General features: G+C 42.6%; 1 protein-coding gene across 1 annotated transcript; it reads left to right on the forward strand.

Moving 5' to 3' along the window:
* Positions 1-324: 324 nt before the first annotated feature.
* On the forward strand, positions 325-48,771 carry NFKBIE (NFKB inhibitor epsilon; the record flags this gene model as incomplete). The annotated part of the gene is made up of 5 exons (XM_053712746.1): positions 325-546; positions 1,325-1,526; positions 4,147-4,235; positions 5,321-5,569; positions 47,210-48,771. Coding segments are annotated over 5 exons (828 nt in total), but the record flags the coding sequence as incomplete, so codon positions are not given.
* Between the last annotated feature and the right edge of the window lie 23,318 nt (positions 48,772-72,089).

Raw genomic sequence — 72,089 nt, forward strand, 5'->3', positions numbered from 1 at the left:
CACGCTCAGTGCCTGCCTGTGGGGGGGGGGCGCACGCTCAGTGCCTGCCTGTGAGGGGGGGGGGAGCCCGCTCAGTGCCTGCCTGTGGAGGGGGGGGGGCGCACGCTCAGTGCCTGCCTGTGGGGGGGGGGCGCACGCTCAGTGCCTGCCTGTGAGGGGGGGGCGCACGCTCAGTGCCTGTCTGTGGTGCATACTATACAGTGTTCTCAACAGAAAATGTTGCTAACAGAGTGGCATTATGAAGTAGCCGCAAGGGAGCAGTGTAATATTTTGTAATATTATATAATGTTATACTATCCAAAGCACAAATTAATTGCATAACATTTTAGCCGGGTGGTGCACCTGCTAAATAGGTCCTGGGGGAAAAACACTACTACTGTATGTGTCTGCTTTTATGCACAATGTGTCCCCTTGTTAATTACAGTTTTCTGTGTTTCCTGTAGGTTTCTGCACCTGGCTGTCATTCACTGTATGCCGCATATTGCACTTTATTTCACTTCTCTGCTTCCTAAAGAAATCCTGGATATTCAGAATGATCTATACCAGGTATTTGTGCATAACTTGCCTTATACATTAAATATCATCTGGGGGGGCAGGCTCTGTATTCCATAGCCCCTCCCTCTGTCACTTTGGGGGCGGGGTTAGTATGTATTCCATAGCCCCTCCCTCTCTGTCACCTTGGGGGTGGGGTTACCATCTGTATTCCATAGCCTCTCCCTCTGTCACCTGGGGGTGGGGTTAGGGTCTGTATCATAGCCCCCTCCTCTGTCACCTAGGGGTGGGGTTAGGGTCTGTATCCCATAGCCCCTCCTTCTGTCACCTAGGGGTGGGGTTAGGGTCTGTATCCCATAGCCCCTCCTCCTGTCACCTAGGGGTGGGGTTAGGGTCTGTATCAAAGCCCCTCCTTCTGCCCCCTAGGGGTGGGGCTAGGGTCTGTATCCCATAGCCCCTCCTTCTGTCACCTAGGGGTGGGGTTAGGGTCTGTATCCCATAGCCCCTCCTTCTGTCACCTAGGGGTGGGGTTAGGGTCTGTATCCCATAGCCCCTCCTCCTGTCACCTAGGGGTGGGGTTAGGGTCTGTATCAAAGCCCCTCCTTCTGCCCCCTAGGGGTGGGACTAGGTTCTGTATCCCATAGCCCCTCCTTCTGTCACCTGGTGGGTGGGGTGAGAGTCTGTATCCCATAGCCCCTTCCTGTTTGTCCCCGGCCAGCAGTGAGATGCAGAAGCACAGACTCTGACTTATAGCGGTCTCAAGTTACTTTTCATAAGGGGCAAGGTCATAGCCTTTCTCTGTGTTATTCTGACATCCCATGTGCCCCGGCAGACAGCCCTACATCTGGCAGTGTATCTGAACCAGGTGAAGGTGGTTCAGGCACTGGTTTGGAAAGGAGCCAACCTAGAGTTGCAGGACAGGAGGGGAGACACCGCTCTTCATGTGGCCTGCGAGAACCAATATTTAGACTGTGCCAGGAGCCTCCTGCAAGGGCCCAACGGTCCCCAGAACTTGCAGCTCCAGAACTGGAAAGGTGATGATGACCCGTTCACATTCTAAACCTATTCTACTCCAAATCAGACCTCCCTCTGCTGCTCTGTCTCTCCCTGTGTCTTTCTTATTGTTTTCTATTTCTCTTTTTGCCTTTGCTGATCTGTACAATTTATTCAGTTTTTCTATCTTTCTTTTAGTGTTTCCCTCTTCTTCTTTCTCTTGATCTCGTGGTGACTCTGTATAGCGCACATTCTCTCGTGGTGACTCTGTATAGCACACATTCTCTCGTGGTGACTCTGTATAGCGCACATTCTCTCGTGGTGACTCTGTATAGCGCACATTCTCTCGTGGTGACTCTGTATAGCGCACATCCTCTCGTGGTGACTCTGTATAGCGCACATCCTCTCGTGGTGACTCTGTATAGCGCACATCCTCTCGTGGTGACTCTGTATAGCGCACATTCTCTCGTGGTGACTCTGTATAGCGCACATTCTCTCGTGGTGACTCTGTATAGCGCACATTCTCTCGTGGTGACTCTGTATAGCGCACATTCTCTCGTGGTGACTCTGTATAGCGCACATTCTCTCGTGGTGACTCTGTATAGCGCACATTCTCTCGTGGTGACTCTGTATAGCGCACATTCTCTCGTGGTGACTCTGTATAGCGCACATGCTCTCGTGGTGACTCTGTATAGCTCTCGTGGTGACTCTGTATAGCTCTCGTGGTGACTCTGTATAGCTCTCGTGGTGACTGTATAGCTCTCGTGGTGACTCTGTATAGCTCTCGTGGTGACTCTGTATAGCTCTCGTGGTGACTCTGTATAGCTCTCGTGGTGACTCTGTATAGCTCTCGTGGTGACTCTGTATAGCTCTCGTGGTGACTCTGTATAGCTCTCGTGGTGACTCTGTATAGCTCTCGTGGTGACTCTGTATAGCTCTCGTGGTGACTCTGTATAGCTCTCGTGGTGACTCTGTATAGCTCTCGTGGTGACTCTGTATAGCTCGCTTTCTCTCGTGGTGACTCTGTATAGCTCTCGTGGTGACTCTGTATAGCGCACATGCTCTTGTGGTGACTCTGTATAGCGCACATGCTCTTGTGGTGACTCTGTATAGCGCACATGCTCTTGTGGTGACTCTGTATAGCGCACATGCTCTTGTGGTGACTCTGTATAGCGCACATGCTCTCGTGGTGACTCTGTATAGCTCTTGTGGTGACTCTGTATAGCTCTTGTGGTGACTCTGTATAGCACTCGTGGTGACTCTGTATAGCACTCGTGGTGACTCTGTATAGCTCTCGTGGTGACTCTGTATAGCTCTCGTGGTGACTCTGTATAGCTCTCGTGGTGACTCTGTATAGCTCTCGTGGTGACTCTGTATAGCTCTCGTGGTGACTCTGTATAGCTCTCGTGGTGACTCTGTATAGCTCTCGTGGTGACTCTGTATAGCTCTCGTGGTGACTCTGTATAGCTCTCGTGGTGACTCTGTATAGCTCTCGTGGTGACTCTGTATAGCTCTCGTGGTGACTCTGTATAGCTCTCGTGGTGACTCTGTATAGCTCTCGTGGTGACTCTGTATAGCTCTCGTGGTGACTCTGTATAGCTCTCGTGGTGACTCTGTATAGCTCTCGTGGTGACTCTGTATAGCTCTCGTGGTGACTCTGTATAGCACTCGTGGTGACTCTGTATAGCTCTCGTGGTGACTCTGTATAGCTCTCGTGGTGACTCTGTATAGCTCTCGTGGTGACTCTGTATAGCTCTCGTGGTGACTCTGTATAGCTCTCGTGGTGACTCTGTATAGCTCTTGTGGTGACTCTGTATAGCTCTTGTGGTGACTCTGTATAGCTCTTGTGGTGACTCTGTATAGCTCTTGTGGTGACTCTGTATAGCTCTTGTGGTGACTCTGTATAGCTCTCGTGGTGACTCTGTATAGCTCTCGTGGTGACTCTGTATAGCTCTCGTGGTGACTCTGTATAGCTTGCATGCTCTTGTGGTGACTCTGTATAGCTTGCATGCTCTCGTGGTGACTCTGTATAGCTCTTGTGGTGACTCTGTATAGCTCTTGTGGTGACTCTGTATAGCTCTTGTGGTGACTGTATAGCTCTTGTGGTGACTCTGTATAGCTCGCATGCTCTTGTGGTGACTCTGTATAGCGCGCATGCTCTTGTGGTGACTCTGTATAGCGCGCATGCTCTTGTGGTGACTCTGTATAGCGCGCATGCTCTTGTGGTGACTCTGTATAGCGCGCATGCTCTTGTGGTGACTCTGTATAGCGCGCATGCTCTTGTGGTGACTCTGTATAGCGCGCATGCTCTTGTGGTGACTCTGTATAGCGCGCATGCTCTTGTGGTGACTCTGTATAGCGCGCATGCTCTTGTGGTGACTCTGTATAGCTCTCATGGTGACTCTGTATAGCTCGCATGCTCTTGTGGTGACTCTGTATAGCTCGCATGCTCTTGTGGTGACTCTGTATAGCTCGCATGCTCTCGTGGTGTGACTATTTTACGTTCTGTCGTTCTTGTGGTGACTTTGTATATCTCACACTTATATATATATATTTTTTTTCTCGTCGTGACTGTATATCTCTCGCACTCTTTCTCTCGCTCTCGTGGTGACTTTGTATATATATCATGTTCTCTTTCCTTCACACTCGCTGTGACGTTAGGTCGGACCTGTCTGCACATTGCCACCCTGGCGAGAGACAAGTCTCTGATATCGCTGCTTCTGCAGAGTGGAGCAGAAATAAATGTCCAGGTATGAGGCTTAAATTCCCTGCTGCAGCTTTTTGTGCCACTCCTGTTCCTGCTCGCGACCCTTACCCTGTTTGCATCTGCTGGTTTCTGCCCCTCTCTGCCTTCTCTTATGTGTCTCTCCATTTCCATCCATACTATGCTCTGCCTGCCTTGTGGTAGCCCCCCCCCCTCCTAGTGCTGTCTGCCTTGTGGTAGCCCCCCCCTAGTGCTGTCTGCCTTGTGGTAGCCCCCCCCTAGTGCTGTCTACCTTGTGTCTCCCTGCCACCCCCCCTAGTGCTGTCTGCCTTGTGGTAGTCTTCGTTCCCCCCCCCCCCTAGTGCTGTCTGCCTTGTCTCCCTGCCCACCCTAGTGCTGTCTGCCTTGTGTCTCCCTGCCCCCCCCCTTCAGTGCTGTCTGCCTTGTGTCTCCCTGCCCCCCCCCCCCCTTCAGTGCTGTCTGCCTTGTGTCTCCCTGCCCCCCCCCTTCAGTGCTGTCTGCCTTGTGTCTCCCTGCCCCCCCCCCCTTCAGTGCTGTCTGCCTTGTGTCTCCCTGCCCCCCCCCCCTTCAGTGCTGTCTGCCTTGTGTCTCCCTGCCCCCCCCCTTCAGTGCTGTCTGCCTTGTGTCTCCCTGCCCCCCCCCTTCAGTGCTGTCTGCCTTGTGTCTCCCTGCCCCCCCCCCTTCAGTGCTGTCTGCCTTGTGTCTCCCTGCCCCCCCCCCTTCAGTGCTGTCTGCCTTGTGTCTCCCTGCCCCCCCCCCTTCAGTGCTGTCTGCGTTGTGTCTCCCTGCCCCCCCCCCTTCAGTGCTGTCTGCCTTGTGTGTGCCTGCCCCCCCCCCCCTTCAGTGCTGTCTGCCTTGTGTCTCCCTGCCCCCCCCCCTTCAGTGCTGTCTGCCTTGTGTCTCCCTGCCCCCCCCCCCCTTCCGTGCTGTCTGCCTTGTGTCTCCCTGCCCCCCCCCCCCTTCAGTGCTGTCTGCCTTGTGTCTCCCTGCCCCCCCCCCTTCAGTGCTGTCTGTCAGGTGTTTTGCTACTATATGCTTGTGTCCTTTTGCAATGCTTTTAGCTTTTATGTAGGATCTCTTCATTCTCACTTTTTTTAAAAAAAATTCTAGGAGGGCACCAGTGGCAAAACATCCCTGCACATGGCTGTAGAAATGCTGGACCCCAATGTGCTCGTACACCTGCTGCAGTATCGCCCTCAAGTGGATGCTGTCATGTTTAATGGTTGTACCCCACTCCACCTGGCTGTGGGCAGAAAAGATGCTGGTCTTGCTCGGATTCTGTGCCAGGCTGGGGCTGACACACTGCAGAGAAACAGAGAGGGGGACACCCCCCAGGATCTGGCTGAGGGGAATAACCAGGTGAGTGAGGTTCCCCATATTGACCCCTTATGAAAATGACGTATTCCTGTACAGAAGAGCAGTCTTATGTCAGTCTGAGCTTATTATTTCTTCTATAAGGTACGAAGAGTCCACGGATTCATCCTTGTGGGATATTATCCTCCTGCTAACAGGAAGTGGCAAAGAGAACCACAGCAGAGCTGTCTATATAGCTCCTCCCTTAGCTCCACCCACCAGTCATTCTCTTTGCCTACTCTAAGTACTAGGAAGGGTAAAGTGAAAGAGGTGATAAAATGTTAGTTTTTATTTTCTTCAAGCAAGAGTTTTTTATTTTTTTTATTTTAAATGGTACCGGTGTGTACTATTTACTCTCAGGCAGCAGATGGATGAAGACTTCTGCCTGGAGGCTGATGATCTTAGCATTTGTCACTAAGATCCAGAGCACTTCCCACAGAGGCTGAGGGGTACAAGAAACTTCAGTGTGAGGAACGTTTTCATGCTATATAGCAGTGAGGCATGTTCAGACATTTTTTCTGGAGAGACTGGTATTTCAGAAAGGCTGACAGTATCCCCATGAGGGTAAGGGTAAGCAGTAATCCTAAGAGTTATAGAAGGGTATTACTAAGCTTGCATAAGGGGCTAATTAAAAAATGGTTGACACTGAGTTTTGAATGTTTGTGGGCAAACATTTTGTCAACTGGCAGTGCTGTTAACGTTTCTCCAACATTGGTGTGTCCGGTCCACGGCGTCATCCTTACTTGTGGGAATATCTCTTCCCCAACAGGAAATGGCAAAGAGTCCCAGCAAAGCTGGCCATATAGTCCCTCCTAGGCTCCGCCCCCCCAGTCATTCTCTTTGCCGCTCTGAACAAGTAGCATCCCCACGGAGATGGTGAAGAGTATGTGGTGTTTAGTTGTAGTTTTTTATTCTACTATCAAGAGTTTGTTATTTTAAAATAGTGCTGGTATGTACTATTTACTCTGAAACAGAAAAAGATGAAGAATTCTGTTTGTGAGAGGAAGATGATTTTAGCAGCAGTAACTCGGTTGCTGTTTCCACATAGGACTGTTGAGATGAAGTAACTTCAGTTGGGGGAAACAGCAGACTTTTCTGCTTAAGGTATGACTAGCCATATTTCTAACAAGACTGTGTAATGCTGGAAGGCTGTCATTTCCCCTCATGGGGACCGGTAAGCCTTTTTCTTAGTCTCAAACAGAATAAAGGGCTTAATATGGGCTATAAAACTGGTAGACACTTTTATGGGCAAAATCGATTGCTTTATTTGGGCATTTTATGCATCTTTATGTTTGAAATTCACACTTACAAACTTGGGGAACGTTTTTTAACGTCAGGCACTGAGTTAGACACCTTTCCAGTCAGGAAGGGCCTTCCCAGTTGTAGGCTGAGCCTCATTTTCGCGCCATTACTGCGCAGTTACTTTTGAGAGCAAGACATGCAGATACATGTGTGTGGATCTGAAAGTGGTTGGAAAAGCTCCTAGAAGGCTTCATTTGGTATCGTATTCCCCCCTGGGTTTGGTAAAGTCGCAGCAAAGGCTGTAGCTGGGACTGTAGAGGGGTTAAAACTGTAACTGGCTCCGGTTTCTTTATTTTAAGGGTTAATGCTCTGAAATTTGGTGTGCAATACTTTTAATGCTTTAAGACACTGTGGTGAAAATTTGGTAAATTTTGAACAATTCCTTCATACTTTTTCACATATTCAGTAATAAAGTGTGCCCTGTTTAAAATTTAAAGAGACAGTAACGGTTTTGTTTAAAAACGGTTTTTGTACTTTATTGACAAGTTTAAGCCTGTTTAACATGTCTGCACCTTCAGATAAGCTATGTTCTATATGTATGAAGATAAATGTGTCTCCCCCTTCAAAATTGTGTGATAATTGTGCCATAGCGTCCAAACAAAGTAAGGACAGTACTGCCACAGATAGTAAAGTTGCCCAAGATGATTCATCAGATGAAGGGAGTAGACATAGTTCTACATCATCTCCTTCTGTGTCTACACCAATTTTGCCCACGCAGGAGGCCCCAGTACTTCTAGCGCGCCAATGCTTATTACTATGCAACAATTAACGACAGTAATGGATAACTCCATAGCAAATATTTTATCCAAAATGCCTGCATATCAGAGAAAGCGTGATTGCTCTGTTTTAAACACTGTAGAGCAGGAGGGCGCTGATGATAATTGCTCTGTCATACCCTCACACCAATCTGAAGGGGTCATGAGGGAGGTTTTGTCGGATGGGGAAATTTCAGATTCAGGTAAAATTTCTCAACAGGCAGAACCTGATGTTGTGACATTTAAATTAGAGCATCTCCGTGCACTGCTTAAGGAGGTGTTATCTACTCTGGATGATTGTGACAACTTGGTCATACCAGAAAAATTATGCAAGATGGACAAGTTCCTAGAGGTTCCGGTGCACCCTGACGCTTTTCCTATACCCAAGCGGGTGGCGGATATAGTGAATAAGGAGTGGGAGAAACCTGACATACCTTTTGTCCCCCCTCCTATATTTAAAAAATTATTTCCTATGGTCGACCCCAGAAAGGACTTATGGCAGACAGTCCCTAAGGTCGAGGGGGCAGTTTCTACTCTAAACAAGCGCACTACTATTCCTATTGAGGATAATTGTGCTTTCAAAGATCCTGTGGATAAAAAATTGGAGGGTTTGCTTAAAAAGATTTTTGTAAGCTTTGCTGAAATGGTCACACTATATCTCTTTCCACATACATGGATATCCAATAGTTCAGAAATTTAATATCAATTTTGGTCAAGATATAGGGGGCGGAGTGAGAGGATTCCCTTTTCCATTCCCTTTTTTTTCTAAATTTTTTTTTTTTTTTTTTTTTTTTTTTCTTCTCTCGTCTTTTGTTCTTGTTTTGAGTTTTTGTTTTTGTTGTTTCTTGTTTTTTGATGTAATGAAAACAGAAAAAACCCAGCTCAGTGTACAAATATTGCCCTCATTGAGATGATTAATCAATTGTGAGAAAGTGTATATGTCTTGTATTCTGTTATGTTTTTGCTTTATAATATGCTTTACCTTGCCCTGTGAGGCATAAAAGGTTTGATTTATTTGTTTGTACACTGTACTAGATTCAAAATAAATATATAAAAAAAAAAAAAAAAAAAAAGATTTTTGTACATCAAGGTTACCTCCTGCAACCCATTTCGTGCATTGTTCCTGTCACTACAGCAGCGTGGTTCTGGTTCGACGAACTAGAAAAGTCGCTCGGTAGACTCCGTATGAGGTGGTTATGGACAGAGTTCACGCACTCAAGTTGGCTAATTCTTTTATTTTAGATGCCGCTTTGCAAATAGCTAGATTAGCGGCGAAAAATTCAGGGTTTGCAATTGTGGCGCGCAGAGCGCTTTGGCTAAAGTCTTGGTCAGCGGATGTATCTTCCAAGACAAAATTGCTCAATATCCCCTTCAAGGGTAAAACTCTCTTTGGGCCAGAATTGAAAGAGATTATCTCAGACATCACTGGGGGAAAGGGTCACGCCCTTCCACAAGATAGGCCTTTCAAAGCCAAGAATAAGTCTAATTTCCGTTCCTTTCGCAATTTCAGGAACGGACTGGCTTCCAACTCCGCATCCTCTAAACAAGAGGGTAATGCTTCACAAACCAAACCAGCCTGGAAACCGATGCAAGGCTGGAACAAGGGTAAGCAGGCCAAGAAGCCTGCTGCTAACAAGACAGCATGAAGGAGTAGCCCCCGATCCGGGACCGTATCTAGTAGGGGGCAGACTCTCTCTCTTTGCTCAGGCTTGGGCAAGAGATGTTCAGGACCCCTGGGCACTAGAAATAGTTTCTCAGGGTTATCTTCTGGAATTCAAGGAACTAACCCCAAGGGGAAGGTTCCACATGTCTCACTTATCCTCAAACCAAATAAAGAGACAGGCATTCTTACATTGTGTAGAAGACCTGTTAAAGATGGGAGTGATACACCCAGTTCCAACGGCGGAACAAGGAATGGGATTTTACTCAAATCTGTTTGTAGTTCCCAAAAAAGAGGGAACTTTCAGACCAATTCTGGATTTAAAGATCCTAAACAAATTTCTCAGAGTACCATCGTTCAAAATGGAAACCATTCGAACGATTCTACCTACAATCCAGGAGGGTCAATTTATGACTACCGTGGATCTAAAGGATGCGTATCTACATATTCCTATCCACAAAGATCATCATCAGTTCCTAAGGTTCGCCTTTCTGGACAAACATTACCAGTTTGTGGCCCTCCCATTCGGGTTAGCCACTGCTCCAAGGATTTTCACAAAAGTACTCGGGTCCCTTCTAGCGGTTCTAAGACCAAGGGGCATTGCAGTAGTACCTTACTTGGACGACATTCTGATACAAGCGTCGTCCCTTTCAAAGGCAAAGACTCACACAGACATTGTCCTGGCCTTTCTCAGATCTCACGGTTGGAAGGTGAACATAGAAAAAAGTTCCCTGTCTCAGTCGACAAGAGTTCCTTTCTTGGGAACAATAATAGATTCTTTAGAAATGAGGATTTTCCTGACAGACGTCAGAAAGTCAAAACTTCTAAACACTTGTCAAGTTCTTCATTCTATTCCACGTCCTTCCGTAGCTCAGTGCATGGAAGTGGTAGGATTGATGGTTGCAGCAATGGACATAGTTCCTTTTGCACGAATTCATCTAAGACCATTACAACTGTGCATGCTCAAACAGTGGAATGGGGACTATACAGACTTGTCTCCAGTGATTCAAGTAGATCAGAAGACCAGAGACTCACTCCGTTGGTGGCTAACCCAGGATCACCTGTCCCAGGGAATGAGCTTCCACAGACCAGAGTGGGTCATTGTCACGACCGACGCCAGTCTAGTGGGCTGGGGCGCGGTCTGGGACTCCCTGAAGGCTCAGGGGCTATGGTCTCGGGAAGAGTCTCTTCTCCCGATAAACATTCTGGAACTGAGAGCGATATTCAATACTCTTAGGGCTTGGCCTCAACTAGCAAAGGCCAGATTCATAAGATTCCAATCAGACAACATGACGACTGTTGCTTACATCAACCATCAGGGGGGAACAAGGAGTTCCCTGGCGATGAGAGAAGTGACCAAAATCATAAAATGGGCGGAGGATCACTCCTGCCACCTATCTGCGATCCACATCCCAGGAGTGGAAAACTGGGAGGCGGATTATCTGAGTCGTCAGATATTCCATCCGGGGGAGTGGGAACTCCACCCGGAGATATTTGCCCAGTTGACTCAATTATGGGGCATTCCAGACATGGATCTGATGGCGTCTCGTCAGAACTTCAAGGTTCCTTGCTACGGGTCCAGATCCAGGGATCCCAAGGCGACTCTAGTGGATGCATTAGTAGCGCCTTGGACCTTCAACCTAGCTTATGTGTTTCCACCGTTTCCTCTCATTCCCAGGCTGGTAGCCAGGATCAAGCAGGAGAGGGCCTCGGTGATCTTGATAGCTCCTGCGTGGCCACGCAGGACTTGGTATGCAGACCTGGTGAATATGTCATCGGCTCCACCATGGAAGCTACCTTTGAGACAGGATCTTCTAGTACAAGGTCCATTCGAACATCCAAATCTAGTCTCCCTCCAGCTGACGGCTTGGAAATTGAACGCTTGATTCTATCTAAGCGTGGGTTTTCGGATTCTGTAATAGATACTCTGGTACAAGCCAGAAAACCTGTAACTAGAAAAATTTACCATAAGATATGGAAAAGATATATCTGTTGGTGTGAATCCAAGGGATTCTCATGGAGTAAGATCAAAATTCCTAGGATCCTTTCTTTTCTCCAAGAAGGTTTGGATAAAGGATTATCAGCGAGTTCTCTAAAGGGACAGATTTCTGCTTTATCTGTCTTGTTACACAAACGACTGCCAGCTGTGCCAGATGTTCAAGCATTTGTTCAGGCTCTGGTTAGGATCAAGCCTGTTTACAGACCTTTGACTCCTCCCTGGAGTCTAAATCTAGTTCTTTCAGTTCTCCAAGGGGTTCCGTTTGAACCTTTACATTCCATAGATATTAAGTTGTTATCTTGGAAAGTTTTGTTTTTGGTTGCTATTTCTTCTGCTAGAAGAGTTTCTGAGTTATCTGCTCTGCAGTGTACTCCGCCCTATCTGGTGTTCCATTCAGATAAGGTTGTTTTGCGTACTAAGCCTGGTTTTCTTCCAAAGGTTGTTTCCAACAAAAATATTAACCAGGAGATAGTTGTACCTTCTTTGTGTCCGAATCCAGTTTCAAAGAAGGAACGTTTGTTACACAATTTAGATGTAGTCCGTGCTCTAAAATTCTATTTAGAAGCTACAAAAGAGTTCAGACAAACATCTTCTCTGTTTGTTGTCTATTCTGGTAAAAGGAGAGGTCAAAAAAGCGACTTCTACCTCTTTCCTTTTGGCTTAAAAGCATCATCCGATCGGCTTACGAGACTGCCGGACGGCAGCCTCCTGAGAGAACAGCTCACTCTACTAGAGCTGTGGCTTCCACATGGGCCTTCAAGAATGAGGCTTCTGTTGATCAGATATGTAAGGCAGCGACTTGGTCTTCCCTGCACACTTTTGCCAAATTTTACAAATTTGATACTTTTGCTTCTTCTGAGGCTATTTTTGTGAGAGAGGTTTTGCAAGCCGTGGTGCCTTCTGTTTAGGTAACCTGATTTGCTCCCTTCATCCGTGTCCTAAAGCTTTGGTATTGGTTCCCACAAGTAAGGATGACACCGTGGACCGGACACACCAATGTTGGAGAAAACAGAATTTATGCTTACCTGATAAATTACTTTCTCCAACGGTGTGTCCGGTCCACGGCCCGCCCTGGTTTTTTTTAATCAGGTTTGATGAATTATTTTCTCTAACTACAGTCACCACGGCACCCTATAGTTTCTCCTGTTTTTTTCCTCCTGTCCGTCGGTCGAATTACTGGGGTGGGCGGAGCCTAAGAGGGACTATATGGACAGCTTTTGCTGGGCTCTTTGCCATTTCCTGTTGGGGAAGAGATATTCCCACAAGTAAGGATGACGCCGTGGACCGGACACACCGTTGGAGAAAGTAATTTATCAGGTAAGCATAAATTCAGTTTTTTTGGCAACTTTATTGAGGGTACACTTGGCTTATTTTTTGGGTCTCAGAACCCACATGGCTAGTTTGGAACCGCTCTGGTGCGGTTTATTTAGGCTGACAAAACTTTGAGTGAGATGGGCGGGGCCTATATTCGCGCCTCAGATGCGCAGTTGTATTTACTCAGCAAGCTTCAACTCCGGAGGGCCCTTGTGGAAGTATTGGGCCAAATCGAAGCTTTAACCCCATTTTTCAAGGGCTGTGGCGAGGTGCTGGGGGTGTGTGTTCCGGATTTAGGCCTTATCGATCCGGTTTTCACAATAAAGGGTTAAACGTTTGTTTTTCTTTTTGGGCAAACTTAACTACACAAATTGAGTCTTATATCAAAAATTTGAAAAGATTGGTGTATTTTAAAGCAGTTTTGCTTTTTTTTCTCTTAAAGGCTCAGTACCGTTTTTTAAGAGAGTTATTTTTTTTTCACGAAATAAAGTGTTTTCAAGCTTGTTTGTGGTCATTACTAGCCTGTTCAACATGTCTGACATTGAGGAAAGTCAATGTTCAATGTGTTTAGAAGCCATTGTGGAACCCCCACTTAGAATGTGTCGCTCATGCACTGAAAGGTCAATAAATTGCAAAGAACATATTTTAGCTACTAAAAGTATGTCGCAGGATGATTCTCAGTCAGAAGGGAATCAGGTTATGCCATCTAATTCTCCCCAAGTGTCACAACCACTAACGCCCGCACAAGCGACGCCAAGTACTTCTAGTGCGTCTAATTCTTTCACCCTGCAAGATATGGCCGCAGTTATGAATACTACCCTCACAGAGGTTTTATCTAAGCTGCCTGGGTTGCAGGGGAAGCACAGTAGGTCTGGTGTGAGAACAAATGCTGAGCCCTCTGACGCTTTATTAGCCATATCCGATGTACCCTCACAATGTTCTGAGTTGGGGGTGAAGGATTTGCTGTCTGAGGGAGAGATTTCTGATTCAGGAAAGATGTTCCCTCAGACAGACTCAGATATGACGGCTTTTAAATTTAAACTAGAACACCTCCGCTTGTTGCTCAGGGAGGTTTTAGCGACTCTGGATGATTGTGACCCTATTGTAGTTCCAGAGAAATTGTGTAAAAGGGACAGATATCTAGAGGTTCCTGCCTACACTGATGTTGTTCCGGTCCCTAAGAGGATTTCGGACATTGTTACTAAGGAGTGGGATAGACCAGGTATTCCGTTCGCTCCCCCTCCTACTTTTAAGAAAATGTTTCCCATATCAGACACCATGCGGGATTCATGGCAGACGGTCCCTAAAGTGGAGGGAGCTATTTCTACCCTGGCTAAGCGTACAACTATACCTATTGAGGACAGTTGTGCTTTCAAAGATCCTATGGATAAAAAATTAGAGGGTCTCCTAAAGAAAATATTCGTTCATCAGGGTTTTCTTCTCCAACCTATAGCGTGCATTTTTCCTGTAACTACTGCAGCTGCTTTTTGGTTTAAGGCTCTTCAGGTTGAGACCCCATTAGATGATATTCTGGATAGAATTAGGGCTCTCAAGCTGGCTAATTCTTTCATTACTGATGCCGCTTTTCAACTGGCTAAATTAGCGGCAAAGAATTCAGGTTTTGCCATTTTAGCACGTAGAGCCGTTATGGCTTAAGTCCTGGTCTGCTTATGTGTCATCAAAATCTAAGCTTTTAGCCATCCCTTTCAAAGGTAAGACCCTATTCGGGCCTGAACTGAAAGAGATCATTTCAGACATCACTGGAGGAAAAGGCCATGCCCTTCCTCAGGATAAGACAAATAAGATGAGAACCAAACAAAATAATTTTGCTCAATCCAAGTCAGTCTGGAGACCTAACCAGACTTGGAACAAAGGTAAACAGGCCAAGAAGCCTGCTGCTGCCACCAAGACAGCATGAAGGGGTAGCCCCTGATCCGGGACCGGATCTAGTAGGGGGCAGACTTTCTCTTTTTGCTCAGGCTTGGGCAAGAGATGTTCAGGACTCCTGGGCTTTAGAAATCGTAACCCAGGGGTATCTTCTAGATTTCAAAGATTCTCCTCCAAGGGGGAGATTCCATCTTTCTCAATTGTCTGTAAACCAGACAAAAAGAGAGGCGTTCTTACGCTGTGTAGAAGTCCTATATACCATGGGAGCGATCCGCCCAGTTCCGAAAACAGAACAGGGGCAGGGGTTTTACTCCAATCTGTTTGTGGTTCCCAAAAAGGAGGGAACCTTCAGACCAATTTTAGATCTCAAGATCCTAAACAAATTCCTCAGAGTCCCATCCTTCAAGATGGAGACCATTCGGACTATTTTACCTATGATCCAGGAGGGTCAATATATGACCACCGTGGATTTGAAGGATGCATATCTACACATCCCTATCCACAAAGATCATCACCAGTTCCTCAGGTTCGCCTTTCTGGACAAGCATTACCAGTTTGTGGCTCTTCCCTTCGGTTGGCCACAGCTCCCCGAATTTTCACAAAAGGTGCTAGGGTCCCTTCTGGCGGTTCTAAGGCCGCGGGGCATAGCAGTGGCGCCTTATCTGGACAATATCTTAATTCAGGCGTCAACTTTCCAACTAGCCAAGTCTCACACGGACATCGTGTTGGCTTTTCTAAGATCTCACGGGTGGAAGGTGAACGTAAAAAAGAGTTCACTTATCCCTCTCACAAGAGTTCCATTCCTGGGAACTCTGATAGATTCGGTGGACATCAAAATTTTTCTGACGGAGGTCAGGAAATCAAAGATTTTAACCACCTGCCAAGCTCTTCATTCCATTCCTCTGCCATCACTGGATCAGTGTATGGAGGTAATCGGACTAATGGTAGCGGCAATGGACATAGTTCCGTTTGCTCACCTACACCTCAGACCACTGCAACTATGCATGCTCAAACAGTGGAATGGAGATTATGCAGATTTATCTCCTCAACTGCATCTAGACCAGGAGACCAGAGACTCACTTCTCTGTTGGTTTTCTCAGGACCACCTGTCTCAGGGAATGTGTTTCCGCAGGCCAGAGTGGCTCATTGTAACGACAGATGCCAGTCTGCTAGGCTGGGGTGCTGTCTGGAACTCCCTGAAAGCACAGGGCTTATGGTCTCGGGAAGAAACTCTCCTCCCGATAAACATACTAGAACTGAGAGCGATATTCAATGTGCTTCAGGCGTGGCCTCAGCTAGCTGCGGCCAAATTCATCAGATTTCAGTCGGACAACATCACGACTGTAGCTTATATCAATCATCAAGGAGGAACACGGAGTTCTCTAGCGATGATGGAGGTAACCAAAATAATCCGATGGGCGGAAGATCACTCTTGCCATCTCTCAGCAATCCATATCCCAGGGGTAGAGAACTGGGAGGCGGATTTCCTAAGTCGCCAGACTTTTCATCCGGGGGAGTGGGAAACTCCATCCGGAAGAATTTGCCCAGCTATGGGGCACACCAGAATTGGATCTGATGGCGTCCCTTCAGAATGCCAAACTTCCTCGTTACGGGTCCAAGTCCCGGGATCCCCAGGCGGTACCGATAGATGCTCTAGCAGTACCCTGGTCCTTCAATCTGGCTTATGTATTTCCACTGTTTCCTCTCCTCCCTCGTCTGGTTGCCAGAATCAAACAGGAGAGAGCTTCGGTACTTCTGATAGCACCTGCGTGGCCACGCAGGACTTGGTATGCAGACCTAGTGGACATATCATCTGTTCCACCGTGGACTCTGCCAATGAGGCAGGACCTTCTAATCCAAGGTCCATTCACGCATCCGAATCTTAATTTCTCTGCGTCTGACTGCTTGGAGATTGAACGCTTGATTCTATCAAAGCGTGGTTTCTCTGAGTCGGTCATTGATACCCTGATTCAAGCTAGAAAGCTTGTCACCAAGAAGATCTATCATAAGATTTGGCGCAAATATTTTTATTGGTGTGAATCCAAGGGTTACTCATGGAGTAAGATTAGGATTCCTAGAATATTGTCCTTTCTCCAAGAAGGTTTGGAGAAGGGATTATCAGATAGTTCCTTAAAAGGACAGATTTCTGCGTTGTCCTTTTACACAAGCGTCTGGCAGCTGTTCCAGACGTTCAAGCGTTTAGTCAGGCTTTAGTCAGAATCAAGCCTGTATTCAAACCTGTTGCTCCACCATGGAGCTTAAACTTAGTTCTTAAAGTTCTTCAAGGGAATCCGTTTGAGGTACTCAGGGAGAAGGCTGAGGTACTAAACCAGTTTTTTTCTTCAGTATACACAAGAGAGGAACCATTGAATGATACTTTGGAACAGAATAGAACATGCCAGTCCATACCACTAACTGGGTTTTGTTTAGAGGATATCAGGAAAAAACTAAAAAATATTAAGGTAAATAAAACTCCAGGCCCAGATGGAATACACCCAAGGGTGTTAAGGGAACTTAGCACTGTTATAGACAAACCTTTACTCTTAATTTTTCAAGACTCATTATCCTCGGGCATGGTACCCCAGGATTGGCGTAAAGCTGATGTGGTGCCACTCTTCAAAAAGGGAAGCAGGGATGATCCAGGAAGCTATAGACCAGTTAGTCTGACATCAATAGTGGGGAAGATATTTGAAGGGATTATAAGGGATTATATTGATGAGCATATTCGTGTAAACAAGATTATGAGTTCTAATCAGCATGGCTTTAGGAGAAATAGATCATGTCAAACTAATCTAATTAGATTCTACGAGGAAGTAAGTAAAAATATAGATAAAGGGGAATCAGTTGATGTGATATACTTAGATTTTGCAAAGGCATTTGATACAGTGCCACATGAGAGATTAATGCACAAAATTAAGGGACTGGGAATAGCTGAAAATGTTAGCTCATGGATAAATAACTGGATAAAAGATAGGGAGCAACGAGTAGCAGTAAATGGATCATGCTCAGATTGGACAAAGGTAATCAGTGGCGTCCCCCAGGGATCAGTACTGGGCCCTGTTCTTTTTAATATTTTTATAAATGACTTGGAGCAAGGATTAAATAGCGACATCTCTATTTTTGCAGATGATACTAAGTAAGGTCATTAGGTCAGAGCAGGATGAACTCTCTTTGCAAAGGGATTTGCTAAAATTAGAACTATGGGCAAGTGAATGGAAAATGAGATTTAATACGGAAAAATGTAAGGTTCTACATTTTGGAAGTAAAAATAAGCAGGCTATGTATTTTTTAAATGGGACAAGACTTAGCCAAACACAGGAGGAAAGGGATTTGGGAGTAGTAATAGATAACAAGCTAAAGATGAGTGCACAATGCAGGGCAGCGGCTTCAAAGGCTAATAAGATACTAGCATGTATTAAAAGAGGCATTGATTCAAGGGAGGAAAGCATAATTCTGTCATTATATAAAGCCCTGGTAAGACCTCACCTTGAGTTTGGAGTGCAGTTCTGGGGACCGATTGCTAAAAAAGATATTGCAGAACTAGAAAAAGTTCAGAGAAGGGCCACAAAGCTAATAAGGGGATTGGAGAAATTAACCTATGAGGAGAGGCTAGCCAAACTGGGTCTGTTCTCTTTAGAAAAAAGGCGCTTGAGAGGTGACATGATTACTTTATATAAATATATTCAAGGCCCATATACAGAGATGGCAGAAGCTCTTTTTATTCCAAGAAAATTGGTTCTGACAAGAGGTCATAATTTAAGGTTGGAGGAAAGGAGATTTAATCTCCTGCAACGGAAACGTTTTTTCACTGTAAGAGCAATAAAATTGTGGAACTCATTACCAAAGGAGGTAGTGAATGCCAATACCATAGATACATTTAAAAATAGTCTGGATAAATTTCTGTATATAAACAAAATTCATGGATATGATTGCTAGTATTAAATGGGTCACATTTTAATGGGGTTATTTAAGCTTAACTGGAGCTTTTTGTAAGTATTTTAGATTTGTATAGGTTGAACTCGATGGACTTCAGTCTTTTTTCAACCTTATCTACTATGTTACTATGTTACTATGTAACCTATGCATTCCATAGATATTAAGCTTCTATCTTGGAAGGTTTTGTTTTTAGTAGCTATCTCTTCGGCTCGAAGAGTTTGAGTTATCTGCTTTACAGTGTGACTCACCTTATCTTGTTTTCCATGCAGATAAGGTGGTTTTGCGTACCAAACCTGGATTCCTTCCTAAGGTTGTTTCTAATAGGAATATCAATTAGGAGATTGTTGTTCCTTCACTGTGTCCTAATCCTTCATCAAAGAAGGAACGTCTGTTGAACAATTGTTTGGCTTATGAGACTGCTGGCCAGCAGCTTCTTGAAAGAATTACTGCTTATTCTACTAGAGCAGTGGCTTCCACATGGGCTTTTAAAAAATGTGTAAGGTGGCGACTTAGTCTTCGCTTCATACTTTTTCCAAATTTTACAAATTCGATACTTTCTCCAACATAGGTGTGTCCGGTCCACGGCGTCATCCTTACTTGTGGGATATTCTCTTCCCCAACAGGAAATGGCAAAGAGCCCAGCAAAGCTGGTCACATGATCCCTCCTAGGCTCCGCCTACCCCAGTCATTCTCTTTGCCGTTGTACAGGCAACATCTCCACGGAGATGGCTTAGAGTTTTTTAGTGTTTAACTGTAGTTTTTATTATTCAATCAAGAGTTTGTTATTTTAAAATAGTGCTGGTATGTACTATTTACTCAGAAACAGAAAAGAGATGAAGATTTCTGTTTGTATGAGGAAAATGATTTTAGCAACCGTTACTAAAATCCATGGCTGTTCCACACAGGACTGTTGAGAGGAATTAACTTCAGTTGGGGGAACAGTGAGCAGTCTCTTGCTGCTTGAGGTATGACACATTCTAACAAGACGATGTAATGCTGGAAGCTGTCATTTTCCCTATGGGATCCGGTAAGCCATGTTTATTAAGATTGTAAATAAGGGCTTCACAAGGGCTTATTAAGACTGTAGACTTTTTCTGGGCTAAATCGTTTCATTATTAACACATATTTAGTCTTGAGGAATCATTTAATCTGGGTATTTTGATAAGATTATATCGGCAGGCACTTTTTTAGACACCTTTCTCTTTAGGGGCTTTCCCAAATCATAGGCAGAGCCTCATTTTCGCGCCGGTGTTGCGCACTTGTTTTTGAGAGGCATGACATGCAGTCGCATGTGTGAGGAGCTCTGATACATAGAAAAGACTTTCTGAAGGCGTCATTTGGTATCGTATTCCCCTTTGGGCTTGGTTGGGTCTCAGCAAAGCAGATACCAGGGACTGTAAAGGGGTTAAAGTTAAAGACGGCTCCGGTTCCGTTATTTTAAGGGTTAAAGCTTCCAAATTTGGTGTGCAATACTTTTAAGGCTTTAAGACACTGTGGTGAAATTTTGGTGAATTTTGAACAATTCCTTCATATTTTTTCGCAATTGCAGTAATAAAGTGTGTTCAGTTTAAAATTTAAAGTGACAGTAACGGTTTTATTTTAAAACGTTTTTTGTACTTTGTTATCAAGTTTATGCCTGTTTAACATGTCTGAACTACCAGATAGACTGTGTTCTGAATGTGGGGAAGCCAGAGTTCCTTCTCATTTAAATAAATGTGATTTATGTGACAATGACAATGATGCCCAAGATGATTCCTCAAGTGAGGGGAGTAAGCATGGTACTGCATCATTCCCTCCTTCGTCTACACGAGTCTTGCCCACTCAGGAGGCCCCTAGTACATCTAGCGCGCCAATACTCCTTACTATGCAACAATTAACGGCTGTAATGGATAATTCTGTCAAAAACATTTTAGCCAAGATGCACACTTATCAGCGTAAGCGCGACTGCTCTGTTTTAGATACTGAAGAGCATGACGACGCTGATAATAATGTTTCTGAAGGGCCCCTAAACCAGTCTGATGGGGCCAGGGAGGTTTTGTCTGAGGGAGAAATTACTGATTCAGGGAACATTTCTCAACAAGCTGAACCTGATGTGATTACGTTTAAATTTAAGTTGGAACATCTCCGCATCCTGCTTAAGGAGGTATTATCCACTCTGGATGATTGTGACAAGTTGGTCATCCCAGAGAAACTATGTAAAATGGACAAGTTCCTAGAGGTCCCGGGGCTCCCAGAAGCTTTTCCTATACCCAAGCGGGTGGCGGACATTGTAAATAAAGAATGGGAAAGGCCCGGTATTCCTTTCGTCCCTCCCCCCATATTTAAAAAATTGTTTCCTATGGTCGACCCCAGAAAGGACTTATGGCAGACAGTCCCCAAGGTCGAGGGAGCGGTTTCCACTTTAAACAAACGCACCACTATACCCATAGAAGATAGTTGTGCTTTCAAAGATCCTATGGATAAAAAATTAGAAGGTTTACTTACAAAGATGTTTGTTCAGCAGGGTTACCTTCTACAACCAATTTCATGCATTGTCCCTGTCGCTACAGCCGCGTGTTTCTGGTTTGATGAGCTGGTAAAGGCGGTCGATAGTGATTCTCCTCCTTATGAGGAGATTATGGACAGAATCAATGCTCTCAAATTGGCTAATTCTTTCACCCTAGACGCCACTTTGCAATTGGCTAGGCTAGCGGCTAAGAATTCTGGGTTTGCTATTGTGGCGCGCAGAGCGCTTTGGTTGAAATCTTGGTCAGCTGATGCGTCTTCCAAGAACAAGCTACTTAACATTCCTTTCAAGGGGAAAACGCTGTTTGGCCCTGACTTGAAAGAGATTATCTCTGATATCACTGGGGGTAAGGGCCACGCCCTTCCTCAGGATCGGCCTTTCAAGGCCAAAAATAAACCTAATTTTCGTCCCTTTCGTAGAAACGGACCAGCCCAAAGTGCTACGTCCTCTAAGCAAGAGGGTAATACTTCTCAAGCCAAGCCAGCTTGGAGACCAATGCAAGGCTGGAACAAGGGAAAGCAGGCCAAGAAACCTGCCACTGCTACCAAGACCGCATGAAATGTTGGCCCCCGATCCGGGACCGGATCTGGTGGGGGGCAGACTCTCTCTCTTCGCTCGGGCTTGGGCAAGAGATGTTCTGGATCCTTGGGCGCTAGAAATAGTCTCCCAAGGTTATCTTCTGGAATTCAAGGGGCTTCCCCCAAGGGGGAGGTTCCACAGGTCTCAGTTGTCTTCAGACCACATAAAAAGACAGGCATTCTTACGTTGTGTAGAAGACCTGTTAAAAATGGGAGTGATTCATCCTGTTCCATTAGGAGAACAAGGGATGGGGTTCTACTCCAATCTGTTCATAGTTCCCAAAAAAGAGAGAACGTTTAGACCAATCTTAGATCTCAAGATCTTAAACAAGTTTCTCAAGGTTCCATCGTTCAAAATGGAAACCATTCGAACAATTCTTCCTTCCATCCAGGAAGGTCAATTCATGACCACGGTGGATTTAAAGGATGCGTATCTACATATTCCTATCCACAAGGAACATCATCGGTTCCTAAGGTTCGCATTCCTGGACAAGCATTACCAGTTCGTGGCGCTTCCTTTCGGATTAGCCACTGCTCCAAGGATTTTCACAAAGGTACTAGGGTCCCTTCTAGCTGTGCTAAGACCAAGGGGCATTGCTGTAGTACCTTACTTGGACGACATTCTGATTCAAGCGTCGTCCCTTCCTCAAGCAAAGGCTCACACGGACATCGTCCTGGCCTTTCTCAGATCTCACGGATGGAAAGTGAACGTGGAAAAGAGTTCTCTATCTCCGTCAACAAGGGTTCCCTTCTTGGGGACAATAATAGACTCCTTAGAAATGAGGATTTTTCTGACAGAGGCCAGAAAAACAAAACTTCTAGACTCTTGTCGGATACTTCATTCCGTTCCTCTTCCTTCCATAGCGCAGTGCATGGAAGTGATAGGTTTGATGGTAGCGGCAATGGACATAGTTCCTTTTGCGCGCATTCATCTAAGACCATTACAACTGTGCATGCTCAGTCAGTGGAATGGGGACTATACAAACTTGTCTCCGAGGATACAAGTAAATCAGAGGACCAGAGACTCACTCCGTTGGTGGCTGTCCCTGGACAACCTGTCACAAGGGATGACCTTCCGCAGACCAGAGTGGGTCATTGTCACGACCGACGCCAGTCTGATGGGCTGGGGCGCGGTCTGGGGATCCCTGAAAGCTCAGGGTCTTTGGTCTCGGGAAGAATCTCTTCTACCGATAAATATTCTGGAACTGAGAGCGATATTCAATGCTCTCAAGGCTTGGCCTCAGCTAGCGAGGGCCAAGTTCATACGGTTTCAATCAGACAACATGACAACTGTTGCGTACATCAACCATCAGGGGGGAACAAGGAGTTCCCTGGCGATGGAAGAAGTGACCAAAATCATTCTATGGGCGGAGTCTCACTCCTGCCACCTGTCTGCTATCCACATCCCAGGAGTGGAAAATTGGGAAGCGGATTTTCTGAGTCGTCAGACATTGCATCCGGGGGAGTGGGAACTCCATCCGGAAATCTTTGCCCAAGTCACTCAACTGTGGGGCATTCCAGACATGGATCTGATGGCCTCTCGTCAGAACTTCAAAGTTCCTTGCTACGGGTCCAGATCCAGGGATCCCAAGGCGGCTCTAGTGGATGCACTAGTAGCACCTTGGACCTTCAAACTAGCGTATTCCCGCCGTTTCCTCTCATCCCCAGGCTGGTAGCCAGGATCAATCAGGAAAGGGCGTCGGTGATCTTGATAGCTCCTGCGTGGCCACGCAGGACTTGGTATGCAGATCTGGTGAATATGTCATCGGCTCCACCATGGAAGCTACCTTTGAGACGAGACCTTCTTGTTCAAGGTCCGTTCGAACATCCGAATCTGGTCTCACTCCAGCTGACTGCTTGGAGATTGAACGCTTGATCTTATCGAAGCGAGGGTTCTCAGATTCTGTTATCGATACTCTTGTTCAGGCCAGAAAGCCTGTAACTAGAAAGATTTACCACAAAATTTGGAAAAAATATATCTGTTGGTGTGAATCTAAAGGATTCCCTTGGGACAAGGTTAAGATTCCTAAGATTCTATCCTTCCTTCAAGAAGGATTGGAAAAAGGATTATCTGCAAGTTCCCTGAAGGGACAGATTTCTGCCTTGTCTGTGTTACTTCACAAAAAGCTGGCAGCTGTGCCAGATGTTCAAGCCTTTGTTCAGGCTCTGGTTAGAATCAAGCCTGTTTACAAACCTTTGACTCCTCCTTGCAGTCTCAACTTAGTTCTTTCAGTTCTTCAGGGGGTTCCGTTTGAACCCTTACATTCCGTTGATATTAAGTTATTATCTTGGAAAGTTTTGTTTTTGGTTGCAATTTCTTCTGCTAGAAGAGTTTCAGAATTATCTGCTCTGCAGTGTTCTCCTCCTTATCTGGTGTTCCATGCAGATAAGGTGGTTTTACGTACTAAACCTGGTTTTCTTCCAAAAGTTGTTTCTAACAAAAACATTAACCAGGAGATTATCGTACCTTCTCTGTGTCCGAAACCAGTTTCGAAGAAGGAACGTTTGTTGCACAATTTGGATGTTGTTCGCGCTCTAAAATTCTATTTAGATGCTACAAAGGATTTTAGACAAACATCTTCCTTGTTTGTTGTTTATTCCGGTAAAAGGAGAGGTCAAAAAGCAACTTCTACCTCTCTCTCTTTTTGGATTAAAAGCATCATCAGATTGGCTTACGAGACTGCCGGACGGCAGCCTCCCGAAAGAATCACAGCTCATTCCACTAGGGCTGTGGCTTCCACATGGGCCTTCAAGAACGAGGCTTCTGTTGATCAGATATGTAGGGCAGCGACTTGGTCTTCACTGCACACTTTTACCAAATTTTACAAGTTTGATACTTTTGCTTCTTCTGAGGCTATTTTTGGGAGAAAGGTTTTGCAAGCCGTGGTGCCTTCCATCTAGGTGACCTGATTTGCTCCCTCCCATCATCCGTGTCCTAAAGCTTTGGTATTGGTTCCCACAAGTAAGGATGACGCCGTGGACCGGACACACCTATGTTGGAGAAAACAGAATTTATGTTTACCTGATAAATTACTTTCTCCAACGGTGTGTCCGGTCCACGGCCCGCCCTGGTTTTTTAATCAGGTCTGATAATTTATTTTCTTTAACTACAGTCACCACGGTATCATATGGTTTCTCCTATGCAAATATTCCTCCTTAACGTCGGTCGAATGACTGGGGTAGGCGGAGCCTAGGAGGGATCATGTGACCAGCTTTGCTGGGCTCTTTGCCATTTCCTGTTGGGGAAGAGAATATCCCACAAGTAAGGATGACGCCGTGGACCGGACACACCGTTGGAGAAAGTAATTTATCAGGTAAACATAAATTCTGTTTTTGCTTCTTCGGAGGCTATTTTTGGGAGAAAGGTTCTACAAGCAGAGGTGCCTTCCGTTTAAAGTACCTGTCTTGTCCCTCCCTTCATCAGTGTCCTAAAGCTTTGGTATTGGTATCCCACAAGTATGGATGAATCCGTGGACTCGATACATCTTACAAGAGAAAACAGAATTTCTTTCATGTAATTAGCAAGAGTCCATGAGCTAGTGACGTATGGGATATACATTCCTACCAGGAGGGGCAAAGTTTCCCAAACCTCAAAATGCCTATAAATACACCCCTCACCACACCCACAAATCAGTTTTACAAACTTTGCCTCCCGTGGAGGTGGTGAAGTAAGTTTGTGCTAGATTCTACGTTGATATGCGCTTTGCAGCAGGCTGGAACCCGGTTTTCCTCTCAGTGTGCAGTGAATGTCAGAGGGATGTGAAGAGAGTATTGCCTATTTGAATTCAATGGTCTCCTTCTACGGGGTCTATTTCATAGGTTCTCTGTTATCGGTCGTAGAGATTCATCTCTTACCTCCCTTTTCAGATCGACGATATACTCTTATATACCATTACCTCTACTGATTCTCGTTTCAGTACTGGTTTGGCATTCTACTACATGTAGATTAGTGTCCTGGGGTAAGTAAGTCTTATTTTCTGTGACACTCTAAGCTTTATATAAAAGTTCTAAATATGTGTTTAAACATTTATTTGCCTTGATTCAGGATAATCAATATTCCTTATTTCAGACAGTCAGTTTCATTATTTGGGATAATGCATATGAATAAATCATTTTTTCTTACCTTAAAAATTGACTTTTTTCCCTGTGGGCTGTTAGGCTCGTGGGGGCTGAAAATGCTTCATTTTATTGCGTCATTCTTGGCGCAAAAATTTTCTTTGTCATTTCCGGCGTCATACTTGTCACCGGAAGTTGTTCGTATTTGCGTAATTTTTTTGACGTTTTGCGCCAAAAATGTCGGTGTCACCGGATGTGGCGTCATTCTTGGCGCCAAAAGCATTTAGGCGCCAATAATGTGGGTGTCTTTTTTTGGCACTAAAAAATGTGGGCGTCATTATTGTCTCCACCTTTTTTTCACATTATTTAAGTCTCATTTTTCATTTGCTTCTGGTTGCTAGAGGCTTGTTCATTGGCATTTTTTCCCATTCCTGAAACTGTCTTTTAAGGAATTTGATAGATTTTGCTTTATATGTTGTTTTTCTCTTACATATTGCAAGATGTCTCAGATTGACCCTGGATCAGAAGCTACTTCTGGAAAAACGCTGCCTGATGCTGGTTCTACCAAAGTTAAGTGTATTTGCTGTAAACTTGTGGTAACTGTTCCTTCGGCTGTAGTTTGTGATGAATGTCATGATAAGCTTGCTAATGCAGATAGTATTTCCATTAGTAATATTCCATTACCTGTTGCTGTTCCATCAACATCTAATACTCAGGATGTTCCTGTTAATATAAGAGATTTTGTTTCTAAATCTATTAGGAAGGCTATGTCTGTTATTCCTCCTTCTAGTAAACGTAAAAGGTCTTTTAAAACTTCACATTTTTCAGATGAATTTTTAAATGAACATCATCATTCTGATTTGTCTGTTTCTGATGATGATTTTTCTGGTTCAGAGGATTCTGTCTCAGATATTGACTCTGATAAATCTTCATATTTATTTAATATGGAATTTATTCGTTCTTTACTTAAAGAAGTTTTAATCGCATTAGAGATGGAAGAATCTAGTCCTCTTGATACTAAATCTACTAAGCGTTGAAATTTGTTTTTTAAACCTTTAGTTATTCCGGAAGTTTTTCCTGTCCCTGATGCTATTTCTGAAGTAATTTCTAGGGAATGGTATAATCTGGGTAATTCATTTACTCCTTCTAAAAGGTTTAATAAATTGTATCCTGTGCCATCTGACAGATTAGAGTTTTGGGACAAAATCCCTAAAGTTGATGGGGCTATCTCTACTCTCGCTAAACGTACTACTATTCCTACGGCAGATAGTACTTCCTTTAAGGATCCTTTAGATAGGAAAATTGAATCCTTTCTAAGGAAAGCTTATTTATGTTCAGGTAATCTTCTTAGGCCTGCTATTTCTTTGGCTGATGTTGCGGCAGCTTCCACTTTTTGGTTGGAGGCTTTGGCACAACAAGTGTCAGATCATAATACTCATAGCATTGTTAAACTTCTTCAACATGCTAATAACTTTATTTGTGATGCCATCTTTGATATCATTAGAGTTGATGTCAGGTATATGTCTTTAGCTATTTTAGCTAGAAGAGCTTTATGGCTTAAAACTTGGAATGCAGATATGTCTTCTAAGTCAACTTTGCTTTCCCTTTCTTTCCAAGGTAATAAATTGTTTTGTTCACAGTTGGATTCTATTATTTCAACTGTTACTGGGGGTAGAGGAACTTTTTTACCTCAGGATAAAAAATCTAAAGGTAAATATAGGGCTGCTAATCGTTTTCGTTCCTTTCGTCAGAATAAGGAACAGAAGCCTGATCCTTCCCCTAAAGGAACGGTTTCTGTTTGGAAACCATCTCCAGTCTGGAATAAATCCAAGCCTTTCAGAAAGCCAAAGCCAGCTCCCAAGTCCACATGAAGGTGCGGCCCTCATTCCAGCACAGCTGGTAGGGGGCAGATTACGATTTTTCAAAGAAATTTGGATCAATTCGATTCACAGTCTTTGGATTCAGAACATTGTTTCACAAGGGTACAGAATAGGTTTCAAGGTAAGGCCTCCTGCAAGAAGATGTTTTCTTTCTCGCATTCCAATAAACCCAATGAAGGCTCAAGCATTTCTGAAATGTGTTTCAGATCTAGAGTTGGCTGGAGTAATTGTGCCAGTTCCAGTTCTGGAACAGGGTCTGGGGTTTTACTCAAATCTATTCATTGTACCAAAGAAGGAGAATTCCTTCAGACCAGTTCTGGATTTAAAAATATTGAATCGTTATGTAAGGATACCAACATTCAAAATGGTAACTATAAGGACTATTCTGCCTTTTGTTCAGCAAGGACATTATATGTCCACAATAGATTTACAAGATGCATATCTGCATATTCCGATTCATCCAGATCACTTTCAGTTTCTGAGATTCTCTTTTCTAGACGAGCATTACCAGTTTGTGGCTCTGCCATTCGGCCTAGCAACAGCTCCAAGGATTTTTTCAAAGGTTCTCGGTGCCCTTCTATCTGTAATCAGAGAACAGGGTATTGTGGTATTTCCTTATTTGGACGATATCTTGGTACTTGCTCAGTCTTCACATTTAGCAGAATTTCATACGTATCGACTTGTGTCGTTTCTTCAAGAACATGGTTGGAGGATCAATTTACCAAAGAGTTCATTTATTCCTCAGACAAGGGTAACCTTTTTAGGTTTCCAAATAGATTTGACTTTGTCTCTGACGGACAAGAGACGTCTGAAATTGGTTTCAGCTTGTCGAAACCTTCAGTCTCAATCATTCCCTTCGGTAGCCTTATGCATGGAAATTCTAGGTCTTATGTGTCAGCCGTAAAGGACCAGCTCAGGATTCAACCCAACTGCTAGCGTGAAAAGTAAAAAACACACGCTAGCACACTGAGAAATATCCTGGACGTGACCCACTCAGGATTGAAGAAAGCAAATGTCCTTTTAAGAAGATAAATAAACTAAGTGAAATTCCTTTAGCAAGTAATAAAGCAAATGTCCCTTTAAGCAGGTTAGTAAATAAACAAGGATTCCTTTTAGCAGGTTTGGATAAGCAAGTGTCCCTTTAAGCAGGTTTAGTAAACAAACTGAGATTCCTTTTAGCAGGTTTGGATAAAGTAAATGTCCCTTTAAGCAGGTTAGTAAATAAACAAAGATTCCTTTTAGCAGGTTTGGATAAAGCAAATGTCCCTTTAAGCAGGTTTAGTAAACAAACTGAGGTTCCTTTTTGCAGGCTTGGATAAAGTAAATGTCCCTTTAAGCAGGTTAGTAAATAAACAAAGATTCCTTTTAGCAGGTTTGGATAAAGCAAATGTCCCTTTAAGCAGGTTAGTAAATAAACAAAGATTCCTTTTAGCAGGTTTGGATAAAGCAAATGTCCCTTTAAGCAGGTTTAGTAAACAAACTGAGGTTCCTTTTTGCAGGTTTGGATAAAGTAAATGTCCCTTTAAGCAGGTTAGCAAACAAACAGAGATTCCTTTTATCAGGTTTGAATAAAGCAAATGTTCCTCTAAGCAGGTTAGATAAAGCAAATGTCCTTGTATGCAGGTTAGTAAACAAACATAAAATCCTTATTAGCAGGTTAGGCAAACTGGCAGAGAGTATTCAGGCAAGGATTCAGGCAAGGGAGACAAAAAGAATTACTCACACAGGTCCGGTCCGGGAGAATGAACAGAGAAAACAAACGGGCGCCAATTCAGATCTCCCGCCGAGATTTGAAGGCAGGGAGACTCTGACGTCAGGAGGAGAGCCTGATACCGCGTCACGTTGCTAGGCAACGTGACGTGATACAGAGGGGATCTGTGAGCCGCGGCGACACGGCAATGAGCAGATCCAATTCATGACAGCACCCCCCTCTCAAGGACCCCTCCGGGGGACAGGACCAGGCCTAGCAGGATAAGCTTTGTGAAAGGCTTTAATCAAAGCAGGGGCGTGAACATGCCGGGCTGGTTCCCAAGTCCGTTCCGTGACCGGGTAACCCTTCCAATGGATGAGATAGTATAGTTTCTTGCCACGAAGTTTGGAATCCAGAATGTGAGCAATCTCAAACTCAGGCTGTCCCTGTACCAAGAGAGGCGGAGGTTTGGGCAGAGATTTAGAAAATCTATTAGATTTCACCGGTTTCAGGAGAGAAACATGGAACACAGGGTGAGCTTTGAGAGTCTTGGGAAGAGCAACTCGATATGCAGTAGAACAAACTTGACCCAGTATTCGGAAAGGACCCACATATCGAGGCCCCAATTTGATAGAAGGTTGTTTGAGATGAAGGTGACGAGTAGAAATCCACACCTTGTCTCCAGGACGAAAATTAGGAGCCTTCTTCCGTCTGCGATCAGCAAAAAACTTGTATCTTTTAGAAGCTTTGGAAAGAAGATCACGTATTTTACGCCAATGTCGAGTTAATCTCCGAGCAGTTTGATCAGAAGCAGGATTTTCAGAAGAGGAAGTATACAGAGGAAATGTTCTGGGTTGAAATCCATAAGCTGCAAAAAAGGGAGAAGACTGAAGAGATGAATTGTAACGAGCATTATGGGCCAACTCCACTAAAGGAAGATAACGAGTCCAATTAGAATGATGATGGTCCACATAATGTCTAAGGTAAGTCTCCAGACATTGGTTTACTCTCTCGGTTTGACCATTAGACTGTGGATGATGAGAGGTTGATAAAGAGATTGTAGTGCCAAAATGTTTGCAGAGCCATTTCCAGAACCGAGAAACAAATTGTACCCCTCTATCGGAGACGATGTCCAAAGGAAAACCATGTAATCTCACGATATGCAAAAGGAAAAGCTCAGAAAGTCCCTTGGCAGATGGAAGACCAGGCAAAGGAATGAAATGGGCAGACTTCGTAAACCTGTCAACCACCACTAAAATAGTGTTGTTTCCGGCAGAAAGAGGAAGGTCTGTAATAAAATCCATAGATAGATGGGTCCAAGGCTGGTGAGGAATGGGTAAAGGTTGAAGTAAACCAGAAGGGAGTTGACGAGGAGCTTTATTTGTAGCACATTGAGTGCAAACTGAGACATAATCTTTAACATCTTGAGAGAGAGTAGGCCACCAGACATACTGTTTAAGATTCCGAGTCGTGTTACTGACGCCAGGATGTCCAGAGAGAGGACTATCATGAGCCCAATGGAGAATCTTAGGACGGAGACGTTCAGGAACAAATAATAAACCGTCAGGAGATTTAAAGGAAGAAGGAAGATCCTTTTGAGCAGACTGTAACTCCTGTAAACAAGAGGTTGATAATTGAGCTATGACTTCTTGTGGATGAAGTATGGTACCCGATTCTGGAGTAGAGGTAGATTGAAACTGCCTGGATAAGGCATCCGCTTTTATATTCTTAGAACCAGGTATATAGGAAAGATTGTAATTAAAACGTGAAAAGAATAAAGACCAACGAGCTTGTCTGGAATTCAATCGTTTGGCAGTTTGGAGATAAAGAAGATTTTTATGATCCGTGAGTATGGAAAATGGAAAGGTAGTACCCTCCAACCAATGCCTCCATTCGTCCAGAGCCATCTTGATGGCTAATAATTCCTTATTGCCAACGTCATAATTTAATTCAGAAGAAGTAAATTTCTTGGAAAAGAAACCTACAGGATGAATCTTACCCGTGTCAGGTATTCGTTGGGAAAGAACAGCCCCAGCAGCAACAGAAGAAGCATCCACTTCTAGGATAAATTGAAAATCCGGATTTGGGTGACGGAGTATGGGTGCAGAAGAAAAGGCCTTTTTGAGAGACTCAAAGGCCTTAATAGCCTCTGGGGACCACTCTTTACAATCTTGCCCCTTTCTAGTGAGTGACGTGAGAGGAGAAGTAATAGTAGCAAATCCTTTGATAAATTTCCTGTAATAATTGGCGAAGCCAAGAAACCGTTGTAGAGCCTTAAGAGAATCAGGTCTAGGCCAATCCAAAATGGAAGAAAGTTTATTCGGATCCATTTCAAATCCAGATTCAGATATTACATAACCCAAGAAGGGTATGGATTTTTGATGAAATGAACATTTCTCCAATTTGGCGAATAGATGATTGTCTCGTAACCGTTGCAAAACCTTCCTGACATGGTGTACATGATCTTGATAATTGTGAGAAAAAATTAAAATATCGTCAAGGTAGATAATGACGAAGGAGTTCAAAAAATCCCGAAAGATCTCATTGACGAAGTGTTGAAAAACAGCAGGGGCATTACACAGCCCAAAAGGCATAACCAGATATTCATAATGCCCAAATCGAGTGTTAAAGGCTGTCTTCCATTCGTCTCCTTTGCGCATGCGAATAAGGTTATAAGCACCACGAAGGTCTAGTTTGGTAAATATTGTAGCTCCTTGAAGATAAGTGAACAGTTCAGGAATAAGAGGCAGAGGGTAACTATTCTTGACTGTGATTTGATTCAAACCCCGATAATCAATACAAGGTCGCAGTCCTCCATCCTTCTTTCCCACAAAAAAGAAACCAGCCCCAAGAGGAGAAGAGGAAGGTCGAATAAAACCTCTAGCCAAACTATCTTGGATATATTCCTATAAGGCAACATTCTCTGGCCTTGAGAGCGGATACGTCTTGCCACGAGGGTAGGTTGCCCCAGGAAGTAGATCAATGGGGCAATCAAAAGTACGATGTGGGGGAAGACGTTCTGCTTCTTTCTTGGAAAAAACATCAACGTAATCTTGATAAGGTGTGGGTAACGACCCAGAGGTGTCAACAGTGAGAGCAATGGTGAGAGGCACTTTCGTGGGAATCTGAAGACACCTATTTTGACAAGTATATCCCCAGGAAATGAGTTCGCCTTGAGTCCAGGAGAATACAGGATTATGTAACTGGAGCCAGGGAAGACCCAATATTATGGGAAATTGAGGAGTCGAGATTACATCAAAACATATTGTCTCTGAATGAAGAATTCCAACAGAAAAGAGAATGGGTCTAGTAGCAAACTGGATAAGTCCGGGACCCAAAGGATCTCCACTAACAGTGGAGACTGGAATAGAATATTCCTTTTTGCTTAATGGAATAGAGTGAGTAATTACAAATGTGGAATCGATGAAGACTCCTCCAGCACCAGAGTCAATAAGAGCTTGAGTATGAATCCTGTCTCCTCCAATTTGAAGAGTAACCGGAACAAAAAGTTTATTATTGAGGGAATGAGATCCTATTTGGCTTAACTTAGTTCCCTGGACAGAAGTTAAGCCCTGGCTTTTACCGGTCTGGTAGGACAATCTTTTAATAAATGTCCTTTAAGGCCACAGTATAAACACAGTCCAAGAGATCGTCTCCTCAGACGTTCAGTTTCAGTTAATCTAATGGTGCCAATTTCCATTGGTTCAGTCTGATCGGAAGGTGGAGAAGCGGGAGTTAAAGGGTTAGAGATACGAGGTACCAGACGAAAAGGACGATTAGAAGCTTTCTGATTTCTCTCTCTTTCTTGTTGGCGTTCGCGGTATCTGGAATCGAGACAAATACAAAGATTTATCAGAGCCTCTAGAGATTCTGGGATTTCACGATAGACCAACTCATCTTTGAGACGTTCAGAGAGTCCTTTGCGAAAAGCTGCTCTAAGAGCTCCCTGATTCCAGGTAGTCTCAGAAGCTAGAGTGCGAAATTCAATGGCATATTGAGATACAGGTTGACCACCTTGTCGTAAGTCTAGAAGAGAAGCTTCAGCCGCGGCAGACCTCCCTAGCTTATCGAAGACATTTGAAAAGACAGAGAGAAATGTATCCACATCCTGGAGTATTGGATCATTCTTTTCAAGCAAAGGTGATACAGAGGCTAAGGCTCTACCTTTCATTAAGGATATAAGGAAAGTGATTCTAGAGGAGGGAGTTGCAAAGAGAACTGGACTATTCCGAAAATGAAGGCGACACTGATTCAAAAAACCCCTACAATCCTCAGGATTCCCATCATATTTGTCCGGAAGAGGTATCCTGGGACTGAGCTGAGCTTGTGTCTGATTGGTAGGATTCGTAGGGGGAGAGGGATCCAAAGGAATAGGATTAGGAGGTATAGGAGCAGCCATGTTCTGAAGTAAAATAGTTATCTGATCCAACTTTGCGTCCAAGGATTGTAAGTGGGTAGCATGAGATCCCAATAACTGTCCCTGGTGGGTCACGGCCATGGATAATTCAGTGGGGTCCATTTTTATGGCCCGATTGTAATGTCAGCCGTAAAGGACCAGCTCAGGATTCAACCCAACTGCTAGCGTGAAAAGTAAAAAACACACGCTAGCACACTGAGAAATATCCTGGACGTGACCCACTCAGGATTGAAGAAAGCAAATGTCCTTTTAAGAAGATAAATAAACTAAGTGAAATTCCTTTAGCAAGTAATAAAGCAAATGTCCCTTTAAGCAGGTTAGTAAATAAACAAGGATTCCTTTTAGCAGGTTTGGATAAGCAAGTGTCCCTTTAAGCAGGTTTAGTAAACAAACTGAGATTCCTTTTAGCAGGTTTGGATAAAGTAAATGTCCCTTTAAGCAGGTTAGTAAATAAACAAAGATTCCTTTTAGCAGGTTTGGATAAAGCAAATGTCCCTTTAAGCAGGTTTAGTAAACAAACTGAGGTTCCTTTTTGCAGGCTTGGATAAAGTAAATGTCCCTTTAAGCAGGTTAGTAAATAAACAAAGATTCCTTTTAGCAGGTTTGGATAAAGCAAATGTCCCTTTAAGCAGGTTAGTAAATAAACAAAGATTCCTTTTAGCAGGCTTGGATAAAGCAAATGTCCCTTTAAGCAGGTTTAGTAAACAAACTGAGGTTCCTTTTTGCAGGTTTGGATAAAGTAAATGTCCCTTTAAGCAGGTTAGCAAACAAACAGAGATTCCTTTTATCAGGTTTGAATAAAGCAAATGTTCCTCTAAGCAGGTTAGATAAAGCAAATGTCCTTGTATGCAGGTTAGTAAACAAACATAAAATCCTTATTAGCAGGTTAGGCAAACTGGCAGAGAGTATTCAGGCAAGGATTCAGGCAAGGGAGACAAAAAGAATTACTCACACAGGTCCGGTCCGGGAGAATGAACAGAGAAAACAAACGGGCGCCAATTCAGATCTCCCGCCGAGATTTGAAGGCAGGGAGACTCTGACGTCAGGAGGAGAGCCTGATACCGCGTCACGTTGCTAGGCAACGTGACGTGATACAGAGGGGATCTGTGAGCCGCGGCGACACGGCAATGAGCAGATCCAATTCATGACAGCATGACTGCTGCATCGGACGCGATCCCCTTTGCTCTTTTTCACATGCGACCTCTTCAGCTTTGTATGCTGAACCAGTGGTGCAGGGATTATACAAAGATATCACAGTTAATATCTTTAAATCCGATTGTACGACACTCTCTGACGTGGTGGACAGATCACCATCGTTTAGTTCAAGGGGCTTCTTTTGTTCTTCCAACCTGGACTGTGATCTCAACAGATGCGAGTCTGACAGGTTGGGGAGCTGTATGGGGGTCTCTGACAGCGCAGGGGGTTTGGGAATCTCAGGAGGCGAGATTACCAATCAATATTTTGGAACTCTGTGCGATTTTCAGAGCTCTTCAGTCGTGGCCTCTTCTGAAGAGAGAATCGTTCATTTGTTTTCAGACGGACAATGTCACAACCGTGGCATATGTCAATCATCAAGGGGGGACTCACAGTCCTCTGGCTATGAAAGAAGTATCTCGGATACTTGTATGGGCTGAATCCAGCTCCTGTCTAATTTCTGCGGTTCACATACCAGATATAGACAATTGGGAAGCGGATTATCTCAGTCGCCAGGCGTTACATCCGGGCGAATGGTCTCTTCACCCAGAGGTATTTCTTCAGATTGTTCAAATGTGGGGACTTCCAGAAATAGATCTGATGGCCTCTCATCTAAACAAGAAACTTCCCAGGTATCTGTCCAGATCCAGTGATCCTCAGGCGGAGGCAGTGGATGCATTGTCACTTCCTTGGAAGTATCATCCTGCCTATATCTTTCCGCCTCTAGTTCTTCTTCCAAGAGTGATCTCCAAGATTCTAAAAGAGCGTTCGTTTGTTCTGCTGGTGGCTCCAGCATGGCCTCACAGGTTTTGGTATGCGGATCTTGTTCGGATGGCTACTTGCCAACCTTGGACTCTTCCGTTAAGACCAGACCTTCTATCTCAAGGTCCTTTTTTCCATCAGGATCTCAAATCATTAAATTTGAAGGTATGGAGATTGAACGCTTGATTCTCAGTCATAGAGGTTTCTCTTACTCCGTAATTAATACTATGTTACAGGCTCGTAAATCTGTGTCTAGGAAGATATATTATCGAGTCTGGAAGACTTACATTTCTTGGTGTTCTTCTCATCAATTTTCCTGGCATTCTTTTAGAATTCCTAGAATTTTACAGTTTCTTCAGGATGGTCTGGATAAAGGTTTGTCGGCAAGTTCCTTGAAAGGACAAATTTCTGCTCTTTCTGTGCTGTTTCACAGAAAGATTGCTAATCTTCCTGATATTCATTGTTTTGTACAGGCTTTGGTTCGTATAAAACCTGTCATTAAGTCAATCTCTCCTCCTTGGAGTTTGAATTTGGTTCTGGGGGCTTTACAAGCTCCTCTGTTTGAACCTATGCATTCTCTGGATATTAAATTACTTTCTTGGAAAGTGTTGTTCCTTTTGGCCATCTCTTCTGCTAGAAGAGTTTCTGAGTTATCTGCTCTTTCTTGTGAATCTCCTTTTCTGATTTTTCATCAGGATAAGGCAGTGTTGCGAACTTCATTTAAATTTTTACCTAAGGTTGTGAATTATAACAACATTAATAGAGAAATTGTGGTTCCTTCATTGTGTCCTAATCCTAAGAATTCTAAGGAAAGATCGTTACATTCTTTGGATGTAGTTAGAGCTTTGAAATATTATGTTGAAGCTACTAAAGATTTCCGAAAGACTTCTAGTCTATTTGTTATCTTTTCCGGTTCCAGGAAAGGTCAGAAGGCCTCTGCCATTTCTTTGGCGTCTTGGTTAAAGTCTTTGATTCATCATGCTTATGTCGAGTCGGGTAAAACTCTGCCTCAAAGGATTACAGCTCATTCTACTAGGTCAGTTTCTACTTCCTGGGCGTTTAGGAATGAAGCCTCGGTTGATCAGATTTGCAAAGCAGCAACTTGGTCTTCTTTGCATACTTTTACTAAATTCTACCATTTTGATGTGTTTTCTTCTTCTGAAGCAGTTTTTGGTTGAAACGGCTGCCTGAAGTACTTTTCTGTTTGATTCTTCTGCTTATAATTTCAGTTTTTTTCATTATAAGATTAAAACTTTATTTTGGAGTGTGGATTATTTTTCAGCGGAATTGGCTGTCTTTATTTTATCCCTCCCTCTCTAGTGACTCTTGCGTGGAAGTTCCACATCTTGGGTATTTATCCCATACGTCACTAGCTCATGGACTCTTGCTAATTACATGAAAGAAAACATAATTTATGTAAGAACTTACCTGATAAATTCATTTCTTTCATATTAGCAAGAGTCCATGAGGCCCACCCTTTTTTGTGGTGGTTTTGATTTTTTTGTATAAAGCACAATTATTCCAATTACTTATTTTTTATGCTTTTGCACTTTTTTCTTATCACCCCACTTCTTGGCTATTTGTTAAACTGATTTGTGGGTGTGGTGAGGGGTGTATTTATAGGCATTTTGAGGTTTGGGAAACTTTGCCCCTCCTGGTAGGAATGTATATCCCATACGTCACTAGCTCATGGACTCTTGCTAATATGAAAGAAATTAATTTATCAGGTAAGTTCTTACATAAATTATGTTTTATGCTTACCTGATAAATTTCTTTCCCTTGTGATGTATCGAGTCCACGGCCCACCCTGTCTAAGACAGGTAGTATATTTTTATTTGAAAAACTTCAGTCACCTCTGCACCCTATAGTTTCTCCTTTTTCTTCCTAGCCTTCGGTAGAATGACTGGGGGCGGAGCTAAGGGAGGAGCTATATAGAAAGCTCTGCTGTGGGGGCTCTCTTTGCCACTTCCTGTAGAGAAGGAGAATATCCCACAAGTATGGATGAATCCGTGGACTCTCTCATGTTCCAACAAACCCTGTGAAAGCTCAGGCTTTTCTGATATGTGTTTCAGATCTGGAGCTTTTAGGGGTAATTGTACCGGTTCCACTTCTGGAACAGGGTTTGTGTTTTTATTCTAATCTGTTCATTGTCCCGAAGAAGGAAAATTTATTCAGACCAGTTCTGGATCTGACATTTTTGAATCACTTTGTAAGGGTCCCAACTTTAAATATGATGACTATAAGGACTATTCTGCCTTTTGTTCAGCAAGGTCATTATATGTCCACAATAGACTTGAAGAATGCATATATTCACATTCTGATTCATCCAGACCACTATCTGTTTCTGAGATTCTCTTTTCTAGACAAGCATTACCAATTTGTCACTCTTCCATTTTGTCCTAGCGACAGCTCCAAGAATCTTTTTCCAAGGTTCTAGGTGCCCTTCTATCTGTAATCAGAGAGCAGGGTATTGCGGTGTTTCTTTATTTGGACGATATCTTGGTACTGGCTCAATCTTTTCATTTTAGCAGAATTTTACACAAATCAACTTGTGTTGTTTCTTCAAAGACATGGTTGGAGGATCAATTTACCAAAGAGTTTCTTGATTCCTCAGACAAGGGTCATCTTTTTGGGTTTCCAGATAGATTCAGTGTCCATGACTCTGTCTTTAACAGACAAGAGACAAATGAAATTGGTTTCTGCCTGTCAAAACCTTCAGTGTTGTTTCTTCAAAGACATGGTTGGAGGATCAATTTACCAAAGAGTTTCTTGATTCCTCAGACAAGGGTCATCTTTTTGGGTTTCCAGATAGATTCAGTGTCCATGACTCTGTCTTTAACAGACAAGAGACAAATGAAATTGGTTTCTGCCTGTCAAAACCTTCAGTCTCGATCATTCCCTTCAGTGGCTATATGCATATAAGTTTTATGTCTCATGATTGCAGCATCAGACACGATCCCCTTTGCTCGTTTTAATATGAGACCTCTGCAGCTTTGCATGCTGAATCAATGGTGCAGGGATTATACTCGGATATCACAATTGATATTCTTAAATCCCAACACTCAACTCTCTTTGACTTGGTGGTTAAACTATCACCTTATTGTTCAAGGGGCCTCCTTTGTTCGTCCTTCCTGGACTGTGATTTCAACAGATGCAAGTCTCACAGGTTGGGGAGCTGTCTGTGGGTCTCTGAAAGCAAAAGGGGTTTGGAATTGTCAAGAGGCGAGTTTACCAATCAATATTTTAGAACTTTGTGCTATTTTCAGGGCTCTTCAGGTTTGGCCTCTACTAAAGAGAGAATCATTCATTTGTTTTCAGACAGACAATATCACAACAGTGGCATATGTCAATCAGGGTGGGACCCGCAGTCCTTTACCGATGAAAGAAGTATCTTGAATACTTTCTTGGGCAGAATTCAACTCCTATCTAATTTCTGCAATACATATCCAGGGTGTAGACAAATGGGAAGCGGATTATCTCAGCCGTCTGTCTTTACATCCAGGGGAGTGGTCTCTCCATCCAGATGTATTTTGTCAGATTGTACAGATGTGAGGTCTTCCAGAAATAGATCTCATGGTATCCCATCTAAACAAGAAACTTCCCAGGTATCTTTCCAGGTTCAGGGATTCTCAGGCAGAGATGGTCAGCAGTTCCTTGGCCATACCAGCCTGCTTGCATCTTTCCGCCTCTAGTTCTTCCAAGGGTGATCTCCAAGATCATAATGGAACAATCACTTGTGTTTCTGATAGCACCAGCATGGCCTCACAGAGTTTGGTTTTCGGATCTTGTCCGGATGTCAAGTAGCCAGCCTTGGCCACTTCCTTTAAGACCAGACCTTCTGTCTCGAGGGCCGTTTTTCCATCAGGATCTCAAATCGCTAAATTTGAAGGTATGGAAATTGAACGCTTAGTCATAGAGGTTTCTCTGAATCAGTGATTAGTACTAAGCTACAGGCTCGTAAGTCTGTAGTTTCGAGGAAGATTTATCTGGTTTGGAAAGCCTATATTTCATGGTGTTCTTCTCATAAAATCTCTTGGCATTCTTTTAGAATTCCTAGAATGTTAGTTTCTTCAGGATGGTTTGGATGAAGGTTTTTCTGCAAGTACTTTCAAGGGACAAATCTCTGCTTTCCGTTTTTATTTCATAGAAAGGTTGCTAAACTTCCTGACATTTTACACTTTTTTTTTTTTCAGGCTTTGGTTCGTATCAAGCCTGTTATTAAATCAATCTCTCCTCCTTGGAGTCTTAATTTGGTTTTAAAGACTCTGCAGACTTCTCCTTTTGAGCCTCTGCATTCTTTGGATATTAAACTACTTTCTTGGAAAGTGTTGTTCCTTTTAGCTATCTCTTCTGCTAGAAGAGTTTCTGAATATTCTGCTCTTTTGCGAGTTTCCTTTTCTGATTTTCCATCGTGATAAAGTGGTTTTGCGGACTTCGTTTACATTTCTTCCTAAAGTTGCGAATTCTAACAACATTAGTAGGGAAATTTGTTGATCCTCCTTTGTGCCCTAATCCTAAGAATGCTCTTGAAAAATCTTTACATTCTTTAGATGTTGTAAGAGCTTTGAAATACTATATCAAAGCTACTAAGGATTTTAGAAAGACTTCTAGTCTATTTGTTGTGTTTTCTGGTTCCAGGAAAGGTCAGAAAGCCTCTGCCATTTCTTTGGCATCTTGGTTAAAGCTTTTGATTCATCAGGCTTATTTGGAGGCGGGACAGTCTCCGCCTCAGAGAATTACAGCTCATTTTACTAGATCAGTCGCCGCTTCTTGGGTTTTTAAGAATTAAGCTTCAGTTGATCAGATTTGCAAAGTAGCAACTTGGTCTTCTTTGCATACATTTACTAAATTTTACCATTTTGATGTATTTGCTTCTTCTGAAGCAGTCTTTGGTAGAAAAGTTCTTCAGGCAGCTGTCTGTTTGATTCTTCTGCCTATGATTTAAGTTTTTTTTTTTTCTTGAAATTCTTAAGAAAGACGTATTATTTTGTTTGGATTTAAGTGACTCTTCTGTGGTCTTCCACATCTTGGGTATTTCTATCCCATACGTCACTCACTCATGGACTCTTGCCAATTACATCAAAGGAAAACATCATTTATGTAAGAACTTACCTGTTAAATTCATTGCTTTCATAGTGGCAAGAGTCCATGAGGCCCACCATTTTTATGGTGGGTATGATATTTGTATAAAAGCACAATTTATATTTCCAGTTTTTTTTTGTATGCTTTTTTTACTCCTTATTTTATCACCCCACTTCTTGGCTGTTTGTTAAACTGAATTTTGGATGTGGTGAGGGGTGTATTTATAGGCATTTTGAGGTTTGGGAAACCTTGCCCCTCCTGGAAGGATTGTATTTCTTTCATGTAATTGGCAAGAGTCCATGAGCTAGTGACGTATGGGATATACATTCCTACCAGGAGGGGCAAAATTTCCCAAACCTCAAAATGCCTATAAATATGCGCTTCTCAGCATACTGAAGCCCGGTTCCTCTCAGAGTGCAGTGAATGACAGAGGGATGTGAAGGGAGTATTACCTATTGAATGCAATGGTCATCCTAACGGGGATCTATTTCATAGGTTCTCTGTTATCGATCGTAGAGATTCATCTCCTACCTCCCTTTTCAGATCAACGATATACTCTTATATACCATTACCTCTACTGATACCAGTCTCAGTACTGGTTTGGCTATCTACTTTATGTAGATGAGTGTCTTTTCCTAAGTATGTTTTCTTTTATTTATGACACTCTCAGCTATGGTTTGGCACTTTATATGTAAAGTTCTAAATATATGTTTTATACTTATACTGATTAACCTGAATCATGGCAAATATATTTCCTTCTTACAGACTGTCAGTTTCATTTTGGGAAATGCATATGAAAAAATTATTTCTTACCTGAAAATTTTTTAAATTGACTTTCTTTTCTAAATTGCGGGCTGTTAGGCTCGCAGGAGCGCAAAATGCTATAATTTATTGCGTCATTTTTGGCGTGAGACTTTTTTTGGCGCGAGAATTACGTTTGACGTAATTACTTCATTTCCGGCGTCTTAGTTGGCACTGAGAGTTTTCACGTAGTTGCGTCATCTATGACGCTCGTGTTTGTTGCAGACGTTTTTGGCGGCAAAAAATATTTTGTCAGTTGTGGGCGTCATACTTGGCGCCAGATTTTTGACATTACTTAAGTCATTATTTTTTTTTGCTTCTGGTTTCCAGAGGCTTATTCTGTTTGCATTGTTTCCCATTCCTGAAACTGTCATATAAGTAAATTGATAATTTTGCTTTATATGTTGTTTTTTCTATTACATATTGCAAGATGTCTCAATCTGACCTTGTCTCAGAATCTACTTCTGGAATGCTGCTGCCTGATGTCGGTTCTACCAAAGCTAAGTGCATTTGTTGTAAACTTGTGGTAACTGTTCCTCCGGCTGTAGTTTGTGTTAGTTGTCATGATAAACTTTCAAAAGCAGACTATTTCCATTAGTAGTAATCCATTACCTGTTGTTGTTCCTTCAACATCTAATGTTCAGGATATTCCTGATAATTTGAGAGAATTTGTTTCCAATTCTATTCAGAAGGCCCTTTCTGTTATACCACCTTCTAATAAATGTAAAAGGTCTTTTAAAACTTCTCATAAATTCAATGATTTTTTAAATGACCGACAGCATTCTGATTTATCTATCTCTGATGAGGATCTATCTTTTTCAGAAGATTCTGCCTCAGATATTGACACTGACAAAACTTCATATTTATTTAAAATGGAGTATATTCGTTCTTTATTAAAAGAGGTGTTGATTGCATTAGCTATGGAGGAGACTAGTCCTCTTGATATTAAAACCAGTAAACGTTTAAATTTGGTTTTTAAACCTCATGTAGTTATTCCAGAGGTTTTTCCAGTTCCTGATGCTATTTCAGATGTAATTTCTAGGGAATGGAATAGTCTGGGTACTTAATTTACTCCTTCTTCAAGGTTTAAGAAACTGTACCCTTTGCCGACTGATAGATTGGAGTTTTGGGAAAAGATCCCCAAAGTTGATGGGGCTATCTCTACTCTTGCAAAGCGTACTACTATTCCTATGGCAGATAGTACTTCTTTTAAAGATCCTTTAGATAGGAAGCTTGAATCTTATTTAAGGAAGGCTTATTTATGTTCGGGTCATCTTCTTAGGCCTGCTATTTCTTTGGCTGATGTTGCTGCGGCTTCAACTTTTTGGTTGGAAACTTTAGCGCAACAAGTACCAGATCCTAATGTGTATAGCATTGTTAAGCTAATTTAACATGCTAATAATTTCATTTGTAATGCCATTTTTTATATCATTAGAATTGATGTCAGGTATATGTCTTTAGCTATTTTAGCTAGAAGAGCTTTATGGCTTAAATCTTGGAATGCGGATATGACTTCTAAGTCAACGTTGCTATCTCTTTCTTTCCAAGGTAATAAATTATTTGGTTCTCAGTTGGATTCTATTATTTCAACTGTCTCTGGGGGTAAGGGAGCCTTTTTGCCTCAGGATAAAAAAATCTAAGGGTAAATTTAGGGCTGCTAACCATTTTCGTTCCTTTCGTCAGAATAAGGAACAGAAACCTGACCCTTCCCCTAAAGGAACGGTTTCCAATTGGAAGCCTTCTCCAGTCTGGAATAAATCCAAGCCTTTTAGAAAATCAAAATCAGCCCCCAAGTCCGCATGAAGGTGCGGCCCTCATTCCAGCACAGCTGGTAGTGGGCAGACTAAGATTTTTCAAAGATGTTTGGATCAATTCAATCCAAAATCATTGGATCCAGAACATTGTTTCTCAAGGGTACAGAATAGGTTTCAAGGTAAGACCGCCTGTGAGAAATTTCTTTCTCTCACGCATTCCAGTGAACCCAGTAAAGGCTCAGGCTTTCCTGAAGTGTGTTTCAGACCTGGAGTTATCCGGGGTAATTGTGCAAGTTCCCTTTCCGGAACCGGGTCTGGGGTTTTATTCAAATCTGTTCATTGTTCCAAAGAAAGAGAATTCTTTCAGACCAGTTCTGGATCTAAAAATTTTAAATCGTTATGTAAGAATACCAACATTCAAAATGGTGACTAGAAGGACTATTTTGCCTTTTGTTCAGCAAGGGCATTATATGTCCACAATAGACTTACAGGATGCATATCTTCATATTCCGATTCATCCAGATCACTATCAGTTCCTGAGATTCTCTTTTCTAGACAAGCATTACCAATTTGCTGTTCTTCCTTTTGGCCTAGCAACAGCTCCAAGGATCTTTTCAAAGGTTCCTGGTCCCCTACTCTCTGTAATCAGAGAGCGGGGTATTGTGGTGTTTCCTTATTTGGACAATATCTTGGTACTTGCTCAGTCTTTACATTCTGCAGAATCTCGCACGAATCAACTAGTGTTGTTTCTTCAAAGACATGGTTGGAGGATCAATTTACCAAAAAGTTCCTTTATTCCTCAGACAAGGGTAACCTTTTTAGGATTCCAATTAGATTCAGTATCCATAACAGACAAAAGACGTCTGAAATTGGTTTCAGCTTGTAGGAACCTTCAGTCTCAGTCATTCCCTTCAGTAGCTATGTGCATGGAGGTTTTAGGTCTCATGACTGCAGCATCGGACACAATCCCCTTTGCTCATTTTCATATGAAACCTCTTCAGCTTTGTATGCTGAGCCAGTGGTGCAGGGATTATACAAAGATATCACAATTAAAGGGAAAGTCTACACCAGAATTTTTGTTTTAAAAGATAGATAATCCCTTTATTACCCATTTCCCAGTTTTGCATAACCAACACAGTTATAATAATATACTTTTAACCTCTGTGATTATCTTGTATCTAAGCCTCTGCAAACTGCCCCTTTTTTCAGTTCTTTTGACAGACTTGCAGTCTAGCCAATCAGTGCCTGCTCCCAGATAACTTCACGTGCACGAGCACAGTGTTATCTATATGAAATACGTAAACTAACACCCTCTAGTGGTGAAAAACTGTTAAAATGCAATCTGAAAGAGGTGGGCTTCAAGGTCTAAGAAATTAGCATATGAACCTCCTAGGTTAAGCTTTCAACTAAGAATACCAAGAGAACAAAGCAAAATTGGTGATAAAAGTAAATTGGAAAATTGTTTAAAATGACATGCTCTATATGAATCATGAAAGTTTATTTTGGCCTAGACTGTCCCTTTAATATCCTTAAATCCCAATATTCGACTATCTCTGACTTGGTGGTTAGATCACCATCGTTTAGTTCAGGGGCCTCTTTTGTTCGTCCAACCTGGACTGTGATTACAACAGATACAAGTCTTTCAGGTTGGGGAGCTGTCTGGGGATCTCTGACAGCGCAGGGGGTTTGGAAATCTCAAGAGGCGAGATTACCAATCAATATTTTGGAACTCCGTGCGATTCTCAGAGCTCTTCAGTTTTGGCCTCTTCTGAAGAGAGAACTGTTTATTTGTTTTCAGACAATGTCACAACCGTGGCGTATGTCAATCATCAAGGTGGGACTCACAGTCCTCAAGCTATAAAAGAAGTATCTTGTATATTTGCATGGGCGGAATCCAGCTCCTGTCTAATCTCTGCGGTCCATATCCCAGGTATAGACAGTTGGAAGCGGATTATCTCAGTCGCCAGACTTTACATCCGGGAGAATGGTCTCTTCACCCAGATGTCTTTCTTCAGATAGTTCAGATGTGGGGGCTTCCAGAAATAGATCTGATGGCTTCTCATCTAAACAGGAAACTTCCCAGGTATCTGTCCAGGTCCAGGGATCCTCAGGCGGAAGCAGTGGATGCGTTGTCACTTCCTTGGAATTATCAACCTGCTTATGTCTTTCCGCCTCTAGTTCTTCTTCCAAGAGTGATTTCCAAAATCATAATGGAGCATTCATTTGTACTGCTGGTGGCTCCAGCATGGCCACACAGGTTTTGGTATGCGGATCTTGTTCGGATGTCCAGTTGCCAACCTTGGCCACTTCCGTTAAGGCCAGACCTTCCATCTCAAGGTCCATTTTTCCATCAGGATCTCAAATCATTAAATTTGAAGGTATGGAGATTGAATGCTTAGTCATAGAGATTTCTCTGACTCGGTGATTAATACTATGTTGCAGGCTCGCAAATCTGTGTCTTGAAAGATTTATTACAGAGTTTGGAAGACATATTTCATGGTGTTCTTCTCGTAAATTCTCTTGGCATTCTTTTAGAATTCCTAGAATTTTACAGTTTCTTCAGGATGGTTTGGATAAGGGTTTGTCTGCAAGTTCCTTGAAAGGACAAATCTCTGCTCTTTCTGTTTTGTTTCACAGAAAAATTGCTAATCTTCCTGATATTCATTGTTTTGTACAGGCTTTGGTTCGTATTAAGCCAATTTCTCCTCCTTGGAGTCTTAATTTGGTTTTGAGGGCGTTACAGGCTCCTCCGTTTGAGCCTATGCATTCTCTGGACATTAAATTACTTTCTTGGAAAGTATTGTTCCTTTTGGCGATTTTCTTCTGCTAGAGTTTCTGAATTATCTGCTCTTTCTTGAGTCTCCTTTTCTGATTTTTCATCAGGATAAGGCGGTTTTGCGGACTTAATTAAAATTTTTACCTAAAGTTGTGAATTCCAACAACATTAGTAGAGAAATTGTTGTCCCTTCGTTGTGTCCTAATCCTAAGAATTCTTTGGAAAGATCTTTACATTCTTTGGATGTAGTAAGAGCTTTGAAATATTATGTTGAAGCTACTAAAGATTTCAGAAAGACTTCTAGTCTATTTGTTATCTTTTCTGGTTCTAGGAAAGGTCAGAAGGCTTCTGCCATTTCTTTGGCGTCTTGGTTAAAGCTTTTAATTCATCATGCTTATTTGGAGTCGGTTAAGAATGAAGCTTCTGTTGATCAGATTTGCAAAGCAGCAACTTTGTCTTCTTTGCATACTTTTACTAAATTCTACCATTTTGATGTTTTCTCTTCAGAAGCAGTTTTTGGTAGAAAAGTACTTCAGGCAGCTGTTTCAGTTTTATTCTTCTGCTTATAATTTCAGGGGTTTTTTCATTATAAAGATTAAAACTTTTGATTTGGGTTGTGGATTCTTTTTTCAGCGGATTTGGCTGTCTTTATTTTTATCCCTCCCTCTCTAGTGACTCTTGCGTCGAGTTCCACATCTTTGGTATTTGCTATTCCATATGTCACTAGCTCATGGACTCTTGCCAATTACATGAAAGAAAACATAATTTATGGAAGAACTTACCTGATAAATTCATTTCTTTCATATTGGCAAGAGTCCATGAGGCCCACCCTTTTTGTGGTGGTTATGATTTTGTATAAAGCACAATTATTTCAATTCCTTGTTGATGCTTTCGCTCCTTCTTATCACCCCACTTCTTGGCTATTCGTTAAACTGATTTGTGGGTGTGGTGAGGGGTGTATTTATAGGCATTTTGAGGTTTGGGAAACTTTGCCCCTCCTGGTAGGAATGTATATCCCATACGTCACTAGCTCATGGACTCTTGCCAATATGAAAGAAATTAATTTATCAGGTAAGTTCTTACATAAATTATGATATATACACACACACACACACACACACACACACACACACACACACACACACACACACACACACACACACACACATACACACACACACACACACACACACACACACACACCTTATCTAGATTCTAGCACTTAACTATGATGTAAACTTTGCTAATAATTTCATTGCTCATAATAATTTTTTTTTCTCTCTTTTCATCCAATCAGCTTCTTGCTCTTTTGCCATTTGATGACCTGAAGATTTCAGGAAAACCAGTAGTGACTTCTGCGTAACTTTGTACTTTGGACAGGTTGAGCCCTAACCTGTGAGTGCTTAGCATAGTTCTCTTTAGCCTTTTTTTATTGTTGTTGTGGGCTGCCTCGTGTGGCTGGCTAGTCCATTACACACTGATGAACCAACCCTGGGAGTCACATGATACAGAGGATCCCAGTGTCCTTTGTGCTAAGGGAGAACAGGAACAAATGACATTAACACTGGACTAAGCAGATTGGTCACATTGCAAGAAGCATTGAGGGGACTGTGGCACAAGTTGAAGGATAAAATATCTGATTACATTTGTGAGGTGAAGTATGTCTGGTCAGTGTTTTTTTTTTGTAGCTATGAGATTTCAGGGTAGCAGTGACCTTTCTATGTGCTCAGCAGCAATACATCTTTTTATGGTTTTACTGTAATTAGAGGTGAGTAATTGTTGTAATCTCTGTGGTGCCCCTATCGGATGGGGTGTTGCCCGCACAGAAGCACTTATGGGGCAGGCATTAATCCCTGCTGTACCATCCTGTAAGATATTACAGTTGCACCATGGAAGAACAGGGATAGTGCTACTAAAGACTCGCGCCTTCCTCTCCACCAACTCTCCTCGTCTTTCTCCGCTGTCCCCCTTTCTATTCTTTCTTCACATCTTTGTCCAGCTGATTCCCCTTTCACTCTGTTTTAGGCCTCTTCTGCCACATTCAGCATTTCCGCTCTTTCTCGTCTAATCGCATTTCTGTCTCACTCCCCCCCCCATGTTTCCGCCCGCTGTCACTGTCCTGTTTTTCACCCAGAAGCTTGGCACCTCATTCTCCCTTTTCAGTAGTGTGTGGTGTTTGCGTGTTACACATATGCAATGTAAAATAGATCATTAAAATGTAATCACCCATATTCACTGTATTTGGGACTTTGTTTCCTTCCCCACTCTGGATCCTACACTAGTACTGAGCTGTAGCTGTTAGTTTCATAGCTACAGACACAAGAGTCTGCAAATGGGGTCTATTCCTGACTACTGAAAGAGTTGTATACAGTCACTTTGCTCTGGTTTCACATTCATTGAGCTAACTGGTTACCTGTGGTTTTCTAGTGACTGCTCAGCATAAACGCTTGTAATATTTTTATTTAAATAATTTAATTTCTAATTCATGAACTTGATGTCTTAAACTCTCACTGGCCTCTATTGAACTGTATATTTTAGCTATTCATGCATTTTGGGTTTTTTTCTTCTTTCAATATTGAATTTTTCCTACAGTTCCTATATTAATAAATACATTAATTTTGTTCTTTAATAAAAAATAATGTATACAACTCAATCACGGTTTTCTGAAGCATGTACAGAAGATATAATCTGCTATGATTGTAGTTTTATGTTCAGTGTTTATAAAATGTACATTATAAAAATACTCGATTTATAAATGAAATTATTTGTATAGATGTGTTGAATTTTGATATATAGTTTAATATAAGCAATAAATGTACAAGGTAGTCCTCATCACCACTTATAAACCAATTTACTGTATCAGGGGGGCATCTGTTTGTTTGTTTTCATGGAAGTCTAGTTAAAAAAAAAAAAAAAGCCTGTGAAATTCCTGACGTTTTTTTTTTTTTTTTCCACTCATTCACCCATTCAAAGTATAAGAAAAGCAGAATTTCTTGCTGTATGCTATATGTCATTTGGTTGTCTTAACCATTTTAAAGGGACAGTACACTGTATGAGAGTGCATTTTCAGGTTTGTGTATATGTATTAGCTGGGTTTGTGCTTTTAAACCACAGCCTCTTACAAGGGGTTGAGCTTGCAGGTAATATCATATCTCATTGTTATCACTTTGTGTACACACACTTGCTTCCTTATCTTATATTTGTCTGTAAACCAAAGCTCAATACTTAGAGAGAACAATGGAAAATTAACTTTTTATTACTTAACTATCTTGCTCCCCACTAGGAGTGTAATCTCTTCTACTGACTGTTTACTTAGCCTTGTCAATAGCATTGACTCAAGTATAGAAACTTTCAGTATAGGTGGGGATACAGCAGGCTAAATCGGCTATTTCAAATGCCAATATATGGGTAAAGGAGCTACTTGTAAACTATTTAATACACTCCAGCAGGTAAAATGGATCATTGGGAGCAATTTAAAATGGAGACATTTTTTGGGTGAACTTTAATGACAGCCCTGCTATGACACTCGAGTGAAATAGAAAATTAAGGCAAAAATGAATTTGAAGTATTAGTCATGTGTACACTTGTAGCACCCCAAGCTTCACGCATAGGCCCAGTGGACGTAAGCTCTCTGTGCCGGCCAGATCGCAAGCTTTCAATAAATATAAATGTTTCATCTATAATAATATCGGTGTAGACATAAAATAATTATTTACAGCTGTATAACTCTGAAATCTTGTATCAAGCAAGTTAAATAGTTATTTCTGGTGAGCACATGACATAAAGTAATGTTTGTCCCATGCCTTTACCATAGATGAAAATCCCTCCTCGGTTACTTCTTTCCAGTGGTTTGCTTTTCTCGTTTGATTATATAAATATCATGCAAAGCATCAAGAAAACTCTGGTTCTACACTGGAACTTTTTCTTTTGCAAGATGTACCGAGTCCACGGATTCATCCTAACTTGTGGGATATTGTCCTTCCTGACAGGAAGTAGCAAAGAGAGCACCACAGCAGAGCTGTCTATATAGCTCCCCCCAGTCATTCTCTTTGCTGGCTCTAAGCAGGAAGAGTAAAGAGAAGAGGTGTTAAACTGTTAGTTTTATTTTATCTTCAGTCAAGTGTTTGTTATTTTTAAATGGTACCGGTGTTGTACTATTTACTCTCAGGCAGGACATAGATGAAGATTTCTGCCTGGAGGATGATGATCTTAGCATTCGTAACTAAGGTCCACTGCTGTCCCCAGAGAAGCTGAGGAGTACAGGAAAACTTCAGTGTGAGGAACGGTTTCTTGCTATACAGCAATGAGGTATGTTCAGTCATATTTTCTGCAGAGACTGTGTTAACTCAGAAAGGATGACAGTGTCCCCATTAGGGGAAGGGTAAGCAGTAATCCTAGTGTTATAAGAGGCTTTACTAGCTTGCATAAAGGGTTAATTTTTTGTGGGCGCTCAGTTTGTGAATTTGAGACAAACGTTTTTGTGTCTGGGAGTAACGTTTTCTGTTTTGTGGGACATTTGCTTGAGGGTTCTTTGGGGTTGTTTATAACCCACATGGCTTTCAGGCAGGGTTTGTTAGTTTTGTGTAGGCCCCAGCAACATCGAGTGAGGTGGGCGGGGCCTACACTTACAAGCAGCAAGCAACTTCTCCTGAGAGCCTTCTGAGGGACTAATTGAAGCTTTAAACCCCATATTATCGCTTCCTAAGGGCAGGTAGGCCCACAGCAGAGCTGTGGCATGGTGCTTTAGGGGGTTTTAACCGGTTTTAGACACTTATCAATCCATTTTTCTCTTGTTAAGTGTGTTCAGTCCACGGGTCATCCATTACTTATGGGATATATTCTCCTTCCCAACAGGAAGTTGCAAGAGGATCACCCAAGCAGAGCTGCTATATAGCTCCTCCCCTCACATGTCATATCCAGTCATTCTCTTGCAACCCTCAACAATGAAGGAGGTCGCGAGAGGAGCTGGAGTTTTTACTTAACTATTCTTCAATCAAAAGTTTGTTATTTTAAATGGCACCGGAGTGTGCTGTTTTTCTATCTCAGGCAGTATTTGGAAGAAGAAACTGCCTGCGTTCTTTATCTATGATCTTAGCAGGCGTAACTAAGATCCACTGGCTGTTCTCGACATTCTGAGGAGTGGGGTAACTTCAGAAACTGGGAATAGCATGCGGGGTCCTCCGCAAATGAGGTATGTGCAGTACTTTATTTTCTGGGAATGGAATTGACTAAGAAAATACTGCTGTTACCATATGATGTAAGTACAGCCTTAAATACAGTAGTAGCAACTGGTATCAGGCTGATAAATGTATGCGCAGTCGAGTTATATTCTAGGGACTAGAATTTGACTGAGAAAATACTGTTAACACTGAAATAATACTTAAGCCTTCTCTGCAGTGGTAGCGACTGGTAGCAGGCTTAGTGATAGCTTTGCATGACATTGACAAATGTTGTTTTTAATAAAACGTTTACTGGCATGTTATTCGTTTTTGTGAGGTACTTTGGTGATAAATCGCTTTGGGCATGATTTTATTCCACATGGCTAACATATTTTTCTGCATGGAAACCGTTATATCAGGGCTCCCACTGTTGTGATTGGAGTGGGAGGGCCCTTGTTTTAGCGCCTTGTTGCGCAGTTAAAATTATTGCACAGTCTTTCTGCTTCTTCCTCCTTGATCCAGGACGTCTCTAGAGAGCTCAGGGGTCTGCAAATTTCATTTGTGAGGGAGGTAATCAGTCATAGCAGATCTGTGACAGTGTGCTGACTGTGATTAAAAGCGTTAAATCTTTTTTTTTTTTTTTGTATTTTGTTTTTTTTTGTATTTTGTTTTTGTTTTTTCTAAAAAGAAAAAGGTTAAAATGAGAATCCAGGATGCGTGATTTCTTACTTTGAAATTTCTAGACATTGGGATGTTCTGTTCTCCCCTGTAAAAATGACCTAATGTTTGTCATTATTGTATTCTTGTTTGCTTGTTTTGTCAATCTCTCTGTATTTTGGATTCTTAATAAAAACGATTTGAAAAAAAAAAAAAAAAAAAGCGTTAAATCTTAATTGATATCTGTTTTATCCGTTTTGGGTATTGAGGGGTTAATCATCCTTTTGCTAATGGGTGCAATCCTCTGCTAATAATATACTTCTTGTTAAGAATTGTTTAATTATATCTGTATTTTGAAGCGCTGCAGCGTTTTTTATATTGCTTGTAAACTTATTGAAGTGATTTCCAAGCTTGTTAGTTTCATTACTAAGTCTGTTTTAAACATGTCTGATTTAGAGGAAACTGTTTGTTCATCATGTTCAAAAGCCACTGTGGAGCCCAATAGAACGATGTGTACCAATTGTATTGATTTTGCTTTGAATAAAAGTCAATCTGTACCGATAAAGAAGCTATCACCAGACAACGAGGGGGAAGTTATGCCGCCTAACTCTCCTCACGTGTCAGTACTTGCGTCTCCCGCTCGGGAGATGCGTAGGATTGAAACACCTAGTACATCTAGGCCCTTACAAATCACTTTACATGATATGGCTAATGTTATGAAAGAAGTATTATATTAAGTATTATATAATATGCCCGAATTAAGGGGCAAGCACGATAGCTCTGAGTTACGGACAGAGCGCGCTGATGACACGAGAGCCATGTCTGATACTGCGTCACAATTTGCAGAACATGAGGACGGTGAGCTTCATTCTGACGGTGACGGTTCTGATCCGGGGAGACCGGATTCAGAAATTTCGAATTTTAAATTTAAGCTTGAGAACCTCCGTGTGTTGCTAGGGGAGTTATTAGCGGCTCTGAATGATTGCGACACGGTGGCAATTCCAGAGAAATTGTGTAGGTTGGATAGATACTATGCGGTACTGGTGTGTACTGACGTTTTTCCTATACCAAAAAGACTTACAGAAATTATAAGTAAGGAGTGGGATAGACCCGGTGTGCCTTTTTCCCCTCCCCCGATATTTCGAAAAATGTTCCCTATAGACGCCACCACACGAGACTTATGGCAGACGGTCCCTAAGGTGGAGGGAGCAGTTTCTACGTTAGCCAAGCGTACCACTATCCCGGTGGAGGATAGCTGTGCTTTTTCAGATCCAATGGATAAAAAGTTAGAGGGTTATCTTAAGAAAATGTTTGTTCAACAGGGTTTTATATTGCAGCCTCTTGCATGCATTGTCACGGCTGCAGCGGCATTCTGGTTTGAGTCTCTGGAAGAGCCGTTAGATGAGGCCTTGAGCAAAGTTAGAACCCTTAAACAAGCTAATGCGTTTGTTTCAGATGCCGTAGTACATCTAACCAAACTTACGGCTAAAAATTCCGAATTCGCCATACAGGCGCGCAGAGCGCTCTGGCTTAAATCCTGGTCAGTGGATGTAACTTCCAAGTCTAAACTACTTAACATTCCTTTCAAAGGGCAGACCTTATTCGGGCCCGGCTTGAAGGAAATTATTGCTGACATTACGGGAGGTAAGGGCCACGCCCTTCCTCAGGACAGGGCCAAACCAAAGGCCAAACAGTCTAATTTTCGTGCCTTTTGTAACTTCAAGGCAGGAGCAGCATCGACTTCCTCCGCTCCAAAACAGGAAGGAACTACTGCTCGTTGGAAAGGCAACCAGTCATGGAACAAGGGCAAGCAGGCTAGAAAGCCTACTCCCGCCCCTAAGACAGCATGAAGTCAGGGCCCCCTATCCAGAGACGGATTTAGTGGGGGGCAGACTTTCTCTCTTTGCCCAGGCTTGGGCAAGAGATGTGCAGGATCCCTGGACGTTAAAGATTATATCTCAGGGATACCTTCTGCACTTCAAAACCTCTCCTCCACAAGGGAGGTTCCATCTTTCGAGGTTATCGTCAAACCTAGTAAAGAGAGAGGCATTTCTACAATGTGTACAAGACCTCTTAATCATGGGGGTGATCCACTCAGTTCCGCGATCGGAACAGGGACAAGGATTTTACTCAAATCTATTTGTGGTTCCCAAAAAAGAGGGAACCTTCAGACCAATCTTGGACTTAAAGATCTTAAACAAATTCCTAAGGGTACCATCGTTCAAGATGGAAACCATTCGAACCATCCTACCCATGATCCAAGAGGGTCAATATATGACCACGGTGGACTTGAAGGATGCTTACCTTCATATACCAATTCACAAAGATCATTATCGGTACCTGAGGTTTGCCTTTCTAGACAGGCATTACCAGTTTGTGACTCTTCCCTTCGGGTTAGCCACGGCCCCGAGAATTTTTACGAAGGTTCTGGGCTCCCTTCTGGCGGTACTAAGACCACGAGGCATAGCGGTGGCTCCGTACCTAGACGACATTCTGATACAAGCGTCAAGTTTACAGAATGCAAAGTCTCATACAGAGATAGTTCTAGCATTTCTGAGGTCGCATGGGTGGAAAGTGAACGTGGAAAAGAGTTCTCTGTTACCACTCACAAGGGTTCCTTTTCTAGGGACTCTTATAGATTCTGTAGAGATGAAGATTTACCTGACGGAGTCCAGGTTATCAAGGATTCTCAATGCTTGCCGTGTCCTTCATTCCGTTCCAAGCCCATCAGTAGCTCAGTGCATGGAGGTAATCGGCTTAATGGTCGCGGCAATGGACATAGTGCCATTTGCGCGCCTGCATCTCAGACCGCTGCAACTATGCATGCTCAGTCAATGGAACGGGGATTACTCAGATCTGTCCCCTTTGCTAAATCTGGACCAGGAAACCAGAGATTCGCTTCTCTGGTGGTTGTCACCGGTTCATCTGTCCAAAGGAATGACCTTTCGCAGGCCAGATTGGACGATTGTAACAACGGATGCCAGCCTTCTAGGCTGGGGAGCAGTCTGGAATTCCCTGAAGGCTCAGGGATCGTGGACTCAGGAGGAGAAACTCCTCCCAATAAACATTCTAGAATTAAGAGCAATATTCAATGCTCTTCTAGCTTGGCCTCAGTTAGCAAGACTGAGGTTCATCAGATTTCAGTCGGACAATATCACGACTGTGGCTTACATCAATCCTCAAGGGGGGAACCAGGAGTTCCCTAGCGATGTTGGAAGTCTCGAAGATAATTAGCTGGGCAGAGTCTCACTCTTGCCACCTGTCAGCGATTCACATCCCAGGCGTAGAGAACTGGGAGGCGGATTTCCTAAGTCGCCAGACTTTTCATCCGGGAGAGTGGGAACTTCATCCGGAGGTATTTGCTCAACTGATTCGTCGTTGGGGCAGACCGGATCTGGATCTCATGGCATCTCGCCAGAACGCGAAGCTTCCTTGTTACGGATCCAGGTCCAGGGACCCGGGAGCGGTGCTGGTAGATGCATTAGCAGCCCCTTGGGTTTTCAACATAGCTTATGTGTTTCCACCATTTCCATTGCTACCTCGACTGATTGCCAAGATCAAACAGGAGAGGGCATCGGTAATTCTGATAGCGCCTGCGTGGCCACGCAGGACCTGGTATGCAGACCTAGTCGACATGTCGTCCTGTCCACCATGGTCTCTTCCTCTGAGGCAGGACCTTCTAATTCAGGGTCCTTTCAACCATCCAAACCTAATTTCTCTGAGGCTGACTGCCTGGAAATTGAACGCTTGATTCTATCAAAGCGTGGGTTTTCGGATTCGGTTATTGATACATTAATACAGGCTCGGAAACCTGTGTCAAGAAAAATTTACCATAAGATATGGCGTAAATATTTATATTGGTGCGAATCCAAGAGTTACTCATGGAGTAAGGTTAGGATTCCTAGGATATTAGCTTTTCTACAAGAGGGTTTAGAAAAGGGTTTATCCGCTAGTTCGCTAAAGGGACAGATTTCAACTCTGTCTATTCTTTATCACAAACGTCTGGCAGAGCATCCAGACGTCCAGGCCTTTTGTCGGGCTTTGGTTAGAATTAAGCCTGTGTTTAAAGCTGTTGCTCATCCGTGGAGCTTAAACTTGGTTCTTAAAGTTCTTCAGGGTGTTCCGTTTGAACCCCTTCATTCCATTGATATTAAGCTTTTATCTTGGAAAGTTTTGTTTCTGATGGCTATTTCCTCGGCTCGAAGAGTCTCTGAGTTATCTGCCTTACATTGTGATTCTCCTTATCTGATCTTTCATTCAGACAAGGTAGTTCTGCGTACTAAACCTGGGTTCTTACCTAAGGTTGTTTCTAACAGGAATATCAATCAAGAGATTGTTGTTCCATCATTATGTCCTAATCCTTCTTCAAAGAAGGAACGTCTTTTGCATAATCTAGACGTGGTCCGTGCTCTGAAGTTCTACTTACAGGCAACTAAAGATTTTAGACAAACTTCTTCTCTGTTTGTCGTTTACTCTGGACAGAGGAGAGGTCAAATGGCTTCGGCTACCTCTCTCTCTTTTTGGCTTCGTAGCATAATACGTTTAGCCTATGAGACTGCTGGACAGCAGCCTCCTGAAAGAATTACAGCTCATTCCACCAGAGCTGTGGCTTCCACCTGGGCCTTTAAGAATGAGGCCTCTGTTGAACAGATTTGCAAGGCTGCAACTTGGTCTTCACTTCATACTTTTTCCAAATTTTACAAATTTGACACTTTCGCTTCTTCGGAGGCTGGTTTTGGGAGAGAGGTTCTACAGGCAGTGGTTCCTTCTGTTTAATGTTCCTGCCTTGTCCCTCCCATCATCCGTGTACTTAGCTTTGGTATTGGTATCCCATAAGTAATGGATGACCCGTGGACTGAACACACTTAACAAGAGAAAACATAATTTATGCTTACCTGATAAATTTATTTCTCTTGTAGTGTGTTCAGTCCACGGCCCGCCCTGTCTTTTTCAGGCAGGTTCTAAATTTTAAAATTATAACTCCAGTCACCACTGCACCTTATAGTTTCTCCTTTCTCGTCTTGTTTCGGTCGAATGACTGGATATGACATGTGAGGGGAGGAGCTATATAGCAGCTCTGCTTGGGTGATCCTCTTGCAACTTCCTGTTGGGAAGGAGAATATATCCCATAAGTAATGGATGACCCGTGGTTTATTGCTTTTTTACTTGTGGTGCAATCCTTCTAAAGCTTAGTGGGTACACTGTTAAAATTTCGGAATTTTTGAAGCAATTTTAACCTGTTTTGCAGTTTGTGTATGCCTTTTTTTCTCTTAAAGGTACAGTGCCGTTTTTGCAAATTGTGTTTTTTTTATTAAATAAAGTGTTTTCCAAGCTTGCTTGCTTCATTACTAGCCTGTTAAACATGTCTGACACTGAGGAAACTCATTGTTCAATTTTTTAGAAGCCATTGTGGAACCCCCTCTAAGAATGTGTCCCAATTTTACTGATATGTCTATAAATTGCAAACAGTATATTTTGACTTATAAGAATTTGGCATTAAATGATTCTCAGACAGAAGTAAATCAGGCTTCGCCATCTAGTTCTCCCCAAGTGTCACAACCAGTTACGCCCGCACAAGCGACGCCAAGTACTTCTAGTGCGTCTAATTCTTTCACCTTGCAAGATATGGCTTCAGTTATGAATACTACCCTCACAGAAGTTTTATCTAAACTGCCAGGGTTGCAAGGGAAGCGCAGTAGCTCTGGATTAAGAACAAATGCTGAGCCTTCTGACGCTTTAGTAGCCGTATCCGATATTCCCTCACAATGTTCTGAGGTAGGGATGAGGGATTTGCTGTCTGAGGGAGAGATTTCTGATTCAGGAAGGATGTTCCCTCATACATATTCAGATATGACGGCATTTAAATTTAAGCTAGAGCACCTCTGTTTATTGCTCAGGGAAGTTTTAGCTACTCTGGATGATTGTGACCCTATTGTCGTTCCAGAGAAATTGTGTAAAATGGACAAATATTTAGAGGTTCCTGTTTACACTGATGTTTTTCCAGTCCCTAAGAGGATTTCGGACATTGTTACTAAGGAGTGGGATAGACCAGGTATTCCGTTCGCTCCCCCTCCTGTTTTTAAGAAAATGTTCCCCATTTCTGACACCATAAAGGACTCATGGCAGACGGTCCCTAAGGTGGAGGGAGCTATTTCTACTCTGGCTAAGCGTACAACTATACCTATTGAAGACAGTTGTGCTTTCATTGATCCTATGGATAAAAAGTTAGAGGGTCTCCTAAAGAAAATTTTTGTTCATCAGGGTTTTCTTCTTCAACCTATAGCGTGCATTGTTCCGGTAACCACTGCAGCTGCTTTTTGGTTTGAGGCTCTAGAAGAGGCTCTTCAGATGGAGACCCCACTAGATGATATTTTGGACAGAATTAAGGCCCTTAAGTTGGCTAATTCTTTTATTACAGACGCCGCTTTTCATCTTGCTAAGTTAGCGGCAAAGAATTCAGGTTTTGCCATTTTAGCGCGAAGAGCATTATGGCTTAAATCCTGGTCAGCTGATGTGTCATCTAAATCTAAGCTTTTGTCCATCCCTTTCAAAGGTAAGACCCTAATCGGGCCTGCACTGAAAGAGATCATTTCAGACATCACTGGAGGGAAGGGTCATGCCCTCCCTCAAGATAAGTCAAATAAGACAAGGACCAAACAAAATAATTTTCGTTCCTTTCGAAACTTCAAGGGTGGTCCCGCTTCCTCTTTCCCTGCTGCAAAGCAAGAGGGGAACTTAGCTCAATCCAAGCCAACCTGGAGACCTAACCAGGCTTGGAACAAGGGTAAACAGGCCAAAAAGCCTGCTGCTGCCACTAAGACAGCATGAAGGGGTAGCCCCCGATCTGGGACCGGATCAAGTAGGGGGAAGACTTTCTCTCTTTGCTCAGGCCTGGGCAAGAGACGTTCAGGACTCCTGGGCCGTAGAAATTGTAACCCAGGGGTATCTCCTAGATTTCAAAGATTCTCCTCCAAGGGGGAGGTTCCATCTTTCTCAATTGTCTGTAAACTAGACAAAACGAGAGGCGTTCTTACGCTGTGTAGAAGACCTTTTTACCATGAGAGTGATCTGCCCAGTTCCGAAAACAGAACAGGGGCAAGGTTTCTACGCCAATCTGTTTGTGGTTCCCAAAAAAGAGGGAACCTTCAGAACAATTCTAGATCTCAAGATCCTAAACCAATTCCTAAGAGTTCCATCCTTCAAGATGGTGACCATTCGGACTATTTTACCAATGATCCAGGAGGGTCAATATATGACTACAGTGGATCTAAAGGATGCGTATCTACACATTCCTATCCACAAAGATCATCACCAGGTCCTCAGGTTTGCCTTTCTGGACAGGCATTACCAATTTGTGGCTCTTCCCTTCGGGTTGGCCACGGCGCCAAGAATCTTCACAAAGGTGCTAGGGTCCCTTCTGGTGGTCCTAAGGCCGAGGGGCATAGCAGTGGCGCCTTATCTAGATGACATCTTAATTCAAGCGTCGACTTTCCAACTTGCCAAGTCTCTCACACGGACTTTGTGTTGGCCTTTCTAAGATCTCATGGGTGGAAGGTGAACGTGGAAAAGAGTTCTCTTATTCCTCTCACAAGAGTTCCATTCCTGGGAACTCTGATAGATTCGGTGGACATGAAAATATTTCTGACGGAGGTCAGGAAATCAAAGATTTTAATCACCTGCCTAGCTCTTCATTCCATTCCGCGGCAGTCAGTGGCTCAGTGTATGGAGGTAATAGGACTTATGGTAGCGGCAATGGACATAGTTCCGTTTGCTCGCTTGCATCTCAGACCACTGCAACTATGCATGCTCAAACAGTGGAATGGGGATTATGCAGATTTATCTCCTCAGATGAATCTGGATCAAGAGACCAGAGACTCTCTTCTTTGGTGGTTGTCACAGGATCACCTGTCCAGGGGAATGTGTTTCCGCAGGCCAGCGTTGATTATTGTGACGACGGACGCCAGCCTACTGGGCTGGGGTGCAGTCTGGAATTCCCTGAAAGCACAGGGTTTGTGGACTTAGGAGGAGGCCCTCCTACTGATAAATATTCTGGAATTAAGAGTGATATTCAATGCTCTTCAGGCATGGCCTCAGCTGGCTTCGGCCGGATTCATCAGGTTTCAGTCGGACAACATCACAACTGTAGCTTATATCAATCATCAGGGGGGAACATGGAGTTCCTTGGCGATGATAGAAGTTTCCAGGATAATCCCGATGGACAGAGACTCACTCTTGCCATCTATCAGCGATCTATATCCCAGGGGTGGAGAACTGGGAGGCAGATTTTCTAAGTCAGACTTTTCATCTGGGGGAGTGGGAGCTCCATCCGGAGGTGTTTGCTCAACTGGTTCAGCTATGGGGAATAGGATCTGATGGCGTCTCGTCAGAACGCCAAACTTCCTCATTATGGATCCAGGTCAAGGGATCCTCAGGCAGTACTGATAGATGCTCTAGCAGTACCCTGGTTGTTCAACCTGGCTTATGTGTTTCCACCATTCCCTCTCCTTCCGCGTCTGATTGCCAGAATCAAACAGGAGAGAGCTTCGGTGATTTTGATAGTGCCACGCAGGACTTGGTATGCAGACCTGGTGGACATGTCATCTCTGCCACTGAGACGGGACCTTTTGATTCAAGGTCCATTCAAGCATCCAAATCTAATTTCTCTGCAACTGACTGCTTGGAGATTGAACGCTTGATTTTTTCAAAGCGGGGTTTCTCTGAGTCGGTCATAGATACCTTGATTCAGGCTCGAAAGCCTGTCACCAGGAAGATCTATCATAAGATATGGCGTAAATATTTTTTTTTTGGTGTGAATCCAAAGGCTACTCATGGAGTAGGATCAGGATTCCTAGGATTTTTTCTTTTCTCCAAGAAGGATTGGAGAAAGGATTGTCCGCTAGTTCCTTAAAGGGACAGATATCTTCTTTGTCTATTCTGTTGCACAAGCGTCTGGCAGATGTCCCAGACGTTCTGACTTTTTGTCAGGCTTTAGTTAGAATTAAGCCTGTGTTTAAACCTGTTGCTCCGCCATGGAGTCTCAATTTAGTTCTTAAAGTTCTTCGGGGGGTTCCGTTTGAACCCATGCATTCCATAGATATTAAGCTTCTATCTTGGAAAGTTCTGTTTCTAGTTGCTATCTCTTCAGCTCGAAGAGTTTCTGAACTATCTGCATTACAATGTGACTCCTAGTGCAGATCAATCAGAGTGATAGTGGATATCAGCTTTTCACGACAAAAGGATACTCACAAATTGGGTTGCACACTGTAGTGCAAATGAAGCATACTAGGTATATTACAGTGACCTAGTGCACATATAAACCCAGGTGGTGTTCTGCTGCAACTGTAGATGCATTTCAAGTGGGGCAATGTAAAACGATAAACGAAAGGAGACTCCAGTATATAAAAAAACACTGTATTTAATAAAAAAATTTAAAAACAATACACAGATATACAATGAACCTGTGATCAGTATAAAAAAACATAATTTATGCTTACCTGATAAATGTAGGCCGTGGACTGGATACACCACAAGAGAAATAAATTTATCAGGTAAGCATAAATTATGTTTTCTCTTGTAAGGTGTATCCAGTCCACGGATCATCCATTACTTGTGGGATACCAATACCAAAGCTAAAGTACACGGATGAAGGGAGGGACAAGGCAGGTACTTAAACGGAAGGTACCACTGCCTGTAAAACCTTTCTCCCAAAAATAGCCTCCGAAGAAGCAAAAGTATCAAAGTTATAAAATTTTGAAAAGGTATGAAGCGAAGACCAAGTCGCCGCCTTGCAAATCTGTTCAACAGAAGCCTCATTTTTAAAGGCCCATGTGGGAGCCACAGCTCTAGTAGAGTGAGCTGTAATCTTTTCAGGAGGCTGCTGGCCAGCAGTCTCATAAGCTAAGCGGATTATACTTCTTAGCCAAAACGAAAGAGAAGTTGCCGAAGCCTTTTGGCCTCTCCTCTGTCCAGAAAAGACAACAAACAAAGCAGATGTTTGACAAAAATCTTTAGTAGCTTGTAAATAATACTTTAAAGCATGAACCACGTCAAGATTGTGTAATAGACGTTCCTTCTTTGAAGAAGGATTAGGACACAATGATGGAACAACAATCTCCTGATTGATATTCTTATTAGATACCACCTTAGGTAAAAAAAAAACAGGTTTGGTACGCAGAACTACCTTATCTGCATGGAAGATCAGATAAGGAGAATCGCATTTTAAGGCAGATAACTCGGAAACTCTACGAGCCGAGGAAATAGCTACCAAAAAAAGAACTTTCCAAGATAAAAGTTTAATATCTATGGAATGAAGAGGTTCAAATGGAACCCCTTGAAGGACTTTAAGAACCAAATTTAACAGGTTTAAACACAGGCTTGATTCTAACTAAAGCCTGACAAAATGTCTGAACGTCTGGAACATCCGCCAGACACTTGTGCAAAAGAATAGACGGAGCAGAAATCTGTCCCTTTAAGGAACTAGCTGACAATCCTTTTTCCAATCCTTCTTGGAGAAAAGATAATATCCTGGGAATCCTGACCTTACTCCATGAGTAGCCCTTGGATTCACACCAATAAAGATATTTATGCCATATCTTATGATAGATCTACCTGGTGACAGGCTTTCGTGCCTGAATTAAGGTATCAATGACTGACTCGGAGAAGCCACGCTTTGATAAAATCAAGCGTTCAATCTCCAGGCAGTCAGTCTCAGAGAAATTAGATTTGGATGGTTGAAAGGACCTTGAAGTAGAAGGTCCTGTCTCAGCGGCAGAGTCCAAGGTGGAAAGGATGACATGTCCACCAGATCTGCAGGCGCTATCAAGATCACTGATGCTCTCTCCTGCTTGATTTTGGCAATCAGACGAGGGAGCAGAGGAAACGGTGGAAACACATAAGCCAGGTTGAAGGACCAAGGCGCTGCTAGAGCATCTATCAGAGTTGCCTTGGGGTCCCTGGACCTGGATCCGTAACAAGGAAGCTTGGCGTTCTGGCGAGACGCCATGAGATCCAGTTCTGGTTTGCCCCAACGATGAATCAATTGTGCAAACACCTCCGGATGGAGTTCCCACTCCCCCGGATGAAAAGTCTGTCGACTTAGAAAATCCGCCTCCCAGTTCTCTACACCTGGGATATGGATAGCTGATAGGTGGCAAGAGTGAGTCTCTGCCCAGCGAATTATCTTTGAGACTTCTAACATCGCTAGGGAACTCCTTGTTCCCCCTTGATGGTTGATGTAAACCACAGTCGTGATGTTGTCTGAATGAAATCTGATGAACCTCATTGTCGCTAGCTGAGGCCAAGCCTGAAGAGCATTGAATATCGCTCTTAGTTCCAGAATGTTTATTGGAAGGAGTGTCTCCTCCTGAGTCCACGATCCCTGAGCCTTCAGGGAGTTCCAGACTGCCCCCCAGCCTAGAAGGCTGGCATCTGTCGTTACAATTGTCCAATCTGGCCTGCGAAAGGTCATTCCCCTGGACAGATGGACCCGAGATAGCCACCAGAGAAGAGAATCCCTGGTCTCTTGATCCAGATTTTGTAGAGGGAACAAATCTGTGTAATCCCCATTCCACTGACTGAGCATGCATAGTTGCAGCGTTCTGAGACGTAGGCGTGCAAACGGCACTATGTCCATTGCCCCTACCATTAAGCCGATTACTTCCATACACTGAGCCACCGAAGGGCGAGAAGTAGAATAAAGAACACGGCAGAAATTTAGACGTTTTGATAACCTGGACTCTGTCAGGTAAATCCTCATTTCTACAGAATCTATTAGAGTTCCCAGAAAGGAGACTCTTGTGAGAGGGGATAGAGAACTCTTTTCCTCGTTCACCTTCCACCCATGCGACCTCAGAAATGCCAGAACTATGTCCGTATGAGACTTGGCAATTTGGAAATTTGACGCCTGTATTAGAATGTCGTCTAAATAAGGGGCCACTGCTATGCCCCGCGGTCTTAGGACCGCCAGAAGTGACCCCAGAACCTTTTGTAAAGATTCTTGGGGCTGTAGCTAACCCAAAGGGAAGAGCTACAAACTGGTAATGCCTGTTCATGAAGGCAAACCTGAGAAACCGATGATGATCTTTGTGTATCGGAATGTGAAGATGAGCATCCTTTAAATCCACTGTAGTCATGTATTGACCCTTCTGGATCATAGGTAGGATGGTACGAATAGTCTCCATCTTGAATGATGGGACTCTGAGGAATTTGTTTAGAATTTTGAGATCCAGGATTGGTCTGAAAGTTCCTTCTTTTTTGGGAACCACAAACAGGTTTGAGTAAAATCCCTGTCCTTGTTCCTCCTGTGGAACTGGATGGATCGCTCCCATAACTAGGAGGTCTTGAACACAGTGTAAGAATGCCTCTCTCTTTATCTGGTTTGCAGATAATTGTGAAAGGTGAAATCTCCCTTTTGGAGGAGAAGCTTTGAAGTCCAGAAGATATCCCTGGGATACAATTTCCAACGCCCAGGGATCCTGGACATCTCTTGCCCAAGCCTGGGCAAAGAGCGAAAGTCTGCCCCCTACTAGATCCGTTACCGGATAGGGGGCTGATACTTCATGCTGTCTTAGGGGCAGCAGCAGGCTTTTTGGCCTGCTTACCTTTTGTTCCATGTCTGGTTAGGTCTCCAGACCGACTTGGACTGGGCAAAAGTTCCCTCTTGTTTTGCATTAGAGGAAGTTGATGCCGTACTCGCCTTGAAGTTTCGAAAAGGCACGAAAATTAGTCTGTTTGGCACTTGATTTGGACCTATCCTGAGGAAGGGCATGACCTTTTCCTCCAGTGATATCAGAAATGATCTCCTTCAAACCAGGCCCGAATAGGGTTTGCCCCTTGAAGGGAATGTTAAGCAGCTTAGACTTTGAAGTAACGTCAGCCAATCAGATTTTTCCTACCTTAATTCCGATTGGCTGATAGAATCCTATCAGCCAATCGGAATTGAAGGGACGCCATCTTGGATGACGTCCCTTAAAGGAGCCTTCATTCGTCGGTAGTCCGTCGGGAAAGAAGGATGTTCCGTGTCGGCGGGATGAAGATGGATCCTGAAGAAAAAGATTGAAGACCCCGCTTGGAAGATGACATCGCCCGGATCGAAGACTTCTTCAGCGCCGCTTGGAGGATCACTTCATCGGATGGAAGACTTCTTCAGCGCCCCTTGGAGGATAACTTCTGCCGCTCTGGATCTCCTCTTCGGTTCCATCGCTGCTCGGCTGAGTGAAGACTACTCAAGGTAGGATGATCTTCAGGGGGGTAGTGTTAGGTTTTTTAAAGGGGGGTTTGGGTTAGATTAGGGGTATGTGGGTGGTGGGTTTTAATGTTGGGGGGGGTGTTGTATTTTTCTTTTACAGGCAAAAGAGCAGTTTTCTTTGGGGCATGCCCCACAAAAGGCCCTTTTAAGGGCTGGTAAGGTAAGAGCTTTGAACTTTTTTAATTTAGAATAGGGTAGGGCATTTTTAATTTTGGGGGGCTTTATTATTTTATTAGGGGGCTTAGATTAGGTGTAAGTAGCTTATAATTGTTGTAATATTTTTAAAATGTTTGTAACTTATTTTTTTTTATTTTTTGTATCTTAGCTTTTTTTATTTTTTGTACTTTAGTTAGTTTATGTAATTGTATTTAATTGTAGTTATTTGTAGTTAAATAAATTAACTAATTTAATGATAGTGTAGTGTTAGGTTTAATTGTAACTTAGGTTAGGCTTTATTTTACAGGTAATTTTGTATTTCTTTTAGCTAGGTAGTTATTAAATAGTTAATAACTATTTAGTAACTATTCTACCTAGTTAAAATAAATACAAAGTTACCTGTAAAATAAATATAAATCCTAAGATAGCTACAATGTAATTATTAATTACATTGTAGCTATCTTAGGGTTTATTTTACAGGTATTTAGTTTTAAATAGGATTCATTTATTAAAGTGTAGTGTTAGGTGTAATTGTAACTTAGGTTAGTTTTTATTTTACAGGTTAATTTCTCTTTATTTTAGCTAGGTCAGCTATTAAATAGTTAATAACTATTTAATAGCTATTGTACCTAGTTAAAATAAATTGAAATTTGCCTGTAAAATAAAAATAAATCCTAACATAGCTACAATATAATTATTATTTATATTGTAGCTATATTAGGGTTTATTTTAAAGGTAAGTATTTAGTTTTAAATAGGATTAATTTAGTTCATAATAGAAATATTATTTAGATTTATTTAATTAATATTTAAGTTAGGGGGTGTTAGGGTTAGTGTTAGACTTAGGTTTAGGGGTTAATAATTTTATTACAGTGGCGGCGGTGTAGTGGGGGGCAGGATAGGGGTTAATAAATTTATTATAGTGGCGACGGTGTAGGGGGGGCAGGATAGGGGTTAATAAATTTAATATAGGTTGCGGCGGTTTAGGGGTTAATACATATATTATAGTTGCGGCGGGGTCAGGGAGCGGCGGTTTAGGGGTTAATACATATATTATAGTTGTAGCGGGGTCAGGGAGCGGCGGTTTAGGGGTTAATACATATATTATAGTTGTGGCGGGGTCAGGGAGCGGCGGTTTAGGGGTTAACATGTTTATTATAGCTTGCGGTGGGCTCCGGGAGCGGCGGTTTAGGTGGGAATAACTTTATTTAGTTAAGGCGGTGTTGGGGGGGGGCAGATTAGGGGTGTTTAGACTCGGGGTACATGTTAGGGTGTTAGGTGTAGACAGCTCCCATAGAAATTAATGGGATGTTTGGCAGCAGCGAACTTTCGCCATGGTCAGACTCCCATTGATTCCTATGGGATCCGCCGCCTCCAGGGCGGCGGATTGAAAACCAGGTACGCTGGGCCGGAAAAGTGCTGAGCGTACCTGCTAGTTTCTTTCATGTAATTAGCAAGAGTCCATGAGCTAGTGACATATGGGATATACATTCCTACCAGGAGGGGCAAAGTTTCCCAAACCTCAAAATGCCTATAAATACACCCCTCACCACACCCACAAATCAGTTTTACAAACTTTGCCTCCTATGGAGGTGGTGAAGTAAGTTTGTGCTAGATTCTACGTTGATATGCGCTCCGCAGCAGGTTGGAGCCCGGTTTTCCTCTCAGCGTGCAGTGAATGTCAGAGGGATGTGAGGAGAGTATTGCCTATTTGAATTCAATGATCTCCTTCTACGGGGTCTATTTCATAGGTTCTCTGTTATCGGTCGTAGAGATTCATCTCTTACCTCCCTTTTCAGATCGACGATATATTCTTATATATACCATTACCTCTGCTGATTCTCGTTTCAGTACTGGTTTGGCTTTCTACTACATGTAGATGAGTGTCCTGGGGTAAGTAAGTCTTATTTTCTGTGACACTCTAAGCTATGGTTGGGCACTTTTATATAAAGTTCTAAATATATGTATTCAAACATTTTATTTGCCTTGACTCAGGATGTTCAACATTCCTTATTTCAGACAGTCAGTTTCATATTTGGGATAATGCATATGAATAAATCAATTTTTTTCTTACCTTTAAAATTTGACTTTTTTTCCTGTGGGCTGTTATGCTCGCGGGGGCTGAAAATGCTTCATTTTATTGCGTCATTCTTGGCGCTGACTTTTTTGGCGCAAATTTTTTTTTCTGTTTCCGGCGTCATACGTGTCGCCGGAAGTTGCGTCATTTTTGACGTTTTTTTGCGCCAAAAGTGTCGGCGTTCCGGATGTGGCGTCATTTTTGACGCCAAAAGCATTTAGGCGCCAAATGATGTGGGCGTCTTTTTTGGCGCTAAAAAATATGGGCGTCACTATTGTCTCCACATTATTTAAGTCTCATTATTTATTGCTTCTGGTTGCTAGAAGCTTGTTCACTGGCATTTTTTCCCATTCCTGAAACTGTCATTTAAGGAATTTGATCAATTTTGCTTTATATGTTGTTTTTTCTATTACATATTGCAAGATGTCCCAGATTGACACTGAGTCAGAAGATACTTCTGGAAAAACGCTGCCTGGTGCTGGATCTACCAAAGTTAAGTGTATCTGTTGTAAACTTGTGGTATCTGTTCCTCCAGCTGTTGTTTGTAATGAATGTCATGACAAACTTGTTAATGCAGATAATATTTCCTTTAGTAATGTTACATTACCTGTTGTTGTTCCATCAACATCTAATACTCAGAGTGTTCCTGTTAACATAAGAGATTTTGTTTCTAAATCTATTAAGAAGGCTATGTCTGTTATTCCCCCTTCTAGTAAACGTAAAAGGTCTTTTAAAACTTCTCATTTTTCAGATGAATTTTTAAATGAACATCATCATTCTGATTCTGATAGTGGTTCCTCTGGTTCAGAGGATTCTGTCTCAGAGGTTGATGCTGATAAATCTTCATATTTATTCAAAATGGAATTTATTCGTTCTTTACTTAAAGAGGTCTTAATTGCATTAGAAATAGAGGATTCTGGTCCTCTTGATACTAAATCTAAACGTTTAAATAAGGTTTTTAAATCTCCTGTAGTTATTCCAGAAGTTTTTCCTGTCCCTGATGCTATTTCTGAAGTAATCTCCAGGGAATGGAATAATTTGGGTAATTCATTTACTCCTTCTAAACGTTTTAAGCAATTATATCCTGTGCCATCTGACAGATTAGAATTTTGGGACAAAATCCCTAAGGTTGATGGGGCTGTCTCTACTCTTGCTAAACGTACTACTATTCCTACGGCAGATAGTACTTCCTTTAAGGATCCTTTAGATAGGAAGATTGAATCCTTTCTAAGAAAAGCTTGCTTATGTTCAGGTAATCTTCTTAGACCTGCTATATCTTTAGCGGATGTTGCTGCAGCTTCAACTTTTTGGTTAGAAGCTTTAGTGCAACAAGTAACAGATCATAACTCTCATAGCATTGTTAATCTTCTTCAACATGCTAATAACTTTATTTGTGATGCCATCTTTGATATCATTAGAGTTGATGTCAGGTATATGTCTCTAGCTATTTTAGCTAGAAGAGCTTTAGGGCTTAAAACTTGGAATGCTGATATGTCTTCTAAGTCAACTTTGCTTTCCCTTTCTTTCCAGGGTAATAAATTATTTGGTTCTCAGTTGGATTCTATTATCTCAACTGTTACTGGAGGGAAAGGAACTTTTTTACTACAGGATAAAAAATCTAAAGGTAAATTTAGGTCTAATAATCGTTTTCGTTCCTTTCGTCACAATAAGGAACAAAAGCCTGATCCTTCACCCACAGGAGCGGTATCAGTTTGGAAACCATCTCCAGTCTGGAATAAATCCAAGCCTTTTAAAAAACCCAACGCCAGCTCCCAAATCCACATGAAGGTGCGGCCCTCATTCCAGCCCAGCTGGTAGGGGGCAGATTACGATTTTTCAAACAAATTTGGATCAATTCAATTCACAATCTTTGGATTCAAAACATTGTTTCAGAAGGGTACAGAATTGGCTTCAAGATAAGGCCTCCTGCAAAGAGATTTTTTCTTTCCCGTGTCCCAGTAAATCCAGCGAAGGCTCAAGCATTTCTGAAATGTGTTTCAGATATAGAGTTGGCTGGAGTAATTATGCCAGTTCCAGTTCTGGAACAGGGGCTGGGGTTTTATTCAAATCTCTTCATTGTACCAAAGAAGGAGAATTCCTTCAGACCAGTTCTGGATCTAAAAATATTGAATCGTTATGTAAGGATACCAACATTCAAAATGGTAACTATAAGGACTATTCTGCCTTTTGTTCAGCAAGGGCATTATATGTCCACAATAGATTTACAGGATGCATAGCTGCATATTCCGATTCATCCAGATCACTATCAGTTTCTGAGATTCTCTTTCCTAGACAAGCATTACCAGTTTGTGGCTCTGCCGTTTGGCCTAGCAACAGCTCCAAGGATTTTTACAAAGGTTCTCGGTGCCCTTCTGTCTGTAATCAGAGAACAGGGTATTGTGGTATTTCCTTATTTGGACGATATCTTGGTACTTGCTCAGTCTTCACATTTAGCAGAATCTCATACGAATCGTGTTGTTTCTTCAAGATCATGGTTGGAGGATCAATTTCCCGAAAAGTTCATTGATTCCTCAAACAAGGGTTACCTTTTTAGGTTTCCAGATAGATTCAGTGTCCATGATTCTGTCTCTGACAGACAAGAGACGTCTAAAATTGATCTCAGCTTGTCGAAACCTTCAATCACAATCATTCCCTTAGGTAGCCTTATGCATGGAAATTCTAGGTCTTATGACTGCTGCATCGGACGCGATCCCCTTTGCTCGTTTTCACATGCGACCTCTTCAGCTCTGTATGCTGAACCAGTGGTGCAGGGATTACACAAAGATATCTCAATTAATATCTTTAAAACCGATTGTACGACACTCTCTGACGTGGTGGACAGATCACCATCGTTTAGTTCAGGGGGCTTCTTTTGTTCTTCCGACCTGGACTGTAATTTCAACAGATGCAAGTCTGACAGGTTGGGGAGCTGTTTGGGGGTCTCTGACAGCACAAGGGGTTTAGGAATCTCAGGAGGTGAGATTACCAATCAATATTTTGGAACTCCGTGCAATTTTCAGAGCTCTTCAGTCATGGCCTCTTCTAAAGAGAGAATCGTTCATTTGTTTTCAGACAGACAATGTCACAACTGTGGCATACATCAATCATCAAGGAGGGACTCACAGTCCTCTGGCTATGAAAGAAGTATCTTGAATACTGGTATGGGCGGAATCCAGCTCCTGTCTAGTTTCTGCGGTTCATATCCCAGGTATAGACAATTGGGAAGCGGATTATCTCAGTCGCCAAACGTTACATCCGGGCGAATGGTCTCTTCACCCAGAGGTATTTCTTCAGATTGTTCAAATGTGGGGACTTCCAGAAATAGATCTGATGGCTTCTCATCTAAACAAGAAACTTCCCAGGTATCTGTCCAGATCCAGGGATCCTCAAGCGGAAGCAGTGGATGCATTGTCACTTCCTTGGAAGTATCATCCTGCCTATATCTTTCCGCCTCTAGTTCTTCTTCCAAGAGTAATCTCCAAGATTCTGAAGGAATGCTCGTTTGTACTGCTGGTGGCTCCAGCATGGCCTCACAGGTTTTGGTATGCGGATCTTGTCCGGATGGCCTCTTGCCAACCGTAGACTCTTCCGTTAAGACCAGACCTTCTGTCGCAAGGTCCTTTTTTCCATCAGGATCTCAAATCCTTAAATTTAAAGGTATGGAGATTGAACGCTTGATTCTTAGTCAAAGAGGTTTCTCTGACTCTGTGATTAATACTATGTTACAGGCTCGTAAATCTGTATCTAGAAAGATATATTATAGAGTCTGGAAGACTTACATTTCTTGGTATCTTTCTCATCACTTTTCTTCTGTTATGTGTGATCAGTCCACGGGTCATCATTACTTCTGGGATATAACTCCTCCCCAACAGGAAATGCAAGAGGATTCACCCAGCAGAGCTGCATATAGCTCCTCCCCTCTACGTCAGTCCCAGTCATTCTCTTGCACCCAACGACTAGATAGGATGTGTGAGAGGACTATGGTGATTATACTTAGTTTTTATGACTTCAATCAAAAGTTTGTTATTTTACAATAGCACCGGAGCGTGTTATTACTTCTCTGGCAGAGTTTGAGGAAGAATCTACCAGAGTTTTTTACTATGATTTTAACCGGAGTAGTTAAGATCATATTGCTGTTCTCGGCCATCTGAGGGAGGTAAAAGCTTCAGATCAGGGGACAGCGGGCAGATGAATCTGCATTGAGGTATGTAGCAGTTTTTATTTTCTGAATGGAATTGATGAGAAAATCCTGCCATACCGTTATAATGACATGTATGTATACACTTCAGTATTCTGGGGATGGTATTTCACCGGAACTACTCTGTTAAAAGTCACTAATCCTTTTAATAAGTATTTATCATGTTAAACGTTTTTGCTGGAATGTAGAATCGTTTACATTTCTGAGGTACTGAGTGAATAAATATTTGGGCATTATTTTCCACTTGGCAGTTGTTTGGTTTTAATTGTGACAGTTTCGTTTCTCTTCACTGCTGTGTGTGAGGAAGGCTAGACAGTCTAATTTTCGTCCCTTTCGGAATTTCAAAACAGGAGCAGCATCAACCTCCACTGCACCAAAACAGGAGGGAGCTGTTGCTCGTTACAGGCAAGGCTGGAAGCCTAACCAGTCCTGGAACAAGGGCAAGCAGGCCAGGAAACCTGCTGCTGCCCCAAAGACAGCATGAACCAAGAGCCCCCGATCCGGGACCGGATCTAGTGGGGGGCAGACTTTCTCTCTTCGCCCAGGCCTGGGCAAGAGATGTTCAGGATCCCTGGGCGCTAGAGATCATATCTCAGGGATACCTTCTAGACTTCAAATTATCTCCCCCAAGAGGGAGATTTCATCTGTCAAGGTTGTCAACAAACCAGATAAAGAAAGAAGCGTT

Source organism: Bombina bombina, chromosome 4, assembly GCF_027579735.1.
Source record: "Bombina bombina isolate aBomBom1 chromosome 4, aBomBom1.pri, whole genome shotgun sequence".
Taxonomy (NCBI): Eukaryota; Metazoa; Chordata; class Amphibia; order Anura; family Bombinatoridae; genus Bombina; species Bombina bombina.